Raw genomic sequence first — 71,266 nt, 5'->3', positions numbered from 1 at the left:
CAAAGTCGGGGCGTGCGTCATGTGGAGACATCATCATCATCATCATCATCATTATTATTATTGACTTATACCCCACTCTTCAGCCAAGGCTATCAGAGCGGCTTACAATTTGTAATCCTTAATGGCCGGTGTGCAGAGCGCCTGAATTAATGCACATCCAGGATGCCTTCTGACAGGGCTAAGGGCAAAACCACCCTCGCCTCTGAATCCATCTACACCAAGGCAATCTTAGCTATGTAGAGTTGGGTACCTTGGAGGTAGGGCTAGAGCTGGTCTGCTTAAGGACCCCCAAACCCTTTGTTTAGTGTGCTAGTCAAGATCTGAGCGTCCTCCGCGTCACTTTAGACTTTGATTTAGCTCCGACCCTCAGCCGCTTTCCCAGTCTCTTTCATAGGGCTTGGCTCCTGAAACCTCCATTCATCATAAGGAGCAGCCTCAGGCCTCTTGTCTATAGCCACAGCTAATCCCTGGATTCCTGAGCTTCTTGGGTGTTTATCTCAGGAACATCTTTGGGAGCTGGCGAGGTTTAGACTGCAGAAGAGAAGGTTAAGAGGTGATATGATAGCCCTGTTTAAATACTTTTTAATTTATTTATTTATTTATTTATATAGCGCTATAGATTTGCACACTGCTGTACATAAAAACAATAAATATAAAAGAGTAAACCTGCCTATGGCGTACAATCTTAACAAGGGATGCCATATTGAGGAGGGAGCAAGCTTGTTTTCTCTTGCTCCAGAGAACAGGGCATGGAATAATGGATGTAAACTGCAGGAAAAGAGATTCCTCCTCAACATTAGGAGGAACTTCCTGACAGTCCTTAAGACTGGGGTCTAAGTGAGTGGAGAAGAGTCTTTCTGGGCCCATGAGGGAGTTAGGTTTTGGAACCAATATGTATATATGAAATCCTACCCTCAAGGGGTGTGCTATCTTGTAAGGTAACAAAGACCCAGGAATGAACATTGGGATTCTGGGCAAAAGCAGTCATTGGATGAGGACAGCCCCAGGCTGGATGGAGAGGGCTGTTGGCGGGCAGGTGGACCAAGTTGGCTTCTCCTTCGTCTCCTGGTGCAAGAGGAAAGGGCAAAGGGCCTGGGCTGAGGAAGGAGTCAGAGCCCCCATTGAGCTTGGATTGCAGCATTACCTGGGTCATAATCTCAGTCTCCACTCCTTTCTCATGGGAAATACACCTGGGATTCCAAAGGTCTTCTTGTGACCTCTTAAGAACATGTTGGCTCCAGATAAGAAAACATGGAGACCCTAAATACAACGTGGCGTGTTCATGGGATTCCACCTTGTCCTTTACGTCAAGCAGAAAAATGTCTCGTAAGCACTGTAGAAAGATTAAAAAACAACACTATTGCTGCTGACAGAGATGGGCTTACAAAAGGAAAGGTACCAAAAAGGGATGCTAATAGGGACAGAGCAAGTGGAAGATGCTACATTGTAAATGTGTGTAATAGTCTTGGTTTCTGGTTATCCTCATTGTCGCATTTTTGAGAGGGAGATAACATTTTGAACGTACAGACACAAGAACTACTTTCTAGCTTGGATTTAGCTGTAAAATATCTCCTTTTCTCAAGAGGGTCTTCAGAACAGATCATTCACAGGATATTTGTTTTCTTTGCAGACCTTGGTGTTTCTGGCAATTTCACCTGAGACAGAATCTAGTAAAAGAGGAACATGGCTTTTTGGCATGTTGGAAAATTCCTGGCTGCATCGATGCTAAACTAAGACTCAGTCTGCTATAATTTAGGGGAAGATTTCACGTTGGTCATCTAAGGACAAAAGAAAAGAGCCATGCTTCTGTTTGGAGGAACCATACAAAAGAGCTTGGGTGAGAAAATATTCTGTTCTGAGGTCCAGCGCCAGCACTTCAGGCAGTTTGTCTTCCAGGAGGAGGCTTTGGGGCCCCGGGAGGTTTGCAGCCAGCTCCACAATCTCTGCTGCCAGTGGCTGAAGCCAGAGAGACACACCAAGGCTGAGATGATGGACCTGGTGATCCTGGAGCAGTTCCTGGCCGTCCTTCCCCCAGAGATGGGGAGCTGGGTTCGAGAGTGTGGAGCGGAGACAACCTCTCAAGCAGTGGCCTTGGCAGAGGCCTTCCTCCTGAGCCAGGCAGAGGAGGAGAAGCAGGGAGAGGAGCAGGTGAGCTCATTTGGAGCAGCTATTATTATTATTATTATTATTATTATTATTATTATTTTAAAGATTTTGAAATAATTTCAGCAAACACAGTCTTCTTAATGCAGAAAAGAAAGAAGGACCTCTGATCAGTCAAACAGCAGATCAAATACAGCCTGTGTTGATGGTATTATCTTTTCTCAGAAGACACCATCTTGACTGTATTGCAAAATGCATTAACATCCAAAATCCACAAAACACTGATACCTTTGATTGGCCAACCAAAATGCACAATATACATGAGGAAAGCTTTCAGAGCTCCACTGGCTTCTTCATCAGGTAAAGGTGTTAAGAATCATACAGGATAATTTTTTTAAAAATGGCTATGTTAGTCTCAGGTTGTTTTTGATGTTCTTGGGGGTATATCTATGCAAGCCCTTCCCTCCTCCTGGCTGCCTGGCACTGGGAACAAAGCCTTTCAAAGTCCATGAGCTAACATTTAAATTCCATTAGCAAGGTCTTCTGACATCCCAGATATCTCCACCTTTTATGAGCTAAAAGCCCTTTTTGTTATTTACAGAACATTAAATCTCTCAAGACAAGCCTTCATAGTTTTGAATTTTCAATAAAAAGAAACCTCCATGGTTTTGCATCTTGAAGGTATCATGGTTTTGTAGATTTTGGATGTTATTGTACCCAGAAGAAGCCGTTTGTAACCAGATTACTGACTCGATTTGGTTAGAGGAAACCTGTGCCTGCCTTTATAAACAGGTTTGGCAGTTACTGATTCAGTTTCAGGCCCAGTTCAATGGGCTGATTATGTCCTGTAAAGTTCCATTTGGAGGACGAAGAGGAGCAGATGAAGTCATTTCATCCTGGTCCTCTTTTGAAAATTCCTGAACAAACTGACGCTTAATGTGAACAATAAAATAGAGTATATAAAGCAATCTCGTAGCACCTTTGGACTAACTGAGAAAGAAATTGTAATCAATTTTGGTAGACTTGATATAGACGTAGTCTATGAAAGCTCATGATACAACTTATTTCGCACAGTTAGGCTCAAAGATGCTAGAAGATCCATTTGCACACTCATATTTCAGACTTGCATGCCTAGGTCTCTGAAGAAAAAGGGGCTGCTAGTCAGACAAAAGGCCGATCAGAGAATAGGGATGCAACCTGTGTTGGGTGGGATGATCTTTCCCCAGAAGACACAGGGTTACAGGGAACCGGTGACTCCCCTTTTAAGCAGGTTTGGTGGTTATTGATTCAGGATAATGTAAATCTAGCTACCACTTCCCAGGTTGTTTTCTAGAAAGCATCTACAATGGGGATAATGCCGCACAAGGTCTTTCCTCTTCGTTTCCTAATTCTTGTCTCTTCACCCTCCCTTCCCATTTCTGCTTCTGCTGCAGGACTTGTTTGTGAAAGAGATGGCTGAGAAGGAGAAGTGTCCTTTTGAATCCAGTCAAAGGCAGCAGCCGGAGTGGATCACACAGGTCAGAGAAGGAATGTCCTCCTCAATGAGTAAGGGCTAAGAGGGTAATTGCTTGTTTGACTCCCTCTTCTCAAATATGTCTGAAATATCTGGACTCCATCAATTGCTGCACTTGAAACATTTTGTATAGGCTAACTAGCACTTTGGAATTACAGGCATACCTCAAGTTAACAAAGCCTCTGACAGTAAAGTATATTTTACAAGGACTTTGTTATGTTGTATTAGCCTTCTTTTTTCCCTCATCCTCTTTGTAGCTAGGTTTTTTAGCAACATTGGCACTAGAAGGATGGTGAAGGAGGATGGAAGAAGATCAGACTTCCATTATCCAGTTACAGTAGCATGTCTGCAGAAAACAATGCAATAAAGCCGGATGTGAGAAATGGTGTATGTTACATTTGCACATGTAGGAGGGACTGGAAGAAGAGAAAGGCGTTAGAAATACTCTCTATCCTTTTTTCTTCCTCCCAGGAGGCGGAATAAAGGCTGGATCTATGAGTACAAACACATCTCTTGATCCTCCTGGATTCAAAACAGCTTCTCAAGTGAGCCATGGAAGGCGTGGGCTGGGTCCCCATCTCCCTTTGACTGCAACCTGGTCCCCACAGAATTTTGTCCTTTCCTTTTGCTTCTATCACAAGTTGCCACTGTAAGGGGCTTGTGGATAGCATCTTGTAAGCATTTCAGTTTTCTTGAGCAATATGAAAGAATTAATTTTCTCTTTCTGCAGGTGACCTTTGAGGAGGTGGCTGTGGATTTCACAGAGGAGGAGTGGGCCCTGCTGGATCCAGGCCAAAGGGCCTTTCATTGGGACGTGATGGAGGAGATTCTGGGGACCCTGTCCTCTCTGAGTAAGGCTCCCTCTTTCTTGTGATTGTGCTACTTACGAGTGCTGAAAAATGACTGGCAGTTCTTCTTCAGTCTTAATAGATTAAAGCAGACTGAGTGGTTTTCTTTCAGCTTTGCTGATATTTTTATCCTTTCTTCCCAGAAAGGCCTTCAGTAGCAGATTTGGTAAAAATCACAGAACTCCTGAGCATGGACCACTGGGAGGAGTGTTGGGGGTCTCACTAGCGGTATCCCCCTGCAAGGGCCTGCTTTGCCTCCTCCAATTGCCACTGTGGCCCCATCCAACCACCATTAAAAATGAAATGAAAGATTAGATTGTTAAAGTCAAGTGAGAAGATGGAAAGAGAAAGCTGCCACATTTTGGTTCCTTGCTCCCACTAAGTCCTGTTCCTCCCACTGAATCCTCCAATGGATATAGAGAGAGAACCTTCCAGGGAGGGGAGGGGAGGACTTGGAGGAAGTGGCTGCCATTACTTGCCCTGATCTTCTTGCCAAAAGACGGAGAAAGCCAAGCCCTGGTGTGGAGGCAAGGGCTAGTTATGGTAACCTTTAGGTGAACCTGCCATGGGATTTTTATCAAGATTTGTTCAAAGGCAGTTTGTCATTGCCTTCCTCTGAGGCTGAGAGGGTGTGACCTGCCCAAGGCCACCCAGTTCGTTTGTATCCTGGTCTCCAGGAATCCTAGTCCCGTTAGATAGCAAGGGATTTTCACATGCTCTCAGTATAAGAACAAATTTAGGAACCAACTATACAAAACTGAATTAGATAATGAAGGTACAGTTGGAGGTACAGTTTGCCAATTATTTAAGAGACACCATTTTACTCTTCTATTGTATTTAATGGGACGTGAGTAACCCCAGCTGATAGCAGTGGCGTTCTGTACCTACTCTGTACTTTGCTGTCTGGATATTTTAGGATTAGAAATTCCAAACATTTTTTAAAAATTTATTAGGACACTAGTATAGTCAGCCCTTGGTATCTGTGGTGCTTCTGTTCTGGACATCCCCTACAAACACATGAATGGGTAAAAAAAATCTGGACCTCAACTCCAGTTTTTCCCAATTTCAGATAGATCTCATGTGTGCCGCCATTGGGGAGAATGGGGTGGGGCCATCTGTTGATGCTTCAATCTGCAGATGACAAGAGAGGTATATCTTCTGAGTACTTTCTCTCCCTTCCAGACAGTGATGGACAACTGAAAGAGTACAATGGGAAATCATGCCAAACATTGATGCAGAGAGTCCAATGCAAACAGGTAAAAGAGAAGGAAAGAAAAAGTGACATTGAAAACAAGTGGAGGACCCCACACTCTTCTCCAAAAGATGATGTTTCTGGAACCCCAATCAAAGGAAAAATACAGAAACAAAAGGAAAGAAATAACTATGTTCATCTTGCACATGACAGAAATTTCAGCTCTAAAACAAGCCTTACTCTTCACAGGAAAATTCAGACAAAAGAGAAATGGTTCAAAGGTGGTGAGTGTGAAAACAGCTCCAGTGTTCTTCCACTTACAAATATTTACAGAAGAATGAGACCATTCAAATGCTTGGAGTGTGGAAAACATTTCACTCAGAAGACAACCCTCAACTATCATCAAGTAGCTCACAGAAGAGAGAAACCATTTAAATGCCTGATGTGTGGAAAAGGTTTCATTGCGAAAAGTGACCTCATTCATCATCAATCAATTCATACAGGGGAAAAAACCTTTAAATGCCAGGAGTGTGGGAAAGGTTTTGCTCGGAAGATACACCTCTCTTGTCATCAAGCAATTCACACAGGAGTGAGGCCATTTAAATGCCTGGAGTGTGGAAAAAGTTATATTCAGAAGATACAGCTCACTTATCATCAAAAAACCCACACAGGAGAGAAACCATTTAAATGCCTGGAGTGTGGGAAAGACTTCACTCAGAACACAGGCCTTACTCGTCACCAAGTAACTCACACAGGAGAGAAACCATTTAAATGCCTGGAGTGTGGGAAAGACTTCACTCAGAAGACAGGCCTTACTCGTCACCAAGTAACTCACACAGGAGAGAAACCATTTAAATGCCTGGAGTGTGGGAAAGACTTCACTCAGAAGACAGGCCTCACTCGTCACCAAGTAACTCACACAGGAGAGAAACCATTTAAATGCCTGAAGTGTGGAAAAAGTTATATTCAGAAGATACAGCTCACTTATCATCAAAAAACCCACACAGGAGAGAAACCATTTAAATGCTTGGAGTGTGGGAAATGTTTCATTTTGAAAAGAGACTTCACACGTCACCAAACAACTCACACAGGAGAGAAACCATTTAAATGCCTGGAGTGTGGGAAAGACTTCACTCAGAAGACAGGCCTCACTCGTCACCAAATAACTCATACAGGAGAGAAACCATTTAAATGCCTGGAGTGTGAAAAAAGTTATACTAGGAAGACACAGCTCACCTATCATAAAAAAAACTCACACGGAAGAAAAACCATTTAAATGCCTGGAGTGTGGAAAATGTTTCACTCAGAAGATATACCTCTCTTGTCATCAAGCAAATCACACAGGAGAGAGGCCATTTAAATGCCTGGAGTGTGGAAAAAGTTATATTCAGAAGATACAGCTCACCTATCACCAAAAAACTCACACAGGAGAGAAACCATTTCAATGCCTGGAGTGTGGGAAACGTTTCATTGTGAAAAGAGACTTCACTCGTCACCAAGCAATTCACACAGGAGAGAAACCATTTCAATGCCTGGAGTGTGAGAAACGTTTCATTGTGAAAAGAGACTTCACTCGTCACCAAGCAATTCACACAGGAGAGAAACCATTTCAATGCCTTGAGTGTGGAAAATGCTTCACTCAGAAGACAATCCTCACTCATCACCAATTAACTCACAAAGGAGAGAAACCCTTTAAATGCCTGGAGTGTGGAAAAGGTTATATTCAAAAGATAAACCTCACTAATCATCAAAAAACTCACACAGGAGAGAAACCCTTTCAATGCCTGGAGTGTGGAAAAGGTTATATTCAAAAAATACACCTCACTAATCATCAAAAAACTCACACAGGAGAGAAACTGTTTAAATGTCTGGAGTGTGGAAAAGGCTTCACTCAGAAGACAACCCTCACTAATCATCAAAAAACTCACACAGGAGAGAAACCCTTTAAATGCCTGGAGTGTGGAAAAGGCTTCACTCAGAAGGCAACCCTCACTTGTCACCAAGTAATTCACACAGGAGAGAAACCCTTTAAATGCCTGGAATGTGGAAACAGTTTTGCTCGAAAGACAGACCTCAGTCGTCACCAAGCAACTCATACAGGAGAGAAACCCTTTAAATGCCTGGAGTGTGGGAAAAATTATACTAGGAAGACACAGCTCACCTATCATCAAAAAACTCACACAGAAGAGAAACCATTTAAACCCCCATGACTAGGGCTCAGCCCCGGCTCACTCCCACTATCAGGTTCTTCCGGTCCTGCTCTCAAGCGGCCGAATGTCTTTGGAAAAAGTCCAGGGAGCCAGTCGATTTCATTCATTATAAATTCATCCTTTTATCTTTTTCATGCACTCTGTTTATGGCAAAACAAAACTATTATAAATCTTTGATCTGCGCTAATGAGAGGCACCTGCAGCGTTTGTTTTCCTGCTTCAATACACTACTAAAACCTTCCTCTCCCCCTGTCTTCTCGTTTTCCCCCACTGACTTCGCCAACTACTTCATCACAAAAGTCACTACTATCCGATCTGAAATAGTTCCTCCTGATTTGCCACCTACCACTAATCTGGTACCTTCTACTAATAAATTCTCTGTGTTTCCCCCTGTTTCTCTGGATGAACTCTCTATGCTGCTAAACTCTTCCAAACCTACAACCTGTTCTCTTGATCCTATTCCCTCCCGTCTCCTAATCTCTATAGCCCCTTCTCTCGCTCTCTCTGTGGGTTCATTCCCTTCGGACTTCAAACATGCATTCGTTTCCCCAATTCTGAAGAAACCCTCTCTCAACCCCTCTTCTTTGTTTAGCTATCGTCCAATTTCTCTTCTTCCTTTTCTTTGTAAGGTCCTGTAACGGGTAGTTTATTCTCGCTTATTGAGTGTCTTGAAGCCAACTCCATCCTGGACCCTTTCCAGTCTTGTTTCCGCCCATGGCACTCGGTAAACTCATCCGTTCTTTTGGTTTCTCCTGTCATCTGTACGCCGATGACACTCAGCTGTATCTCTCCACCCCTGACCTTTCGACAGGGCTTGAACAGCAAGTTTCCTCTTGTTCGACTGCCATCTCTCAGTGGATGCGGCTTCGGTGCTTGAAGCTCAACATACCTAAGACTGAGCTTCTTGTCTTTCCACCTAAACCCACCCTTCAATATTCCTTTTCTGTTTCTGTCGACGACACTTCTATTCATCCGGTTCATCAAACCCGCAGTCTTGGCTTCATTTTTTACTCTTCTCTGTCATTTATTCCCCAGATCCAGGCTACCGCCAAGGCCTGTAGATTCTTTCTGTGCAACATTGCCAAGATCCATCCATTCCTCTCAGCCTCTACTGCCAAGTCTCTAGTCCATGCCCTAGTGGTGTCACGATTAGATTATTGTAACCGTCTTCTGACAGGGCTTCCTCTCTCTCTCACCTCCATCCTTTAATCTCTGTCCAGCATTCAGCTGCCTGTAAGTGGGCGGGGCAGACGCTGCTGGTTGCATGCTGGGGGAAAATGAGAAAGTTCCCTCCAAGGCCCCACACGTGGGAAACAAACTTGCACGGTGACTGCCGTTGCAACAGTAAACTTTAATGAAACCAGGAAAACACCCTCTTCCGCAGTGAACAGTCAAATCTCAACTCAAACGTCTCCACCACTTTTCCCCTTAGTCCAACTCTGGTCTTTAAGGCCATGGGATGGCGTCTTCAGGTTCCACGCGGCCTGCGTCTCGGGCCCGGCGGCTCCCCAAATGCTTCTCTAAGGGCTCACATTCGGCCTTCTCCCAGTCTCGAGGCACAGGCCCTTGCTCCCACTGTTCGCCCTTTGGGTCCCACCATTCGTCCTCCAAGTCTCTCTCCTCCAGCTGACCCCACTCCCCTTCGTCAGAGTACGTGAAGTCTCCCTCCTCCCGGGGGTTCCTCAGCTTTACCTCCTTATGAGGGCCTCGCCTCCTGCAACCCATCCTCAACTGAAGGGACACAGGGATGCCCTCCCGTCTAGGGCTCCGAGTAACCTGCTCTGTCCCTCTCACATCCGCCACTCCCCGACCTCCTCTTCCGCAACTTCTCCCTCTCCCCGCGCATCTCTGTTCCTGCCCTTTTATCCCTCCAGTGTCTGGCCGTTCCTCCCTCTCTGGCTCTGCCCCTGGGGCCATCCCTCCTTCTTCCTCCACCTGGCCACATTCAGCCCTCCCAACTCTCCCATCAGCTGGGCCCCCCTCACTACACCGTATTATCACATCCGCTTGCTGCTTTGACCATGTTTCTCCTCTTTTCTCCTCCCTTCGTTGGCTCCCCTTCTTCCACATCAAAGCCCTCCAGGGACTGGCCTCTCCTTACTTATCTGACCTTCTTTCTCTTTACATTCCTACTCGTACCCTCCGCTCTGGTAGTCAAGGTCTCCTGTCCCACCATAAGATTGACACTGCCCTGTCCCGGATTCGTCCCTTCTCACTTGCTGTCCCTTACTCCTGGAACCTTCTTCCCCCACATGCGCACCTCAGCACTTCTCTAACCTGTTTCAAAATTGAGTTATATTGTTTAGAGAAGCGTTCCCAGGGGTGAGCCCCTCTCTGCCCCAGGATGCCTCGTTTTAACTATCCATTAAGAAGAAGAGCCTTCCCTCCAGTCCATCTCCCTTGGTCCAGGCCTCAGAGGTAGAGAAGAGCTGCTGGACCTGATACCCTTCCCCACCACCGTTCCCTTCTCCTTTTGTGCTGTGTCTTTTTAGAATGTAAGCCTGAGGGCAGGGAAACTTCTAATTAAAAAGATTGTATGTACAGCGCTGTGTAAATTTACAGCGCTTTCTAAATAAAGGTTAATAGTAATAATAATAATAATAATAATAATAATAATAATAATAAATGCTTGGAGTGTGGAAAGAGTTTCATTGTGAAAAGGGACTTCACTCATCACCAAGCAACTCACACAGGAGAGAAACCCTTTAAATGGCAGTAAACTGCGTTCTGTGCAATCATGAAGGCCACATGATCATAGAGTAGTCTCTGACAACGTTGGCTCTTTGACTTAGTAATCAACATGAGGACTGCCACCTATGGTCTGACACGACTTGACAACCTTGTCAACGGGGAATACCTTTACCTTTACTTGGAAAACATTTCACTCGAAAGACAAAATTCAGTCATCATCAAAAATCTCACATAGGAGAGAAACCATTTCAGTCCCAGAAATGTGGAAAATGGTATATTCAGAAAACATTCCTCACTCGTCATAAATCACACAAGAGAAAAGGAGTTTAAATGCAAAAACAATTAAAGATATTTGACTATTTAAAATTGCTGTGCTCTCCAGATGATTGGAAATGTTTTGTTTTTATTTCAAGTGTGCACATTGTTAGTTTGAATAAATTTGAATAGAACGTTTGATAAAAACATGTTGAACTCCTCTAAAGGAGACTCCACTAAACTCCGAAGGAGTGTGTTCCACAGCCCTAATGTTGAGGTGGAATCTCTTTTCTTGTAGCTTGCATCCATTGCTCCGGGTCCTAGTCTCTGGAGCAAGTGAAAACAAGTCACCTCCCTCCTCAGTATGGCATCCCTTCAAGTATTTAAACGGGCTATCATATCACCTCTTAACCTTCTCTTCTCCAGGCTAAACATCCCCAGCTCCTTAAGTCGTTCCTCATAGGACATGGTTTCTAGACCTTTCACCATTTTACTTGCCCTCCTTTGGACACGTTCCAGTTTTTCAACATCCTTTTTGAACTGTGGCGCCCAGAACTGGACACAATATTCCAGGTGGGGCCTGACCAAAGCAGAATAGAGTGGCACTATTACTTCCCTTGATCTAGATAAGATACTTTTACTGATGCAGCCTTAAATTGCATTGGCCTTTTTAGCTGCCACATCACACTGTTCACTCATGTTCAGCTTGTGGTCTACTTGGACTCCCAGATCCCTTTCACACGTAGTCTTGTTCAGCCATGTGTCTCCCATCCTATATCTGTGCATTTTATTTTTCCGCCCTAAGTGCAGTACCTTGCATTTCTCCCTGTTGAAGTTCATTTTGTTAGCTGTGGCCCAACTTTCTAGTTTATTCAGGTCATCTTGAATGTTGATCCTGTCTTCTGGAGTGTTAGCTACTCCTCCTAATTTGGTGTCATCTGCAAATTTGATAAGAATGCTCCCAATTCTGTCATCCAAGTTGTTGATAAAGATGTTGAATAGCACTGGGCCCAGGACAGAGCCCTGTGGGACCCCACTGGTCACTTACCTCCAGGATGAAAAGGAGCCATTGTTGAGCACCCTTTGCGTTCGGTCAGTCAACCAATTAAAAATCCATGTAACAGTTGCCTTGTCTACCCCACTTTTTATAAGCTTGTTTACAAGAATGTCATGGGGAACCGTTTATTGGAGGAGGAAGATGCCGACCTGGCCTGTTTTACGGAAACCTTGCTGGGTGTAGATAGTAGTGTAACCTGGGCTAAAGCCCTCCCAGCCGGATATGGCATCAAGAAGCAGGTTAGGGAAAGTGGGCGAGGGGGGGTTGCCTTGTTCCATAAAAGTAACATCACTCTGTGTCAGAATGAAGAACCTGTACCATAGACAATCAACCAGTCTGTCTTGTGATGAATAAGCAGAACTTTATTGATAGCTCCAAGATCAGTAATTCAACTCCATTCAGCTTTTAAGCTGAGACTGACACCCTCCCACACACACACACACAAAAGCAGTACACCCTCCCCCGTTGCTTCTATCCCTTTATGCTCTAAGTTTGCATTCCAAGCCACTGAGAGAGGCCTGCAAGGACACCAGATAACAGCCATCTGGCACCACTCAGCTCCTATGTAGCTACACTATACTAGCCATAGCAAAAGCATCCCAACCTCCAGCATCCCCACGCACATAAAACATATAACTGATAGAATACTAGCAAGCATTCTAATACTCTGACCAGGAAACCTGTCTGGAAAACAGTTCACATTGAGTGCATCTACCTGACCTCGAAGGCTAGAGACAGACTGGGGATTCTGTTGGTCTACCATCCACCCCGTTGCCTTATAGACTCCCTGGCTGAGCTGACACAGCTGGTCTCGGAGGTGGTGCTGGAGTCTCCCAGGCTTCTTGTCCTGGGGGTCCTCAACATCCCCTTCAAGGCTGGCTCATTAGATCTGGCAGGTGCAGCTCGGGAGTTCATGAATGCCATGACTACCATGGGCCTGTCCCAATTAGTCTTGGGTCCCACACATTCTGCTGGTAATACACTCAGTGTGGTCTTTAGTACGGAACAGGAATATCCATGGGCAGAGGTAATTCATACCTCTTCTCTGTCATGGACGGACCATTTTCTGGTCAAAGTAGGACTAAAGACTACTGCCCATATCCCCCTCGGGGGTGGAGGACCTATTAAAATGGTCCGCCCTCCAAAGCTCATGAAACCCAAAAGGTTTCAGAAAGCTCTAGAGCAGCGGTTCCCAACCTGTGGGTCGTGACCCCTTTGGGGGTCGAAGGACCCTTTCCCAGGGGTCGCCTAAGAGTCTTAGCCCCCCCCCCCCCGGGGTCCTGGCAGCTGGCAGGAAAGGGCCAGGAGGAGGAGGAGGAAAAGCAATTGTTCCCCTCCCAAGGCCAGGGAAACCAAACATCCTCCTTTTCCTAGGACAAGTCCTACATTTTAACCTTCTCTCTGAGGGGTCTCGGAGGAATTGCAAAACGTCCTCCATTTCCACGGAGACCCTTCCTCTGCAGCTACACCCGAAAGTGAAGCAAAGGGAGGGAAGCAGGAGAAGCCGCTGAGGCAGGCAAGCAGAAGAAGCAGCAGGGGAGAAAGAAGGGCACCGGGTTGGATTGGGCTGCTGGGGCTCATTGGGGAGACAGGGGACAGGAAGGTAAAGACCACTGCCTGCTTCCCCTCCATCTCAGAGAAGTGGGCCAGGCAGCCCAGTTGGGGCCAGAGAGTGCCTGGCTCAGGGGCACCGTCTGAAGGAGGGCTTCCCTCAGCCCTTTCCTCCTTGTCTTGCTCTGGGGGCTCTGGAGCTGGTGACAGTGTACCTTGGGGAGGTCTGGTGCTGCTGCAGCTGCCTCCTCATGTGTGGATTGAAGCATGCAGTGGGAGCCAGCATTTTACACACACACACATCCATGTTTTTTGTTGTTGCGTGCCTTCAAGTCCTTCTGGACTTTTGGCAACCCTAAGGTGACCCTATCCGTGGGAGGTTTCTTGGTCAGATTTCTTTGGAAGAAGTTTGCCATTGCCTTCACCTGAGGCTGAGAGAGTGTGACTTGCCCAAAGTCACCCAGTGGGTTTCATGGCAGAGCAGGGAATCAAACCCAGGTCTCCGCCAAGCCCATGGAAGGCGGCACCCTCACTGTGGGCACCAGCCTTTGCTCTGTGGCGATGGAGGAAACTTTCCTCCGGCCCCACTGTCTTCTGGGACTATAAGTTTGCTCCCTCCCCTCCCTCTTTGCTCCCTCTTCCCTCAGCGGAGCAGGTAACGTTTGTCAGGCTGCGTTCTGGGCCCTGCTGGCTCTGTCACCTCCCTCTGCTGCCACCGCTGCCCCCAGGCTCCCTCCCCATGTGATGGTGGCTGCATCCTGATCTGTAGAGTGGTGAGGTGCTCTTGGTGTTGTTCTGTGCCTTCAAGTTGTTTCGGGCTTATGACAACCCTAAGGGAAGCCTGTTGCCACAATTTATTTAGACGTAATTTTGCCAGTATCTCCTTCTGTGGCTGAGAGAATGTGACTTGCCTATGACCACTCAATGGGTTTCCATGGCCAAGCGGCAATTCAAACCCTGGTCTTCAATTCACAAATCACACTGGGCAAAATTTGCTGAGAGAGTTTGCCATTGCCCTCCCCGTGGCTGAGAGAGTGTGACTTGCCCAAAGTCACCCAATGGGTTTTATGGCAGAGCAGGGAATCAAACCCAGGTCTCCAGAGTCCTAGTCCAACTTTCAAACCACTACAGTGCAATGGTTCCTATTCCTATGTACTAATTATGAAATAATTGCAAACTTTTTTGCTGCTATTGTGTGTCTTCAAGTTCTTTACAACTTATGGCAAACCTTAGACAACCTTATGGGGTCTTCTTGGCAAGTTTCTTGAAAGAGGGGTTGCCATTACCATCCTCTGGGGCTGAGAGAGTGTGACCTTCCCAGGGCCACTTATTTGGCCACAAATTGTACATACCCCAGAATGCATCACTCAATATATTGGCAGTCCTTCCCCCGTAACACTTTCTCTCCAACCATCTCACTGCTGGAAGATGGAATTAATTTTTAAAGCAACATTTAAATCTTGACTATTTTTTAAAAAGTAAGGTCCAAAATACACTGCAGAAAAAATGCATTTTGAGACCGCTTTAACTGCCCTGGCTCAGTGCTAGGGAACATGGGAGCTATAGTTTCTTATGGCCCCAGAACTCTTTGACAGGGAGACAAATTACACTTCCCAGGAATCCTTAGCATTGAATCAGGACAGTTAAACTGGCCTCAAACTGGATTATTTCTGCAATGTGGGAGATTACCGCACTGCATTCTGAGAACGTTCCGTGTCATAACGTGATGAGAACGTTCCTGGAACGGATATTACCGCATTAGCAAACTAGAACGTGATCAGAACGTGATGAGAACGCATTTTACTGCACAGCGATTCCTTTTTCTTGAAACCGTTCCCAGAACATATTCCACCGAGGTCCATTCAAGCCGAGAGAAATCCATTCTCTCATTCCTCCGTCTCCTGATTGGCTGAAAGAATGACAGGCAGGGAGGCAGGCAGGCAGGCAGGCGAGCGACTGCAGTGAGGGAAGGTGTATGTGTGTGAGAGAGAGGGGGGAAAGAAGGAGGGAGGGAAGGGAGGGAAGAAGGAGGAGCTCCATGCAGGTCTCTTCAAGCCTAAGGAAAGCAAGTTGCCAGGGAGGGACTGGGCCAAGGGCAGAGCCCTGGCAGCCATAGCAGCTCTTTAAACTGGTTAGAAAAGAAGAGTCCTCTGCTGTCATCCCAATTCCCCTTTTGGGCAGCTTGTCACCCTTATGCCTCCTGTGTGTGTGCGCATGTAATGTGTGCCTTCATAGAATCATAGAATCATAGAGTTGGAAGAGACCCCAAGGGCCATCCAGTCCAACCCCCTTCTGCCATGCAGGAAATGTAATCAAAGCATCCCCGACAGATGGCCATCCAGCTTCTGTTTAAAGACTTCCAAGAAAGGAGACGCCACTACACTCCGAGGAAGAAGTATATTCCACTGTCGGACAGCCCTTACTGTCAGGAAGTTCCTCCTAATGTTGAGGTGGAATCTCTTTTCCTGTAGCTCGCACCCATTGCTCTGGGTCCTAGTCTCTGGAGCAGCAGAAAACAAGCTTGCTCCCTCCTCAATATGACATCCCTTCAAATATTTAAACAGGGCTATCATATCACCTCTTAATCTTCTCTTCTCCAGGCTAAACATCCCCAGCTCCCTAAGTCGTTCCTCGTAGGGCAAGGTTTCCAGACCCTTCACCATTTTAGTCGCCTTCCTTTGGACACGCTCCAGTTTCTCAATGTCCTTTTTGAATTGTGGTGCCCAGAACTGGCCACAATATTCCAGGTGGGGCCTGTGAGCTTCCCTCCCCGCTTTAATTCTTGTCTGGCACTTTGCAATGGAATTCTGGGAGTTGTTTGCTTGCTTTTGTGTGGTGCTCCAAACAGAGGAGCTTTTGTGGGTTCCTTCCTGGAGGCAAGGAGGAGAAGGTCCTGGGCATCCCTGCCATCCCTGCCTCCTGCAGGCTGCCGGCACAGGAGCCCCGCTGGACATGACACCAGAGCCCCCCCCCCCCCCCCCCCCGCAGAAGCAGCCAGACCCTCTCCCTCTTGCTCTCTGCCCTGGCCCCCTGTTTCCCTCTCTCTTTCTCTTTCGCTCCTTTCCTCTTCTCTCCCTTGTCCCAACTTTCCTCCCTTCCCTCCCTCCTTCTTTCCCCCCTCACCCACACACACACACACACACACACACACCTTCCCTCACTGCAGTCGCTCGCCTGCCTGCCTCCCTGCCTGTCATTCTTTCAGCCAATCAGGAGATGGAGGAATGAGAGAACGGATTTGAGAACGGATAAGAATACCGCACACACCTCTGTTGGAACGTTCTCGTCACGTTACAGCTTGCTGGGAACACATTCAATCCGTACCCTCCTGGAACACATGTAGAACACATTGAGAACGTTCTCAGAACCCGATTGGAACACAGACGTGTGCTATTCTTAAATGTGTTCCGTTCTCATCACGTTCTGAGAACGTTCTCAGAACGCAGTGCGGTAATCTCCGTGTTTTCGACCTACATGGCCCATATGCTATTACCATTATTTAGTTTTGTAGCTGTTGTTATAAATTGGAAAGACATAGAGTGCAAACTGCTCAATATATTTATCTTCTGGAGTGAGATGTGCTTTTCCAGCTGACTCTCACCTCTAAGGAGGGGGCTGCCAGGAGGATGAGGGGGGTGGGAGCACAGTGCCATACAGGGGCATTAGGACGTCTCTGGTGCATTTATATTTATATATTTTGTGAATTTATATTGTTGTTTTTAGCTTTTATTTTGTAATGTCACCTACAATTTTCTTGAATGTCCTCCATTTGGTGGTTTCTTTCCCTCCATTCTGGTTATGACATTGGTCTCCCTGCTCAAGGCTCCTCCACTGCTTGGCCTTCTCCCAAGAAAGAGCAGGGTGGCAGCAGCGGAGGATGGAATTAATAGTATTCATATTAACAATTAATAATAATTAATAGTCATTAAAAGTAATTAATTATCAATTATTAATAATTGGTTATTGATAATAATTAAATATTTATTAATTAAGCAGAATTTACATTATGATTCATAACAGTAGCAAAATTACAGTTATGAGGTAGCAACGAAAATAATTTTATGGTTGGGGGTCACCACAAGATGAGGAACTGTATTAAAGGGTGACGGCATTAGGAAGTTTGGGAACCACTGGTCTTGGAATAATGCCAAAGTGTCCTCCATTTTGATCATGCCTAAGAAACATTATATTAACATTTTTTTAAAATCACCAATTTTTTTCACATGTCCTCCATTAAAAAAAAAGCCCTACATTTTAAAATGTTGTCCTACATTTGTCCTACATTTGTCCCGGTTTGGAGGTCCTGACTTATGACAACCCTAAGTATGGGTCAACTCTAGTTTGCTAGTGATCATTGACTTTGGTGGCATTCAAATGAGAAAAGGTCTTAATTATAGGGAATTTCACCTTGAGAGATATGATAGCCCTGTTTAAATACTTGAAGGGATGTCATAGTGAGGAGGGAGCAAGCTTGTTTTCTGCTGCTCCAGAGAAGAGGACCCAGAGCAATGGATGCAAGCTCCAGGAAAAGAGATTCCACCTCGACATTAGGAGGACCCTCCTGACAGAAAGGGCTGTCCGACAGTGGAAGACACTTCCTCAGAGAATGGTGGAGTCTCCTTCCTTGGAGGTCTTTAAGCAGAGGCTGGGCGGCCGTCTCCCAGGGATGCTTTGACTGGGAGTTCCTGCATGGCAGAAGGGGCTGGACTGGATTCTGTGGTTCTACCAGAAGAACACAAACTGTGTCTGGACAGCCCCTGACGCACTCTGTGTGTGTATGTGTGCACAGTAATATCTTTATTGTGTGAGCGTTTTGTGTTTGCTGCCTCATGTGGCTCCAATGGGAATAGCCCCAAGTGTGCCTCCTCCTCCCCAGAGGCCTGCCTTCCCTCTTTTAGTTTCCCTCAACTGACTCCAACCGCCCACCCGCTCAAACGCGGGGCCCTGATAGGACGGGGCCCTGAGCGGGCCGTGGATCTGATTGGTGGCCGGGGCTCTGAGTGGCGGGAGGGATGGCCCAATCGGGGCTCGGAGGCTGCCTTGGGGGCGGGGCCTGAGTCAGGGCCTTCGTTCTCTCTGGGAGGCGGAGGAGGAGGAGGAGGAGGAGGAGGGCTGCGGTCGGTGAGAGAAGAAAGAGGAGCAGCGTCAGGTGGGCCTGCGCTGGCCTGGCTCCCTCGCCCAGCCCCAGCCAGGAGGAAAGCCCCTTCCTTCCTTCCTTCCTTCCTAATAATATTACATAGACAGATAGACTGAGATCTATACATGCTGACAAATAGGGTGTGTGTGTGTGTGTGTGTGTGTATATATACACACAGGTATAACTCCTGAGATAGATAGATAGATAGATAGATAGATAGATAGATAGATAGATAGATAGATAGATATATGCTGAGAGAGAGAGATTCTGAGATGTATATGAATATATATTCCGAAGAGAGAGAGAGATTCTAAATGTGTGTATGTGTATACAAATATCCTGACATAAATCCTGATATGTAGATACACACACACACACACACACACACATATATATATTCAGAGAGAGAGATTCTGAGATACATAGATATGCTGAGATGTATATGAATATATATTCTGAAGAGAGAAATATTCTGATATATATATGTGTGTGTGTGTCTACAAATATTCTGGCATATAAATCCTATATATAGACAGATTCTGAGAGAGAGAGAGAGAGAGTCTCAGGTGTATATAAATGTATGTTCTGAAGATGTGTGTGTGTGTGTATACAATTAATCTGACCTCTATAAATCACGATATATATATTCAGAGAGAGAGAGATTCTGAGATAGATAGATATTCTGAGATGTATATGAATATATATTCTGAAGAGAGAGAGATTCTAAATGTGTGTGTGTGTATACAAATATTCTGACGTCAATCCTGATATATATATATATACACACACACACATATATTCAGAGAGAGAGAGAGAGTTTATGAGATAGATATTCTGAGATGTATATGAATATATATTCCGAAGAGAGAGAGAGATTCTAAATGTGTGTATGTGTATACAAATATCCTGACATAAATCCTGATATGTAGATACACATACACACACACACACACACACACATATATATATTCAAAGAGAGAGATTCTGAGATACATAGATATTCTGAGATGTATATGAATATATATTCTGAAGAGAGATATTTTATATATATGTGTGTGTGTATACAAATATTCTGGCATATAAATCCTATATATAGACAGATTCTGAGAGAGAGAGAGAGTCTCAGGTGTATATAAATGTATGTTCTGAAGATGTGTGTGTGTGTGTATACAATTAATCTGACCTATAAATCTCGATATATATATTCAGAGAGAGAGAGATTCTGAGATAGATAGATAGATAGATAGATAGATAGATAGATATTCTGAGATGTATATGAATATATATTCTGAATAGATGTGTGTGTGTGTATACAAATATTCTGACGTCAATCCTGATATATATATATACACACACACACACATATATTCAGAGAGAGAGAGAGAGTTTATGAGATAGATATTCTGAGATGTATATGAATATATATTCTGAAGAGAGAAATATTCTGATATATATATGTGTGTGTGTGTCTACAAATATTCTGGCATATAAATCCTATATATAGACAGATTCTGAGAGAGAGAGAGAGAGAGTCTCAGGTGTATATAAATGTATGTTCTGAAGATGTGTGTGTGTGTGTATACAATTAATCTGACCTCTATAAATCACGATACTGTATATATATTCAGAGAGAGAGAGATTCTGAGATAGATAGATAGATAGATAGATAGATAGATAGATAGATATTCTGAGATGTATATGAATATATATTCTGAAGAGAGAGAGATTCTAAATGTGTGTGTGTGTATACAAATATTCTGAAATATATAAATCCATATTCTGAGATGTATATGAATAGATTGTGATATGTGTGTGTGTGTAATTTGATATGTACATATGTATGTGTCTAAGAGATGCACTGCACTGAAATATTTATTCTGAGAGAGAGAGAGCATGCTCTTAAAATTCAAAGGCATAATAGCTGTGTTAGTTTGTAAAATCAGTACGCAGAGAAGCTTTGTAGCCCCTTTGGGACTCACTGAAAGAGAGAAGTTGGCAGTATGAGCTTTCCTAGACTAAAGTCTACTTCCTCAGATGCATTTGGACCCAAACAGACTTAATAACTTAAAGTCTATGAAGCTCATGCTGTCAACTTCTTTCAGTTAGTCTCAAAGGGGCTACAAGATCTCTTTATATATACTTTCTTATTTATATATAAATCCTGATATATATATATGTGTGTGTGTGTGTGTGTGTGCGTGTTTATACACATACTCATCCCTCCCCATCTGCTGGGGTTGGGGGCACAGGACCCCCATGAATGTGGAAAACCCACAGGTAACTAAAACACTATGTTTTTACCTGAGAGAGCACCTCTCTAGGAATCTGCAGGTCCTCCAGTGCAACTCTGTGGGCAACATCTGCCAGACATTGACTGTAGAGTTGCACCAGAGGAGCTACAAATGCCTCGTGGGGTGTTGGCTCTAGGAATCTCTAGGTCCTTCGGTGTGACGTTCGGTTAAAGGTGACCATAGAGTTGCACTGCAGGACCTAGATATTCTATGTGCTAAGAATAAGAAGAAGGAAAAGCAGTGTGGACAAAGCAAGTGGAAGTAGGATGCCACACTGTAAATGTGTGTAATGGTCTTGGTTAGCGGCTTTTCCCCTTATTTTTGAGTGGGAGGTAACATTCTGTACAGGGAGAAGAGCCACTTTTCAGCTTGGATTTAGTTGTAAAACATCATCTTCTCTCAAGAGAGTCTTCAGAACAGATCATTCACAGAATGCCTTGTGTTCTTTGTAGGCCTTGATGTCCCTGGTAATTTCCCCTGAGACAAAGTCTAGTAAAAGAGGAACGTGAGTCTTTGGCGTGTTGGATGATGCCTGAGTGCACTGATGGTAAACTAAAACTCAGTCAGCCATCCGTTAGGGGAGGATTTCACGCTGCTCAGTCAAAGTACAGAACAAAAGAGCCATGCTTCTTTTTGGAGGAACCACTCAGAGGAGCTTGGAGGAGAAGATGCTCAGTTCTGAGGTCCAGCGCCAGCACTTCAGGCAGTTTGTCTTCCAGGAGGAGGGTTTGGGGCCCCGGGAGGTTTGCAGCCAGCTCCACAATCTCTGCTGTCAGTGGCTGAAGCCAGAGAGACACACCAAGGCTGAGATGATGGACCTGGTGATCCTGGAGCAGTTCCTGGCCGTCCTTCCCCCAGAGATGGGGAGCTGGGTTCGAGAGTGTGGAGCGGAGACAACCTCCCAAGCAGTGGCCTTGGCAGAGGGCTTCCTCCTGAGCCAGGCAGAGGAGGAGAAGCAGGGAGAGGAGCAGGTGAGCTCATTTCATCCTGGTCATTTTGAGGGGACATACTAATGTTTTGGCAAGGATTTTGAATTTTTTCCCCAGAAGACAGTTTCCAGCCAGATTGCTAACTGGGGTTGTTCACAGGGAAGCCATTAGTTCCTTTTTAAACAGGTTTGCTGGTTATTGTTTCTGTTCCAGCCACAATTCATAGTCCTAATTATGTCCTATAAAGCACTGTTTGGCTTGGTTTCCTGCTTTTTGAAGGAGTGTACCCTCCCACGTGAGTGTCATGTATGTTCTGGTCCCACTACCCTCATGGTTGTATTTCGTGGGATTTTAGGATAGAGCCTTCTCAGTGGCTACCATCAGGATGGAATCTAGAACTCCCTCCCTAGGCAGGTTAGACTCACTCCCTCCTTAGATAAAAACATCCTTCTGAAAACAGTGTAGTTGAATCTCCTTCCTTGGAGGTCTTTAAGCAGAGGTTAGATGGCCATCTGTCGGGGATGCTTTGATTTGGATTTCCTGCATAGCAGAATGGGGTTGGACTGGATGGCCCTTGTGGTCTCTTCCAGCTCTATGATTCTATCTGCCTTTTAGTCTCTGTATTTTAATAGTTTCAATTCTGTATATATCTTACTTTTTAACGATTATTTGTGCATATGTTTATTTTTTTTCCTTTGTACTTGTTCTAATTGCTGTAAACCACTTTGAATCCCAGACTCAAAAAAAAAAAAAACCAAACCATGGTATACAAATGAATAAAATCATCATCCTTATCCTTATGTAAATCTAGGCAACCCTTCTCACCTTTTATCTGGAAGACATCTAGAGTGCAGATAATGCATCACATGGCCTTGTCCTCTTTTCCTATCCTGATTTTTCTCTCTTTCTTTTCTTTCCTTGTTTCTGCTTCTGTTGCAGGACTTGTTTGTGGAAGAAATGGCTGAAGTGGAGAAGTATCCTTCTGAATTCAGTCAAAGACAGCAACCCAAGTGGATCACACAGGACAGAGAAGGAAAGTCCTCCTCAATGAGTAAGGGCTAAGAGGGTAGTTTTCTATTTGACTCCCTTCTCTCAAATATGTCTGAAATATCTGGGCAGTATGGATTAGAGGACTTGAACAATTTTACATCAGCACTTTGAAATTACAGGCCTACCTTAGTTAACAAAGTCTATGACAGTTAAGCATATTTTTACAATGACCTTTTATGCTTGTCCAACCTTCCTTTTCCTCCTCTTCTGTGCAGCTGAAATTTGTTGGTAGGATTGACACTGGTGAAGGAAGACTGAAGAACCACAATTTCAGTATCCAGTTCCGGTAGCATGTCTGCAGAAAACAATACAATATAGTCTTGTGTAGGAAAGAGTGGAATTCTGTTCTAGCCCATCATCATCATCATCATCATCATCATCATCATCATCATCGTCATCATTATATTAAGCTTTATTTATATAGTGCTATAAATGTACACAGCACTGTACATACAATCAATTAAAATAAATAAAATAAACCTGCCTATGGCATATGTTCTACAAAAATAATTAAATATAATACATATTTGTACATGTTAACATTCAATAAAATAAGGCAGACAACAAATTAAAATAACATTAGATAGCCCATTCTAGTGTAGCAGTGTGTGCTACTATGCAGGGAACAACCAGGAACCTGAACTTCTTCATTCCATTCCCTTCTCAACCAAATTGAGTGCTTTTTTCTTCAAGTTGGTGAACATTTTATGCCTGTTTAATTCTATGTACTTGCCTACTTGCTTTTCATATATTTATTAATTAGTGGGGGGGGGGTGTACCCCTGCCAACATTGGAGTTATTTTGATTCTACTAAGACCTCCCAGTTTCTTTTGTGCATGCAATAGGGTGTTGGCTGAATTTACATGACTAGGAGGTACCTGAAGGAGAAAGAATACAGAAGAATACATTTTCTTTCCTTTTCTGTTCTTCACAGGAGGTGGAATAAGGACTAGGCCTGTATGTAAAAGCACATCTCTCTATCCTGATGGGCTCAGAACAGCTTCTGCAAGACGATATCAGGTAGGGGGACAGGATTTCAAGTGAGCTTAGAAAGGTCTGAGTGCCCATCTCCCTTTGACTGCTCCCGGGTTCCCATAGAATCTTGTTCTTTTTCTTTGCTTCCCTCAAAGGTGCCACTGTAAGGGGCCTTGAGTCAGCCATGGTCGCCTTGGTCGATGATCTCCGTCTGGGCATCGACAGGGGAAGCGTGTCCCTGTTGGTGCTCTTGGACATCTCAGCGGCTTTCAATACCATAGACCATGGTATCCTTCTGGGGCGCCTGGCAGAGGTGGGAATCGGGGGCACTGCGCCCCAGTGGTTCCGGTCCTACCTCTCCGGGAGGTCCCAGATGGTGCAGCTGGGAGACGTGTGCTCCGATGAGAAGGCCCTTAAAACTGGGGTCCCTCAAGGAGCCATTCTGTCTCCCATGCTATTTAACATTTACATGAAACCGCTGGGAGAGATCATCCGGAGACATGGGGCGCGGGGTTATCAGTACGCTGATGACACCCAAATAATCTTCTCTATGTCTCCGACTGATGCAGTGACTGAGGATGGCGTCTCTCCTCTCGTGGCCTGTCTGGAGTCAGTAATGGGCTGGATGAGGGAAAACCGACTCAAGCTGAATCCAGAGAAAACGGAGGTACTCGTGATAGGTTCCCCTGGTCCAGGAATGACGGTGGTTCCACCTGTCCTGAACGGGGTCACGCTCTCTGTGAAGGACTCCGTGCGCAGTCTGGGGGTGCTTCTTGACTCGTCCCTTCGCCTGACTGCTCAGGTGAATGCGACGGTCAAGAGCACCTGCTATCAGCTTCGGCTTATTCGCCAGCTGCGCCCATACCTGGCCCAGAAACTGTGGTACATGCCCTGGTAACCTCGAGACTGAATTTCTGCAATGGACTCTACATGGGACAGCCCTTATACCAAACCCGGAAGCTTCAAATGGTGCAGAACATGGCAGCTAGGCTGGTCACTGGCACGTCCAGGGCCAGCCATATAACACCGGTTTTAAAAAACCTCCATTGGCTGCCCATTCGCTTCCGGGCGCAATACAAGGTGCTGGTGATGACCTATAAAGTCCTAAATGGCTTGGGCCCAGGATACCTGAAGGACCGCCTCTCACCGTACATTCCGCCTCGCACCCTCAGAACATCTGGACAGCAACTCCTTAGGGTCCCCGGGGCGAGGTTATCCTCCACCTCTAGGAGGTCTTTTTCCATCGCCGCCCCAGCCCTTTGGAATACGCTGCCCATAGAGCTCCGCTCAGTTACCTCCCTGGCCCAATTCAAACGGGAGTTGAAGACCTACCTGTTTCAAATTGCATTCCCCGATTAAGTCCCTACAGGCCCCCCCCCGCCGCACAGGCCGCACAGGCAATGGTTTGGCTAACCCAGGGGCATTTGTTGTTGTTTTTGTTTTGTTTTTTGCTTATGTGTAGTGTATTTATGTAATTTTTGATATGGTTTTTAATGGAATTTTGTGTATTTTTAAATGCTGTAAACCGCCCTGATCTTATGGAAGGGCGGTATACAAATAAAACGTTTATTATTATTATTATTATCATGTAAAGGTTTCAATTTTCCTAAACCATCTGAAAGAATCGTGTTCTCTTTCTTCAGGTGACATTTAAAGAGGTGACTGTGTATTTCACAGAGCAGGAGTGGGCCCTACTGGACCAAGGCCAAAGAGTCCTTCATGGGGAAGTGATGGAGGAAATTCTGGGGATCCTGTCCTCTCTGGGTAAGGCTCCCCTGAGAGTGCTTCCTCACTCTTGATATATTAAAACAGTTTAAATGGTTTTCTTTCAGCTTTGCTGATATCTGACCTTTCCTCCCAGGAAGCCTTTCATTAACAGTTTTTGGTCAAAGTCACAATGATTAATGTGAGGTCCAGGTGGAACACTAGGTGGAGTGTTGGTAGCCCCACTAGAGATATTTCCCCTGATCTGCCTTCTCTAACTGCCACTGTGACTCTGTCCAAACACCATTAAAAATGAAAGATTGGATTTTTAAGGGCAAGTGAGGAGGCAGAAGGAGAAAGCAGCTACGTCTTGCTCCCATTAGGTAGTTAAGTCCTCTTCCTACCACTGAATCCTGTAAAGATGGAAAGAGAGGCAGAGCATTCCAGTGGAGTGAGGGAAGTAAAGGGGAGGATTTGAAGGCATTGGCAGCCATTATTTCCCCAGGTCTTCCTTGAAAAGGAAGGAGAAAACCAAGACCTGGTGTGGAGGCAGGGCTAGTTCACGTGAATGGAAAGCCAGCATTGCATTGCATCACATCCTGTACAGAGATATAAATCCCACCTCAACTGAATGTTTTCTTCTGGGCCACATTATTCTTGTGCCTTCAGGTCAGGTATTTCATGCAGATGTTCTGTATGAATTTCAGAGACATGGACAAATAAGTGGACCTTATCTTGTTCCCTGAACTAATTTTCACATGACTTCAGAACTTGTTGTTGAGGTACCTCATTGAATTAAAAAATAGCTGAAAAGGAAGAGCATCAGATATTTAGTTGGTATTCTTTACATCCTAAATTAAGTCCATAGATAGATGCTCTAAATTCTTAATATTAGTACTTCTACCTTCATCTAGCATTACCTGATGGGTGCAACAGCTGGGAGTTGACCTCGAGTATCCAGGGCCATATCACCACTTGCTGCACAATACTGATTCTGTGTTAATGCCGTCCAGCACAATATCTTCCATTTGTGAGAAAAACAAAAAAACAAACAAGCTTCATTTATATACCGCTTCATACCGCCTAAGCAGTGTCTAAGCGGTTTACAACCGTAAGCTAATTTGCCCCCAACAATCTGGGTACTCATTTTAGCGACCTCGGAAGGATGCAAGCCTGAGTCGAGCTTGGGCCCTTTTGCTGATCTTGAACTTGCAACCTTGTAGTTTTGAGTGAATAGCTGCAGTACAGGCATTTAACCACTGCGCCACCAGGGCTCCCATCTTCTCCTGGCCCAACTTACTCAGGATCAGAATCAATCCTGATATTGCCTGTCCAGAGGCTTACAATGAGAAAGGAAGATCAGAACACGAAAACCAAGATAATTGTGTTTAAGGGGTCGGATGATGGGAGGTAACCAATTCATATACCAAACTCCTTAAAGCAGCTTCCTTTCAAGGAAAGCATTGAGGAGTGCTCAGTGGAGCTCATCTCTTAGGCAAACCAATGGAGAGGCTCTGAAGTCCCATCTCCCACTCTGAGATCTTCTCCTATTGATGTTAGCTTACAAAAAGTGTTGACATTTTGCCTTCTGTTTCTTTTTCTTTTTCTTTCTTTTTTTTTTTTTGTTCTAAGCAGTACTTTCTCTCTTTTCCAGGCAGTGATGGGCAACTGATTAAGTATAAAGGGGAATTATGCCAAGCATTGATGCAAAGAAACAAATGCAAACAGATAAAAGAGAAGGAAAGAAAAAGTGACACTGAGGAGGAGTGGAGGACCACACAACCTTCTCAGAAAGATGATGTTTATGGAACCAAAATCCCAGGAAGAATGCAAAAAGGAAAGGAAAGAAATAAATATCTTTGTCTTGTACGTGGGAGAAGCTTCATGTCTAAAGCAAGCCTTAATCTTCAAAGAGGAATCCAAACAAAGGAGAAATCTTTCAGTGCTGGTGAGTGTACAAATGGCTCCAGTCTGATTTCACTTAAAAATGTTCATACAAGAAAGAGACCATTTAAATGCTTGGAGTGTGGAAAAAGTTTCACTCGGAAGACAAACCTCACTCGTCATCAAGTAACTCACACAGGGGAGAAACTGTTTAAATGCCTCGAGTGTGGGAAAAGTTTCACTTGGAAGACAAGCCTCACTCGTCATCAAGCAATTCACACTGGAGAGAAACCATTTAAATGCCTGGAGTGTGGAAAAGCTTTTATTAGTAAAACTCATCTTGCTCAGCATCAAGCAGTTCACACAGGGGATAAACCATTTAAATGCATGGAGTGTGGGAAAAGTTTCACTCAGAAGTTAAACCTCACCTATCATCAAGCAATTCACACAGGAGAGAAATCATTTAAGTGCATAGAGTGTGGGAAAAGTTTCACTCAGAAGATAAGCCTCACCTATCATCAAGCAATTCACACAGGAGAAAAACCATTTAAATGCCTGGAGTGTGGAAAAAGTTTCACTCAGAAGATAAACCTCAATTATCATCGAGCATTTCACACAGGAGAAAAACCATTTAAATGCCTGGAATGTGGAAAAGCTTTTATTAGGAAAACACATCTCACTCATCATCAAGTAACGCACACAGGGGTGAAACCATTTAAATGCCCAGAATGTGGAAAGGGTTTCACTAGGAAGACATACCTCATCTATCATCAAATAATGCACTCAGGGGAGAAGCCATTTAAATGCCTAGAATGTGGGAAAGGTTTTATTCGGAAAACACACCTCACACATCATCAAGCTATTCACATAGGAATGAAACCATTTAAATGCCTAGAGTGTGGGAAAAGTTTCATTCTGAATAGAGACCTCACTCGTCATCAAGCAACTCACACAGGGGAGAAGCCATTTAAATGCCTGGAATGTGGAAAAGGTTTCATTCTGAATAGAGATCTCACTTGTCATCAAGCAACTCACACAGGAGAGAAACCATTTAAATGCCTTGAGTGTGGGAAAAGTTTCACTCGGAAGACAAGCCTCACTTATCATCAAGCAATTCACACAGGAGTGAAACCTTTTAAATGCCTGGAATGTGGGAAAAGTTTCACTCAGAAGACAAAACTCACTCGTCATCAAGCAATTCACTCAGGAGACAAACCATTTAAATGTATGGAGTGTGGAAAAAGTTTCATCCAGAAGACAAAACTCACTCGTCATCAAGCAATTCACACAGGAGTGAAACCATTTAAATGCCTGGAGTGTGGAAAAAGTTTTACTCTGAAGGCACACCTCACTCGTCATCAAAAAACTCACAGGAGAGAAACTATTTAAATATCTGGAATGTGGAAGTGTTCCATTGAGAAAAGAGACCTCACTCAGGATCAAGCAACACACAGGAAAGAAACCATTTAACTGCCTGAAGTGTGGAAAATGTTTCATCCAGAAAGCACATCTTGGTTATCATCAAGCAACACACAGGGCAGAAGCAATTTAAATTATTTGAATGCTGAAAATGTTCATTCAGTAATAAATCTTGTTAAATGCCTTCTATTCCCAATCTGTTCAGTTGTATATCTTTGCACTTTAGGATTTTGTCTAGTACTTTCATAGCCACCCTTTTCATTCCTACTCTTCTGATCTCTTTACTGCAACCTCTGTTCTGATCAATGTTTGATCCAAGGTATGGAAATCTTAGATTATTTTGAATTCCTTGTCATCTAGGATGAATTTATGTAGGTCTTCCATGGTCATGTTTGTTTTCTTTAACATTAAGTCTACCTTAGCACTTTCTTTTTTTAAGTTTTGACCACCACAGCCAGGCCACTGAGGGAAGGAGGCAGCAATCACCACAGAAGCCATTAAAAGTATTTCAGTGTTGAGAATTCTCATTCAGAGAAGACAACTTACATGACATTTTAAAAATTCATACCCAGGAGAAACCATGTATATACTTTTGACTCAGAAAAGTGTCTAAGGGCCTGAAAAGACAGGCCAAAATAAAACCCCTTCAGGTCACTTTGGAAGTATGCTGTTTAAATGCTGCATGCATCCTAAGAGGCTGGAAGCTGCGCTAAAGCCATGCTCCAGTCCTAAAGACTGGAGCGCAGCTTTGGCACAGCTTCTGGCTTCTTAAGATAGTGTGTGTCATTTAAACATCATACCTCTAAAGTGACCCAAAGCAGCTTTATTTTGGCATGTCTGTTCATACTTCACACGTTATAATACTCACAGAAAATTTCTGATAGAAAAAACCAAGGAAACTTTCACATTCTTGAAGCATGGGGAGGCATGTAATGGGAAACATGATATTAAAGAATCCAGACAGGGAGAAGAATATATGAATTCTTGTAATAGGAAGTGAGATTCCCTCTATCTCCACAAAAAATGGAGATAGAGAAAAAATCACACAGAAATGAGCAACTTAAATATTTCCACATAAAAATAAAAATGCAAGCATATCTCAGTTAAAGCCACAGACCAAGAAGTTCCTTTTCATAAAGTCTTTTTACACTTGTTCGATATCCCTTTTCTTCCTCATTCTCTTTTTAGCTACATGCTTTTATCAGCATCACCATTGAGGATAGTGAAGGAGGACTGGAGGAACAGACTTTTGATGCTGGGTTGCTAGGGTGCATTTGCAGGAACGTATTCTCAATCATGCTTGAGCTGAAAAAGAATACTGTAACTGATCCTAGGCTAGTTCTGTGTGTCTGCCTATAACAGACAATATAAACATTGTCTGTCTCCAAAATCCATTATTAAGCATCTGGGAGGGGGGTGGGGGAGATGGAGAAAGTGAGACCAAAGCCTGCCTCACCAGCTACCCACAGTATGTTTTTAAAAATTAAAATAGCCATAGATGTGTAAGTATGTATAGAGATCTATAAATTAGGTCTCTAAAATGGAAATCATAAGAGAAATGAAGGCTAGTGAAAGAAAAGATAATCTCTGGATGCATTTTAGACAAATCAAGTGCTCTCTAAAAGATTGAAAATGTGTGTGGGTGGGTGCTTTTTTGTTTTTTAATTACGCAAGGATGACCTGATGTGGTTGTTTCATGTGTGCATATTATTAGTCTTGTATGAAAGGTTGGCCGCAGTGTGTTGAACTACTCTTTTTGTGGTGAAGGAACTTATTCCTGTTATTTCCATTTTATTTCTACTTCTGATACCAAATCTCCGTTAATAGAGCAATGCCCAGAAACACATTTACTTGGGTAATACATATATCTGCCCACGGGAAGAGAGTGTGCTATTGTTAGGTCCAGCAGGATCCCAAGCACCTGTGTTTAAGATCGCTACAGCTTAGGGATACCACTTCTGTTGTATGACCCATAACACCTAATTCCCAGCATTTTATGGCAAGCAACTCCTGACATTTGGACCCCCCAAATTCAATTCCTATCCTTTAAAACCATGCTGTTAAAAATAACAATAGAGAAATATGCATCAAATATATCAAACACAGAGAGAATAATAGCAATAGCAAGTACATTTCTATACTGCTTATCAGTGCATTTAAGCACTCCCTAAGCAGGTTACATTATGTAAGCCAATTGCCCCCAACAAGCTGGGTACTCATTTTATCAACCTCAAAAAGATGCCAAGCTGAGTCAACCCAGATCCCCTGGCTGGTATTGAACTCACAACCTTCTTGTTTGTGAATGAGTGGCTGCAGTACAGGCATTTAGCCACTGTGCCACTAGGGTTCCTACAGTAATAGCCCTCAACAGTAACCACCTTCGTCCCCACTTACCTAGGTTCAGGCTTCTTGGAATATTTTGCAGAAGACAGGAGACAAGCTCCAGTGCCCCAAGATGGTCAACTGTTTATTCAGTGTTTTAAAAGCTCAGTGTGTTTCGGTCACAAGGAGAAAAGGCCTTTTTCAGGAGCTAGAAACAAATACACATACATTATAAGCATTACAAAGGACAGGACTATTTACACAACCAATGATCAACCAACTATCCACTAACAGCAACCCACACTATCCATAAGCCATGCCCATATTTATACTCATTGTCCATGGCATGGTCTAGGAGTCCTAGTAGACCACAGGTTGAACATGAGTCAATAGTGTGATGCTGCAGCTAAAAAGGCCAATATGATTCTAGGCTGCATCAATATGATATGAGGGCTTGATGATATGGTGATTTAATGCTCTATAATATGTTGGCTATTGAGAAGGGATATCAGTTATGTTAAATCCAAGTCTGGGAAAGAGGAGGGGCAGATGGCCAGCGGTGGAAATAATAATAATAATAATAATAATAATAATAATAATAATATTTATTTGTATACCGCCCTCTGGCAAACCAATCCGGGCGGTTAACAACAGTAAAATATAAAATATGACAATTAAAAACCCTTTATCCCTCCCCCACTTAAGACAGTATTAAATAGTATAACATATTAAAAACACAATATCAAGCATAAAAACAGCAATTAAAACTAAAAACCCTGATATCCCTCTGTTGATCCTCAACCATCACTAAGATGGGGCCACGGGAGGAATGAGGTAATCAGGGTACCTGGGCCGGGATGGTTAATCTGGAAAGGCCTGCCGGAAGAGATCCGTCTTGACCTCTTTTTTAAAGCTGTCTAATGATGTTATCTGACGGATCTCATCCGGCAGGTCGTTCCAGAGTTTGGGGGCGACAGCAGAGAACGCCCTCTGGGAGGTCGCCGCAAGCCTAGATTTTAAAGGCTGTAGTAAGTTCCTCCCAGAGGACCGGAGAACGCGGGGAGGATTGTACGGGAGGAGGCGGTCCCTAAGATAGCTTGGACCCAAGCCATTTAGGGCTTTAAAGGTGATAACCAACACCTTGTACTGGGCCCGGAAGCTGATAGGCAGCCAGTGGAGGGACCTCAAAACCGGAGTAATGTGGTCCCTCCTAGATGTACCTGACACAAGCCTGGCTGCCATGTTTTGAACCAGCTGTAATTTCCGAGTCAAGCACAGGGGTAGCCCCATGTAGAGTGCATTACAGAAGTCAAGGCGTGAGGTTACCAGCGCATGCACAACCGTCTCGAGATCCCTTACTTCCAGAAAAGGGCGCAGCTGGCGTATCAGCCGAAGCTGATAACAGGCACTCCTGACCGTCGCATTTACCTGATTTGTCATCAGGAGCGACGAGTCAAGGAGCACCCCCAGACTGCGAACACAGTCGCTGGAGGAGAGTGTGACCCCATCCAGGACTGGAGGTTGCAACCCAATTCCCACTCCCAAGGAGTTGTAGTTTTATGACGTCAATCATCTTGCCGTGGATCTGAGCACAGGGAAGATCTTCTTTCCGAAGGGAGATGAAATGGTAACACAGGAGGAGAAGGAGGGAAACATGAAGGGTACTTTGATCTGGATCAAAGGGGAGCAATTTTCCCTGGGAGATGAGAGGGAGTTGGAAAGCAGGGCTGGAGGATGGGAATGTATTTGTGATGGTCCAAGGAAGAACTTTGTTTTGTTATCCACAATTAATCTCTAGTTTCTACTACACTAAGATGCTGTTTTGGTTATTGGGAACAGGGTCCTCTGATCCTGACAGTGATGTGTATGAAGGAAACAGGGACTGGGCAATTCTAAACTGCATGATACTCAAGGCTGCTGCTTCTGCATGCCAAATGCTCAGGGAATAACTGAGAGACCAGGGCTTGTCCAGAGACACATGGGACACCCTAGAGCCCTGCTGAAGGCATCCCTATGGGGCCTTGGGGACCTTGCTAGACAGTAAGTCTCCTCATGTGAATCTGCATAACACAGGATTCCCAGACACACTTAATGGAACTGGCCAGCTGGAGAGATCTTGAAAGGGAGAAAAGAATGTTAAGAGGTGATATGATAGCCCTGTTTAAATATTTGAAGGGATGTCATATTCTGAAGGGAGCAAGATTGTTTTCTGCTGCTCCAGAGACTAGAACAAGGAGCAATGGATGCAAGCTCCAGAAAAAGAGATTCCACCTGAACATTAGGAGGAACTTCCTGACAGTAAGGGCTGTTCGACAGTGGAACACACTCCCTTGGAGTGTAGTGGATTCTCCTTGTCTGGAGGTCTTTAAGCAGAGGCTGGATGGCCATCTGTCAGGTATGCTTTGATTGAGAGTTCCTGCATGGCAGGGGGTTGGACTGGATAGTCCTTGCGGTCTCTTCCAACTCTACGATTCTATGATTCTATATGATTCTAAGTTCTCAGCCAAGAAGTAGCCCTAAGAGTCGGCTTCCTCCAAAGATCTTTGCCAAAGTTGCTCAGTACTGTTTTCCCCAAGTATATCTTTGTGGGGCCTCCTGTTTATTGTTGAGCTGAATTCTGCTCTTTTACATTTTTTTATTTTTGTCAAGCTCAGGCACTCGGATGACCCAGTGGAACCCTGTCGCCTGATGCCCAGTTTCTCTCTTCATTTAAAACATTAACACAGGTGTTGGTTGGTGGTAGTAGTAGTAGATTTATTTGTATTCTACTTTTCTCCAAAAATTGAGACTCAAAGCAACTTTATTGTGGTAGTTATTAACTGCCCTCAAGTCAAGTCAACTCATTGTGACCCTGTGGATGAGACATCTAACACTGCCTATTTTCCATTGCTCTGCTTAGTTCCTGCAAATTCATGCCTATGAGCTCCTTAATAGAGTCCATCCATCTAGTATGCGGCCTTTCTCTCTTTCGACATCCCTCCCCTTTCCTAGTTTATTGTCTTTTCCAATTAATCATTCTTTCTCATGACATGACCAAAGTATGATAGCCTCAACTTTGTCATCTTGGCTTCCAGGGAGATATCCAGCTTGATCTGCTGTAGGACCTAATTGGTTGTCTTTTTGCTGTCCATGGCATCCTGAGCACTCTTCTCCAGCACCACATCTCAAATAAATTGATTTTCCTGCTATCTGCTTTCCTCACTGTCCAGCTCTTGCAATCTTACATGATAATACAGTGAAGTTAAAATATACATTTGTGATATATTAAAATTGATTGTTCATTTTCATATTATAGTAATTTGGTGTTTGGGGAACTACAGTTAGTAGAAGTCACAAGCCTGTTGGCTTGCACCTAGTTCTGGTTTCTGCGGAAAGGAGCTCTTTCCAAGGACATCCTTTCCAGCTGGAAAAAAGTTTGATGAGGGCTGTGGAGGAAGATTCATACTAGATGAAGGACAGGTGAAGAGCCAAACTCAGAGATGTGACTGGGAGGGGGAAGGAGAAGACCAATGTTCCCCTTAATGTTGTTGTTAACTGCCCTTGAGTTGGCCTCATCTCATAACCTTTTATTGTTTATTATTATTATTGTTTTTTCCAGTGTGTCAACTCTTCTCATGATGTGGCTGAAATTGGTTAAAATACACTCATATATGCACATAAAGAAATCTTGTAGCACCATTGAGAATGACTGAAAGACAGACGTTGGCAACATGAGCTTTCATTTAGGCATTTAGGAAAGAACATATAATCGTAGAAAAGATTGTACAGTGGGCCGTTCCGGATCCCTCCGCGTAAGGCGAATTCCACCTATGCTCAAGCCCCATTGTAAACAATGGGGCTCGTGTACGGCGGCGCAGCGGTGTGCGGTGCGCAACGGGCACACGCGCCCCTTCAATTGAATGGGACATGCCGCCCCTTTTGCCCCGTGCGCGCCCCGTGGCTTGAGCGCGTATGCTCAAGCCGTGTAAACCGCGCCCGCGTATGATGCGGGCGCACTGTATACTGTATTCCTTTAGTCTGTAGGAGTTTTTGTTTGTTGTTTCTTTTGTGTGGTTCTTTGTATCTGTGTGGCTTTTGGTTTGTCCCATTCAGTATTTAGTGTATGTAGAATTTTTAAAGCATTTTAAAAACAGAGAGTATACTGTAAAGTCGAAGGCTTTCATGGCCGGCATCCATAGTTTTTTTTTGGTGGGTTTTTCGGGCTATGTGGCCATGTTCCAGAAAAGTTTCTTCCTGATGTTTTGCTAGCATCTGTGGCTGGCATCTTCAGAGAATGTTTGCCTGGAAAGGACTTGGGTATATATAATGTGTGACCTGGAAAGGCAGGAGTGAATTTGCATGTATGTTGTTTTTGTTGCTAATGGCAGGCCTCAGGGTGGAGGGTCTGCAAAAGAGGATTGATGTCTGCATGATAGTGCTCATTGTCTGCTGGGAGATTTCGCATTTGCATTTGTTGAGTCTTTGTCTTGCTATCTTTCAGGACTGGTAGCCAAACCTTGTTTACTTTAAGGGTTTCTTCTTTCCTGTTGAAACTGTCCAGGTGTTTGTGGATTTCAATGGCTTCCCTGTGCATCCTGACATGGTAGTAGTTGGCATGGTCCAGAACTTCAGTGTTTTCAAACAGTATTTTATGCCCAGGATGTTTTGTGGCATTTTCTGCTACTGTTGATTTTTCTGGCTGACCCAGTCTGCAGTGTCTCTCACATTCCTTGATTCGTGTTTGGACACTGCGTTTGGTGGTCCCTATGTAGATTTGTCCGCAGCTACATGGTATGCGGTAAACTCTGTGGCTGTGAGAGGGTCTCTCTAGTCCTTTGCTGAGCGAAGCATTTGCTGGATTTTCTTTGTCAGTTTGTAAACCATTTGAAGGTTGTGCTTCCTCACCACTTTGCCTATTCTGTCTGTGACTCCTTTGATGTATGGTAAAAATACCTTCCCTTTGGGTGACTGCTTGTCTTCACTTCTCTGGGTTTTCCTGGGCCTGGCAGCCCTTCTAATGTCTGAGCTGGAATAACCATTGGCCTGTAGAGCCCGATCCAAGTGCTTCAGTTCATCTTCCAAGACCTAGCTGTATTCCTGAACCATCTGAACAACATCCACCCCAACATCCAATTCACTATGGAAAAAGAAAAGGAAGGAACGCTGCCATTTTTGGATGTCCTAGTCATCCGCAAACCGAACATACGTTTGGGTCACACAGTATACCGAAAACCCACACATACAGACCGATACCTGCACAAGAACTCCAACCATCACCCAGGACAAAAAAGAAGCACAATCAAAACACTGGTAGACCGAGCAAAACGCATCTGTGAACACCACTTCTTGGAAGATGAACTGAAGCACTTGAACCGGGCTCTACAGGCCAATGGTTATTCCAGCTCAGACATCAGAAGGGCTGCCAGGCCCAGGAAAACCCAGACAAGTGAAGACAAGCAGCCAATATTACTTGCTGTGCAAGGAAACAGCAGTGGGCAAAGCGCGCAGCTTCCTTATGCAGCAAAAAGAACCCGTAAAAAAGCGGGTTCTTTTTGCAATGCCATAATGATGCCAATAGCGCACTCACAACGTCATTATGGACGTGGCATCAAAATGGCGGTGCCCATTTATACAGGGCGTCAAGGTAAGTAATATGCTGAAAAAATCTTGCCAAGAAAACCCCAAGATCAAGGTAAGCAATATTGGCGCTGACCAGACGGGCGCTATAGGACACCCTCGTCACTTGCGAGGGGCAAGGGGTGTCTGGAAGCGTCACTCCTTGTACGTGACGAGGGCGTCCTATAGCGCCCGTCTGGTCAGCGACAATATTACTTACCTTGATCTTTAGACACTATATTTCCACTGATGCAGCCTAGAATTGCATTGGCAAGTGGTGGGTCACTAGACTGAAAAAATTGACATAAGTTTTGGTGTTGTTATCTGCCCTTGAGTTGGCCCCAACTCATGGCAACCCTGTGGATGAGACATCTCCAAGACCCTGTTACCAAGTTTGGTTTTATATAAAATTTTGAGTACATGCGGTCTGTGCTAATGACCCCTGACTGACCCCACAAAGGACCGGCAATTAACCTAAGAGCAAGGAGATCATGTAGGCAGCCTGCCCTGCAAAGGCAGAGCCCTAGAAAATGATAGAATTAAGATCTTCCATAGGAAGTTTGGGAGTTACCAAACCAGATTCGCATCAGCTAGCCCAAGGAAGACAATAGCTTTGGCTTCCTCCTTAACGGCTCAGCAATCAAGGTAGCTGCCCTTCTGAATGGTGTCCAGACCTCATGTATTGTGTAACTATTGCTTGCTCTTGGCTTAACAATGCCCTGGCAATCAACGCCTTTGTCTAGCAAGTCCCCATAGCCTTGGGATATGTTCAGCACTATATAAACCCTGAGTCTTCAGCCCTTCTTTGGGTTGCGCTCCTGAGCTGCTATTCTGAGCCTGAGTTCTCTGAGCCCTGCGCTCCACTGAAATCACTGAGCTAAGCCAAGCTCTCACTGTTACCGGGCCTCAAGTTAGCCTTCGCCCGCTTGAACTCAGCTCTTAAGCCTCCGTGGCCTCTCTCTCTTTTTCCTACTTCCACGGCCGTGAATCCATCCAAGCTGCATCCGACTTCCTGGAGAAGACGTCTAAGGTAATATTTCCCAGCGGTGCTTCTCTTTCTCATCCTTTAGTCCCCAAACTCACCCCTCCCCAGCTATAGCATTGAATGTGTGTGTGTGTGTGTTCCCTTTTGCTGTGTGACTTTAATAAATGTTTATAGTTCAATTGCACCTAATTGGTATTTGAATCTCTCTCTCTTGGGTGGTGTGGTGGTGACTTCCAGTATACACTTTGGGACACGATCCTGGCGCGTGGCGTTGTTAGGGCCACCTCAGCAATATTTGAGCTAATTACAATTCCCCTAGTTCGATCCTTCCTAACAATCCCCTGTCCTCCACTGCTCTGCTTGCTCTTGTTGTTGTGCCTTCAGTCCATATAGTGGGGTTTTCTTGGCAAGATTTGTTCAGAGGAGGTTAGTCATTGCTTTTCCCTGAGGCTGTGAGAGTGTGACATGCTCAAGGTCACCCAGTGGGTTTCATGGCTGACTTGGGAATCGAACCCTAGTTTCCAGAGTTGTAGCCTAACACTCAAACTACTATGCTGCGCTGTGTCAATATTCTGCTTAGGTCTTGCAAATTCATGCCTCAATTGAATCCATCCATCTAGCTTGCAATCTTCTTTTCCTTCTACTACCTTCATCCTTTCCTAGCATTATTGTCTTTTCTAAGGAGTCATGCTTTCTCAAAGTATGACAGCCACAATGTAATCAATTGGCTTCTAGGAAGAGTTCAGGCTGATCTGTTCAAGGACCCATTTGCTGGTCTTCTTGGCCATCCACGGGACCCTCAGCACTCTTCTCCAGCACCATATCTCAAACAAGTTCATAGACTCATGGAATCATAGAGTTGGAAGATACCCCCCAAGGGCCATCCAGTCCAATCCCCCTGCCATGCATGAACTCACAATCAAAACACCCCCAACAGATGGTCATTTAGCCGCTGTTTAAAAACCTCCAAAGTAGGACTCCACCACATTCTAAGGGACTGTGTTCCAGTGTTGAACAGTTCTTACTTTCAGGAACTTCCTCCTATTGTTGAGGTGGAATCTCTTTTCCTGTACTTTTTATCCATTGCTCTGTGTCCTGATCCCTGAAGCAGCAGAACACAAGCTTGCTCCATCCTCGACATGACACCCCTTCAAACACTTAAACAGGGCACCTGGGATTCTTTGGCTGTTTTTTCCTCCAAGGGGTCCTTTCAGCCGAAGGGAAGGGCTTGGGCACCTGTCCCAGGCCCTTCCCTTCAGCTCTTCCCTTCGTCCGAAAGGGCTCCAAGGGCCGTGGAGGAGCCCAGGAGGCGGCAGGCCGCTTCTGCGGGCCCCTTCTCAGCCCGTGCGGCCCCAGGGGGGAGCCTGCGGAGGCGGCAGGCCACTTCCGCGGGCCCCTTCTTGCGGCCCAGGAGGAGGTGGAGGAGGAGGTGATGGCCTTGGTGGCGGCAGCGGCGGCAGCGGCAACAGCGGTGGCAGGACCGTGCTGGGGCCGGTCCTGCCGCCTCCGCGGACCGCATCCGGCCCGCAGGCCGGGGGTTGCCGACCCCTGCCTTAAGGTATTTAGGCCTTTTTAAAAAGCAATTACTGATGAAATATCTTCCCAGGCCAATCTTGCCTTTTTCCCTCCTGGGAATAAATATTTTTTGTTTCTTAATCTACAGAGACATCTAGTGGCTAGAATCTGTGATTTAATTGTAGTCTTAAAAATAACATTCAATTCAATACCATTGAGAATATCCTATCTGATAAACTACTAAACATATCCAGGAGTAGCTATGTTGGCTATACACTGTCTCAGATCATGAAATTTCATTCGCTATCCCATTCTATGTAAGAGTATGAGTGCCTGTTGACTTTTGGTGATCCCATGAATTTCTTATGGTTTTCTTATGCAAAGAATGAATACTCAGATGTGGTTTTGCCATTTTCATCCTCTGAACATATACAACAGTATTGATTGGTGGTCTCCCATGCAAGTGCTAACCAGCTTCCAAGATCAGATGGGGTTTTGTGCTTAGGATATTTAGGCCCTATCCTCTCTTGTTGTTTTGTTCTTGTCTGCCTTCAGCCCTAAGGTGACCCTACAGTGAGAGGGGTTGCCTTTGACATCCTCTGAGGCTGTGTGACTGGCCCAAGGTCACCCAGTGGCTGAGCCTGGTCTTCAGAGTCATAGTGCAATGATCAAACCACTACACCACGCTGGCACTTCTACCTAATCATTAAAGGTATAGGACCTTCCCCAGCTTGTAATCTGGCAACCATACCCCACTACATCTGTAGTTCCCCTGCACCCCACTGTCCATGGCACTCACCTCGAGTCACCAGATTGAAAACTAGAGGGCTCCTCTACTCTTAATGGCTGTACAGAAGAGGGGATTTCAGCAGGCAGCCGGGTGACATGCAACACCTGATAAAATACCTTCTTCTATGCAGTCATTTAAGATACAGGAATCTTCTCTTTAGGAGCCCTGGTGGCACAGTGGTTAAATGTCTGTACTGCAGCCACTCACTCACAAACTGCAAGGCTGTGACTTCAATACCAGTCAAAGGTTCAAGCTCGACTCAGGTTTTACATCCTTCTGAGGTTGTTAAAATGATTACCCAGCTTGCTGGAGGCAATTAGCTTACACATTGTAAAACCACCTAGGCAGTGCTTAGATGAATAGATAAGTGGTATAGAAATATACTTGCTGTTGCTATTCTCCAGTTCTTACTCTGGGAACCCAGGTGCTGGTGCTGGTGAGATGCAATGCCAAGGAATGGACAGCCCAGACTGGGAGCAGAGAGGAAAGTGAGAGGGGACACAATTTAAATACTGTACTCTTCATTCCAGTCTAATAGAATGCAATCTGACCACAAACAATTTGCAGGAATTCAAGCTTTTTAGAGTGGCCCTCAGAAAAACTCTGCTTACCAAAGTATCCACAAAAGTCCACAGAAATCCTCATTATTACAAACATGGCTGCCCATTGCTTTGCATGGATTTGGACGGCTGTGCATTTTCAGCAGAAGAGGGTGAATAGATGAGCCAGCATGGTGCAGTGGTCTGAGTATTGGCCTATGAGTGGAGATTAGGGGTTCGAATCTTCACTGAGCCGTGAAACCCACTGGGTGACCTCAGGCAAGTCACACTCTCTCAGCTTCAGGAGAAGACAATGGCAAACCATCCTCTGAATAAATCTTGCTAAGAAAACTCCACAATAGGGTAACCTTTGAGTCACTATAAGTTGGGAACAACTTGGAGGCACACAACAACAACAACAATCCACAGAAATCCATAGGAATACACATTATCACATGTGACTGTTCGCCTGCTTTGCATGGATTTGGAGGGCTGCACATTTTCAGTGGGGGGGGGGTGAAGAGATGTGATTCTGTACAGGAAAATGAAGACAATTCATTGTCAATCCAAATTTGAGAAAATCCACAGTAATTCACATAATATAGTTACGTACCCTGAGAAAGAAGAGAGATTTCAACCCTGTTTCCCATTCCCCCACAAAAGCCATACCAGATAAGTCCTTTTATTTATTTCTCTCTCCTGAGGGAAGCTTCCCAAAACATTGTTAGTTGACTTGAATCCATTTGTATTTGCAGAAGATGAGAGATGGGAGCCACAGGAGCAAATGTTATCTTCTCTGCCCTCCTTCTCCAGTTTCTCACAGTGACTGGTGGCCCATGTGCTGGACTCCTTCATAAAAGGTCTCCTTTAGGTGGCTTGAGAGCTAGCATACTGTTAGATCCATGCATTTCAGTTTTGCTACCTGGGTGCAGGACCTTATTCATCATGGAGAATCATCATTCTCCAGAGAGATCCAGGCGGGATTACAATCCAATGAAACAAACCTTATCAATACGATACAAGACAATCCTCAGGCTCAAACTGACACTATCCTCAGTTAAGCCTTCTATTCCTAGTCCCTGGGGCTTTCGGGGAGCAGCTGCTTCCACCTGTCCTCCTGGACTGTCAATGGGGAGGAAGGGAAGCTGTGGGGGGGGTCCCTAGTTCCCCCCAAAAGGGAAGGCTGCTGCTGCTGCTGCTGCTGCTGCTGGGGGCCAAGGAGGGCCCCCCTCTGACCCCCAACTCTGGCCCTGGGCCCTGGGGCTGGGGGCTTCCCAAATGGACAATGGCCACAGCAGCAGGGGCTTTCCTGAGCCTGGGCCAATGGCAGGCTCTGCGGAGGCAGCGTCATCAGTTGCCGGGTAAAGCGGGCGAAAACCCAGAGGAGGCTTCTTGTTTCCATCCCTGGAAAGCCTCTCAGGCTCCTCCCTCAGGAAGGGAGGGAGGGAGGGAGGGCCCCCCAGAGAGCTGGCCAAAGGAGGGCCCAGGCCACCCACTTCTCTGGGAGCAAGGCCCCTCTGGAGCAGCCAAAGAGCCTGTGAGGGGCAGCATCCTATGGGGCCCATGGCCTTGGTCCCCTTGGCCCACAGAGCTCTAGGAGGCAGATCAAGGCAGGCTCCTCTGCTCTGGCCAAGCAGCTGCCCCCACGGCCCCCTCCCAGCCCCAGGGAGAGAAGGGGAGAGGCAGAGGGAGAGGATGGATTGCCATGGCTCCCAGGGAGGAGGGCTGAGAGGTGGTCTTCCTGCAGGGCAGAAGTAGGGGCTGGACAGGATGGCCCTTGGGGTCCCTGCCCTCTCTAGGATCCTATGTATTCCTTCAGGGCAGAAGAAGGGGCTGGACTGGATGGCCCTTAGGGGGTCCCTTCCCTCTCTAGGACTCTAGGTATTCCTTCAGGGCAGAAGAAGGGGCTGGACTGGATGCCCCTTGAGGGTCCCTTCCCTCTCTAGGACTCTATGTATTCCTTCAGGGCAGAAGAAGGGGCTGGACTGGATGGCTCTCATGAGTCCCTTCCCTCTCTTGCACCCTATGTATTCTTTCAGGGCAGAGGAAGGGGCTAGACTGGATGGCCCTTGGGGCTCCCTTCCCTCTCTAGGCCCCTATTTATTCCTTCAGGGCAGAAGAAGGGGTTGGACTGGATGGCCCTTGGGGATCCCTTCCCTCTCTAGGCCCCTATGTATTCCTTCAGGGCAGAAGAAGGGGTTGGACTGGATGGCACTTGGTTGTCTCTTCCATCACTAGGACTATGTATTCCTGCATGGCAGAAGAAGGGGCTGGACTGGATGGCCCTTGGGGGTCCCTTCCCTCTTTAGGACTCTATGTGTTCCTTCAGGGCAGAAGTAGGGGCTGGACAGGATGGCCCTTGGGGTCCCTTCCCTCTCTAGGATCCTATGTATTCCTTCAGGGCAGAAGAAGGGGTTGGACTGGATGGCCCTTAGGGGGTCCCTTCCCTCTCTAGGACTCTAGGTATTCCTTCAGGGCAGAAGAAGGGGCTGGACTGGATGGCCCTTGGGGCTCCCTTCCCTCTTTAGGCCCCTATGTATTCCTGCAGGGCAGAAGAAGGGGCTGGACTAGATGGCCCTTGGCGGTCCCTTCCGTCTCTAGGACTCTATCAATTCCTGAATGGCAGAAGAAGTGGCTGGACTGGATGGCCCTCAAGAGTCCCTTCCCGCTCTTGGACCCTATGTATTCTTTCAGGGCAGAAGAAGGGGCTGGACTGGATGTCTCTTGGGGGTTATTCTTTCAGGGCAGAACAAGGGGCTGGACTGGCTTGCCCTTGGGGGTGCCTTTCCTCTCTAGGACCCTATGTGTACCTTCAGGACAATAGAAGGGGCAGGACCGGATGGCCCTTGGTAGTCCCTTCCCCCTCTAGGCCCCTTTGACTCTTTCAGGACAATAGAAGGGGCAGGACTGGATGGCCCTTGGGGTCCCTACCCTCTCTAGGCCCCTTTGACTCTTTCAGGCCAAAAGAAGGGGCTGGACTGGATGGCCCTTGGGGGTCCCTTCCCTCTCTAGGACTCTATGTGTTCCTTCAGGGCAGAAGAAGGGGCTGGACTGGATGGCCCTTGGGGGTCCCTTCCCTCTCTAGGACTCTATGTGTTCCTTCAGGGCAGAAGAAGGGGCTGGACTGGATGGCCCTTGGGGTCCCTTCCCTCTCTAGGACTCTATGTGTTCCTTCAGGGCAGAAGAAGGGGCTGGATTGGATGGCCCTTGGGGTCCCTTCCCTCTATAGGACTCTATGTATTCCTTCAGGGCAGAAGAAGGGGCTGGATTGGATGGCCCTTGGGGTCCCTTCCCTCTCTAGGACTCTAGGTATTCCTTCAGGGCAGAAGAAGGGGCTGGACTGGATGGCCCTTGGGGTCCCTTCCCTCTCTAGGACTCTATGTGTTCTTTCAGGGCAGAAGAAGGGGCTGGACTGGATGGCCCTTGGGGGTCCCTTCCCTCTCTAGGACTCTATGTGTTCCTTCAGGGCAGAAGAAGGGGCTGGACTGGATGGCCCTTGGGGGTCCCTTCCCTCTCTAGGACTCTATGTGTTCCTTCAGGGCAGAAGAAGGGGTTGGACTGGATGGCCCTTAGGGGGTCCCTTCCCTCTCTAGGACTCTATGTATTCCTTCAGGGCAGAAGAAGGGGTTGGACTGGATGGCCCTTGGGGTCCCTTCCCTCTCTAGGACTCTATGTATTCCTTCAGGGCAGAAGAAGGGGTTGGACTGGATGGCCCTTGGGGTCCCTTCCCTCTCTAGGACTCTATGTATTCCTTCAGGGCAGAAGAAGGGGCTGGACTGGATGGCCCTTGGGGGTCCCTTCCCTCTCTAGGACTCTATGTATTCCTTCAGGGCAGAAGAAGGGGCTGGACTGGATGGCCCTTGGGGTCCCTTCCCTCTCTAGGACTCTATGTGTTCCTTCAGGGCAGAAGAAGGGGTTGGACTGGATGGCCCTTGGGGTCCCTTCCCTCTCTAGGACTCTATGTATTCCTTCAGGGCAGAAGAAGGGGCTGGACTGGATGGCCCTTGGGGTCCCTTCCCTCTCTAGGACTCTATGTATTCCTTCAGGGCAGAAGAAGGGGCTGGACTGGATGGCCCTTGGGGTCCCTTCCCTCTCTAGGACTCTATGTGTTCCTTCAGGGCAGAAGAAGGGGCTGGACTGGATGGCCCTTGGGGGTCCCTTCCCTCTCTAGGACTCTATGTGTTCCTTCAGGGCAGAAGAAGGGGCTGGACTGGATGGCCCTTAGGGGGTCCCTTACCTCTCTAGGACTCTATGTATTCCTTCAGGGCAGAAGAAGGGGCTGGACTGGATGGCCCTTGGGGTCCCTTCCCTCTCTAGGACTCTATGTATTCCTTCAGGGCAGAAGAAGGGGTTGGACTGGATGGCCCTTGGGGTCCCTTCCCTCTCTAGGACTCTATGTATTCCTTCAGGGCAGAAGAAGGGGCTGGACTGGATGGCCCTTGGGGTCCCTTCCCTCTCTAGGACTCTATGTGTTCCTTCAGGGCAGAAGAAGGGGTTGGACTGGATGGCCCTTGGGGGTCCCTTCCCTCTCTAGGACTCTATGTATTCCTTCAGGGCAGAAGAAGGGGCTGGACTGGATGGCCCTTGGGGTCCCTTCCCTCTCTAGGACTCTATGTATTCCTTCAGGGCAGAAGAAGGGGCTGGACTGGATGGCCCTTGGGGTCCCTTCCCTCTCTAGGACTCTATGTATTCCTTCAGGGCAGAAGAAGGGGCTGGACTGGATGGCCCTTGGGGGTCCCTTCCCTCTCTAGGCCCCCATGTATTCCTTCAGGGCAGAAGAAGGGGCTGGACTGGATGGCCCTTGGGGTCCCTTCCCTCTCTAGGACTCTATGTATTCCTTCAGGGCAGAAGAAGGGGCTGGACTGGATGGCCCTTGGGGGTCCCTTCCCTCTCTAGGCCCCCATGTATTCCTTCAGGGCAGAAGAAGGGGCTGGACTGGATGGCCCTTGGGGTCCCTTCCCTCTCTAGGACTCTATGTATTCCTTCAGGGCAGAAGAAGGGGTTGGACTGGATGGCCCTTGGGGTCCCTTCCCTCTCTAGGACTCTATGTATTCCTTCAGGGCAGAAGAAGGGGTTGGACTGGATGGCCCTTGGGGTCCCTTCCCTCTCTAGGACTCTATGTATTCCTTCAGGGCAGAAGAAGGGGTTGGACTGGATGGCCCTTGGGGTCCCTTCCCTCTCTAGGACTCTATGTATTCCTTCAGGGCAGAAGAAGGGGTTGGACTGGATGGCCCTTGGGGTCCCTTCCCTCTCTAGGACTCTATGTATTCCTTCAGGGCAGAAGAAGGGGCTGGACTGGATGGCCCTTGGGGGTCCCTTCCCTCTCTAGGACTCTATGTGTTCCTTCAGGGCAGAAGAAGGGGCTGGACTGGATGGCCCTTGGGGTCCCTTCCCTCTCTAGGACTCTATGTGTTCCTTCAGGGCAGAAGAAGGGGCTGGACTGGATGGCCCTTGGGGTCCCTTCCCTCTCTAGGACTCTATGTATTCCTTCAGGGCAGAAGAAGGGGTTGGACTGGATGGCCCTTGGGGTCCCTTCCCTCTCTAGGACTCTATGTGTTCCTTCAGGGCAGAAGTAGGGGCTGGACAGGATGGCCCTTGAGGTCCCTTCCCTCTCTAGGACTCTATGTATTCCTTCAGGGCAGAAGAAGGGGCTGGACTGGATGGCCCTTGGGGTCCCTTCCCTCTCTAGGACTCTATGTGTTCCTTCAGGGCAGAAGTAGGGGCTGGACAGGATGGCCCTTGGGGTCCCTTCCCTCTCTAGGATCCTATGTATTCCTTCAGGGCAGAAGAAGGGGTTGGACTGGATGGCCCTTAGGGGGTCCCTTCCCTCTCTAGGACTCTATGTGTTCCTTCAGGGCAGAAGAAGGGGTTGGACTGGATGGCCCTTGGGGTCCCTTCCCTCTCTAGGACTCTATGTATTCCTTCAGGGCAGAAGAAGGGGCTGTACTGGATATTGAGAAATGAAAACGAAGTGCAGAGCTTGACTTCTGGAGAGAGAACTACCGTTAACCCTCCTTGTAAGCCTCTAGAGTGCCGTGTGCCCTCCTGGGCTTTCTTCTCATGGAGTCCTAGAGATGCCAAAAAGGGCCCTGGTCCAATGCAATCCCCATTCTGCCCTGCAGGAGCTCTCCTTCCAAGCCTAACCGACAGTTGGCCATCCAGACTCTGCTTAAGGCCCTCCAAGGAAGGAGACCCCTTCGCCCCGAAACTCCAAGGCAGTGCTGTAGGGCCCCCTCCAGTGGCTCCCTTGGCTCACTACAGCCTCCGGAGGCAGGAAATGGACCATAAACATGAAAGCAGCAAAATCTTCCAAAGAATCCTTTAATTTAATTATTCCTTTTTTTCCACCTTTTTACGGGAACCAAATATTTTAAACATGGAAACCAGAAATGTTTTGTCTTTCTCCAGCAGCCTTTTTTGCAAAAGGGAACCATCGGGGCCCGGCGCCGCGCGCGCGACTCTCTCGGGCGCCTAGCCTGGCCAGAGCGCCACAGCCAGGTCCCCGCTGGGAAGCCTTCTCCGGGTCTTCTTATCCTCTCTCTCTGCCGGCTCTGACGTCACTGACGACAGACGCTTCATGGCTTGCTCTCGCACGCCCTCCTCTGGCTGCCTTTCAGTACTACAGCCTCTTCAGCAAGAAAAAAGGAAAGGAAATCAGGAAAGAAAAATTGACTTTCATTTAAGAAAATAGAACAGTGAAAATTAAGAAATAAAATGAAGAAGAAAAGAAAACATACATTAAAAAATCTAAAATGGAAATAATATGATATAAATTAAAAAATAAATTAAAATACATTCAAAAAGAAAATTAGAAATTTAAAAATTATTCAATCAATCAATCAATCAAATAACCAAGAAATCAACAAGAGAACTTTTTTCTTTTTCCTTATTTCCTCGTGTCTCGTGACATCCTCTTCTATTTTAATTATCTTACTCCTTCTTTACTTCTTTCTCTTTTACTTTTATTCCCCCTTTTTTTCCGCTGTGTTACTTTTAATCTTCTGTTTCTCTTCATTCCCGCTTTGCCTATTTCATTCTATATTTCTTACTTCCTCCCTCCCTCATTTCATTTCCTCTTTTCATCTGTTGTTTTATGTGAGCTTCTCTTTCATTTATTTCTTCCTTCTTATCCACTTTTTCTTTCCTTTTCCTCCTTCTGTTTTTCATTTTCTTTTCCTATCAGGCTTTGCCCCTTCTGATTTCTTTTGTTAATTTTACTTTCTTTCTTCTTTTACTTAGAAGGTGGGTATAACATTTCAGCATTTACCTTATTTATTATTTACTTTGTTATAGCTATGGTTCTTAAGTTTAATATTTTTATTTTATATTTAATTTTAATTTAATTATAATTGCAATTTTATTATTATTTTATTTTCATATTTCAATGTTCATTTTATAGTTTATTTTAATTTTCTTTTTATTTAATTTTCTTTTTAATTTAAATCGATTTGTATTTTATTTTAAATTATTTACTTTATTTTTCACATTTTAATTTCTATTTCGTTTTTGACTTACTTTCCATTATTTTTTTATTTTAAAACATTTTGATTTTTATATTTTATTTTTAACTTACTATATTTTAATTTTAATTCATTTTCATAAAATAAGTTGCAGATATAGAGGGGTGGGTTTCCTAGTTCCCCCAATGGCCCTTGGCTTGGGGTCTCTTCCAACTCTATGATTCTGTTATTAAAATAGAAGTGGACTGTTTACAGTATTAAAACAATTCGCCCTCAACTTAAAAGGATAAAATGTAATTGAAAAGACTAAATCTCTTTAAAAGTTTGAGTTTAAACAGTACAGCACCTCCTTAACTTGTTCTTTAAGCCTGAATAAAAAGGTTTTTAGCCTGCTGCTGGAAGGAAAACGGGGAGGGGGCCATCTGGCTTCTCTGGGCAGGGAATTGGTGAGTCTGGGGGCACCCACCGAGAAGCCTCTCTCTTGCCTCCCTACAAACCTCACTTGTGAGGCTGGTGGGACTCTTGACATTCTCGACTGTTTACTTGAGCAACCTTGGAGTAAAAGACCTGAATACACCTCTGCCTCTTCCCTTCCTGAATTTTTAGCGGCACTTCTGTTCCCTCTGCAGAAGTATGCTTCTGTAAAGTTTGACGGAGACTACTGAACTTGTATTTTAACAGCCTGGCAACTCTTTTCCTATGAATCCTGAATGTGTGTTGTGATTTGTGTTGTATTGCCCCCAAGGCCACTTTGGATTACACAGAGGAGCTCATTTTATTTTATTTTATTTTATTTTATTTTATAATAATAAATAATAAAAGTTTTATTTGTATCCCGCTTTTCTGTGACGAGACAATCAAATCAATGTCCCAAATTCCCCCCTTAAAACAGGATTAAACATGTTACAATTAAAATATCTATTAAAAACACAATAAGAAAATACGAGGACAGAGCACTGGGCTAATACATGATGTGGGGGAAGTCATTCTGTGGCCGGGCACTTTTATTCAGGAAAGGCCTGCCGGAAGAGATCCGTCTTGACAGCTTTTTAAAAGCTGTCTAAGCTGGCAATTTGACGGATCTCGTCCGGCAGGCCATTCCATAGTTTGGGAACAACTGCAGAGAAGGCCCTCTGGGAGGGAGCAGTTAGTCTGGTTTTTAAAGGCTGCAATAGATTCCTCCCAGAGGACCTGAGGGTGTGGGGCAGATTATGTGGGAGCAGGCAATCCCTCAAATAGGTTGGGCCCAACCTTGTTTGTGTGCTGCCTTTCTCCCAGAGGGGACCCTAGGCTCCCAGAAATGACCCAACTAACCATTGCTGTGCCGCCTCTGAGGAAAAGCTGAGTTCCTTATGCTATTTTCAGGATCAGGTGGCCTCTGAAGAGGTGGCTGTCTGTTTCACGGAGGAAGAGTGGGCTCTGCTGGACCCAGGCCAAAGGACTCTATACAGGGAAGTGATGGAAGAGAACCATGGGATTGTGTCGGGTAAGCCTCTGTGGCTTGGCTAAGAGATCCTGGTTGCAGGGATTCTGAGTTCACAGTCCTAAAAAGTAACCTTTCGAGGATTTGGGTATATAGCATTTAAAACTAAATTACAGTGGGTCCTTGGTATGCGCAGGGTTTGGTTCCAGGACCCCATGGCTAACAAAATCTGTGGAAGCTCAAGTCCTGATAGCTACAATGGTGTCGTAAAATAGTGTCCCGTATTTTAAAAATGGCAAAAACAAGGTTTGCTTTTTGGTATTTACCTATATTTGTCTGAGTATTTTAAAGCCATAGATGGTTGAATCCATGGATAAGGAATCTGTGCATATAGAGGGCTGACTGTACTTGTCTCTAAATTGTGGGGGGAAATGTCTATGGATAAAGAGGCCTCGTAAAACCGACTGAACCGGGAATCTGCCATTGTCTGAAACACTTTTCACACACTTCTCTTGCCCAGGGTTGTCTAGTTTGGCTGGTGGTCACCATGCAAAGGGCCCAGTTTGGGGGACTTCGGGCTCCTTTGAGAAATCAGGAATCACTTTTTCTTTTTTTAAATCATATCTCTGGGAGGGAGAGGGATGTCAGTGAACCAGGGCCACTCAAAGTGCTGGTCCACAAGGCGTTGGCTGCTAGTCTGTAGTGAGTTTCCAGGAAAGAATGAAATAGGTATGTAGCCAATGGGTACAAATATGGTACCAGTCCCTGGTGCCCTGTGGGAAGGGGATTTGTAGATCCCTCAATGGCAGTTCACCTCAGCGTCTTATTTGTCTTCTGTCTAATGGTGCAGACTCTCAGGATATCCAAATGCTAGATCCATGTCACGCAGAAAATGAAAATAAAAAGTTCTCTCTCTGCACAAATAATAATAATAATAATAATAATAATAATAATAATAACTAAAATGTCAAGCACTGACCTGTCTCCAAGAGTGAATTAAACAGGTAAACCTTTTAAATTCTCAGAAGGGGGAAAGAATTTAAGGTGGCAAGAACACCTTATTGCACATCAAAAAACCCAGGCTGGAAGGAAATGTTTCCCAATCTTAGAGCATAGTGAGACTTTCAATGAGTGCCAAATATGAAGTAACCTAAGTAGCAGAGCAACCATATATATGTTCAAGCTGTGGAAAGGTGTTCAACTCCAACCAAAGCCTAACTTCACACCATAAAACATAGACAAGAGAGAAGCCCTACTGATGCTCCAAGTGTGGGGAAAGCTTCAGAAACTGTAGTACCATTCCTGACTATCAACAAATCTACACAGAAGAGAAACCATATAAGTGTTCAGGGTGTGCAAGGGGCTTTAATTCCAACCAAAGTCAAACTTCACACCACAGAACCCACATGGGACAGAAAACATATAAATGCTTAGAGTGCGAAAAGAGTTTCAGACACAGCAGTGACCTGGCTGCTCATCAAAGGACCCATACGGGAGAGAAACCATTCAATTGCTCAGAGTGCGGAAAGAGTTTCGGACAGAGCGGTAACCTGGCTGCCCACCAAAGAACCCACACAGGAGAGAAACCATACCAATGCTCAGAGTGTAGAGAGAGTTTCAGACACAGTGGTAACCTCGCTGCCCATCAAAGAATACACAGGGATGAAAAACCGCATGAGTGCTCAGAGTGTGGACAGAGCTTCCAACAGAAGAAGGGAGAGAAACCGTACACATGCTTGGCCTGTGGGAAGAAGTTCAGCCAGAGCAGTAGCCTTTTTAAACATCTAAGTATTCACATAGGAGAAAAACCATATAAATGCTCCCAGTGCGGAAGGGGCTTCTGTTCGAACTGGTCTAACTTCACATCACAGAAGCCACACAGGAGAGAAACCATACCAAGGCTCTGAGTGTGGAAAGAGCTTCAGAGAAACACTTACCACCAAAAGACCCACACGGGAGAGACGCCATATAAATGTGTGGTTTGTGGGGAAAGCTTCATACAGAGCAGTACTCAGGATCTCCCCACTCCTCAGTAATGTCTCCAAAGCCCCCTTTTCTTTTCTTTAGAACTGAAGTTGCAGTGGTTTATCGGTTGGTATTATTTTGTTTAATTTATTGTTGTTCTAACTATTTATTGTGGTTTTAATTTAGATATGCAGTTTAATAACTTTTTAAGGGGGGAGGGAAATATATTGTTTTTATGCTGTATGTTCTTTTAATGTTGTAAACCGCCCGGATTGGTTCGCCACAGGGCGGTATATAAATAACATTTATTATTATTATTATTATTATTATTATTATTATTATTATTATTACTCTTGCTGACCACCAAAGAAGTCACATGGGAGAGAAGCCGTATAAATGTTTGGCGTGCGGAAAGAATGTCTGACAGAGCCGTTGCTTCACTGAGCATCAAAGAACCCACACAGGAGAGAAACCCTATAAGTGCTCAGTGTGCAGGAAGGACTTCAGACACAACAGTACTCTTTCAAAAACATCAGAGGACTCATACGGATGAGAAACCGTATCAGTGCTCAGACTGTGGAAAGGGTTTCAGGCAGAAGTGTAACTTGATCTGTGCTGGCCAAATGGCCGTAATAAAGTTATTATTATTATTATTATTGTAACTTGATCAGCCATCAAGGAACCCACACAAGAAGGAAACGAAAGTATCAGTGTGCAGAAACCACAGACTGTCACTCCTACTCTGCATCACTGAAGCCACTCAGCAGGGATATCATATGAGTATTCATCATGTGAAAAGAGTTTCACTTATAACATTAACCTCTTCCCTGAAGCTACCAAAAGCCTGAGCAGTGGCAGTCGCAGTCCAAGGCTCGCTGCTGTTGGCCCGCCTTCATTCTCCTTCTTCTCCTCTCTCTGCTGCCTGGCCTCCTTCCTCTTCTCCACCCCGGTAGCAGCATGCAGGTATTTTCAGGTCTACAACTAACATCTTCAATTTCTTTATTCAGTTTGCTTGATGAAGAAGTCAGTGTGACTTCGAAAGCTTGCAACATGTAATTGTGCATTTTGGTTGGTCCAATAAAAGTATCATTGGATGTGTAGATTACTTCCTGTTTTTTTAAAGGCTTCTCCAGGAACATTAAATTACCAGAGAGGGAGGATGAATACATAACCAAATTGCCCCATTCCACCCCCAGGAAAATTAATTAAATTCTAAATCAGGTCTGGGGTGCAGTCCTCCCAGGTCCAATGAAGCCAGTTACCTTGCCTTCCTCTCTATACATTCTTACCAAGATCCTGGGAACACAGAGACTGACAAGCAGCAGCACCCAATTACCCAGCTATCTTTATGACGGTGGTGTCTGTGTAATTTTGAAGGAATACATCCTTTTAAAATGCCGTTTTCAAATGATGCATGAGGAAAGAAATAGTGAATGCTGTCAAATGATACAATGCAAAATTAGACCCATCATGTCAAGTAGGCTCCAGGGAAATACCATGGACAGCCAAAAAGACAAACAAATGGGTCCTTGAGCAGATAAAGCCAGAAACATCCTTGGAAGCCAAGATGATCACACTGAGTATGTCATATTTTGGCCACCATTAGGAGAAGGTATGATTCACTAGGAAAGACGTGATACTAGGAAAGACAGAAGGCAGCAGAAATAGAAGAAGACCCCACACTAGATGGATAGATTCAATGGGGGAGATCGTGGGAATGGATCTGCATGAACTGAGCAGTCTTGGAATGAATGAATGAATGAATGAATGAATGAATAAATAAATAAATAAATAAATAATATATAGTGGAGGACAAGGGGTACTGGAAATATCCACAGGGTCGCCATGAGTTGGGACTTAGTCGAGGGCAGTTACCAAAAACATGTGATTACAACAAGAACAGGAGCCCTGGTTACCCAGGACGGTAAATTTGGAAGCATTCAGAAATAATAGTATTGTAAATGCAAAGTAAAGGATTGAGCTCAGTTTATTGGCTAAAATAAACACCGGCCATGAAAGCCTTCGACTCTGCATTGAAAAGTTGCTGCTGCTTTCCTCAGCAAGCAATCATACACTTAATACATAAACATCAAATAAGAACAACATTAGCAACAACAATGGAACTTATTGTCTAATATGTTATTTTACCTCTTCTGATTTTCAAGGTATATATAACTTACAAAGTATAAATAATTTCTTTTTATTTCCAGCAGATTAAATAAACAAGAGATTCTGAGTAAAGTCAGTTTTCTTTTCTCTCCTTTGCCCCCATGCTGCCTTCTTAGGAGAAGCTTGAGTCAGTTCTTGCTGTCTTCAGCAAAACCTGAAAGGATAAGGATAAATGAACCAGGAAAATCCAAAGTGACCCCAGTTGTCCTTGGTGGCTTCTTTGACATATGTGCTAATAGTTACCAATGCAAGCTCCACCACCATTTGTTCTTGATAACTAATACAAGCAGGCCAGAATAGTAAAAGAACCATCACAATGAGCAACTGGAATAGTAATTCCAAATGGGAATTTTGAAGCCCATGGGTGTGGTTCTGGGAATGGTATTGATGGGAACCCCAGTGCACATGATGTGCGGTTGCCGCAGCCCTGATCCGGTGAGCAAAGGGACAGGGTTAAGCCCCACCTTTACCGCTGTCCATTTTGCCCCTAAGACTATGAAAGCTTCTGCTACAACGTCTTGTGCTCAGTATGGTCCAAAACACACTGCAGAAATAATCCAGTTTGAGTTTAACTGCCCTGACTCAATGCTAGGGAATTCTGTGAACTGTAATTTTGTGAGACATTTAGCCTTCTCTGCCAGAGAGCTCTGGTGGTACAATAAATTACAATTCCCAGAATTCCCCCGCATTGAGCCGAGGAAGTTAAAGCACTCTTCGACTGGATTATTTCTACAGTGTGTTTTGGACCTTAGTCTCAGGTGCTACAAGATTCCTTTGCAAGAAGAAGGTTCTTTAACAGAATGCACTTTGCAACATGTCCTGGATCATACATAATTGACTAATCTCAAGTAATCTGGGAAAATAGCTGTGAAAGGAAACATTCTGTGCTTGCAGTCAGCTCTCTCCCTCGCTTACCAGCCTCACAGTCTGCTACTCCTTGGGGCTGATGGTTCAAGTATGTTCACCTTACAAAGCACTCAGACAACAGAAAGAGTTGATGAATAAAAATGTATAATTGGTTAAATGCCAACAGGGAGAAAAATGGATCAGGACCATGATTGTGAAAGAAACATATTTTAAAATAACCCCCTTACACTGCATTTGGCCCTAACTGCAATTTGTACAATAGGACAAATGGGCCCCACCTCTTGCAGTGCTGCTGCCCCAGTCCAAATAGGTCCAGTAGTTACGTTTGCAGGTTCTATTTAAAAACAGATCACAAATCTCTCCCAGTCCTACATTTGATCAGACAATATACATTTCCCATTTTTCCTTCATTCTGCCTCATATCTGGATGGACAAAAGACTCATCACTCACCAGCAGCATTTACTTGATCTCTGGAAATATCATTTGTGTTGGGGACCTCCTCGTATGGTGGCTTGCACTTTGCCTGAGACTGGTGGGCTGGGCTCAGATCTTGATCTTCTGGTGTCATTTGATTGGCAGTAAACAACACAGTTGATCCAGAGACTGTTGCTTTGGGAAGCTGAAGTGGGCAAAAAATGGGTGGCATGCTTTGGTGCTGAGTAAATGGCTCCTGTTCTGCAGAGTAATTTCCCCCTTCTGAGCTGGAAAAAGGCACCTGGGAGCCAGGCTGATTGGTAACTGAAGCTCTTGGCAGACAAAAGTCATTCCAGGGCACAGTCTGAAATTCAGGGATGCAGCCTAGATATAAAGCAGGAGCAAAGAAAGAAGAAAAGAGACAAAGGTGGTTTATAAGCAGAAAAAGTATAAAATAATCAAAATGCAAAAACAGCAAAAATACAGCATGCCACAAAATGATTGCATCAACAGAATTCAATCTGTATCAGAAAAGCTAAGGGAAATGTGTGAGGCTGAAAAGGCAAGAATGTGGATGCCATGAAAATCCTTCTGGGAGAGGAACCCAACACTGAGGTGGCACTACCAAGATGGTCCTCCCGTTGGGAATGACACACATCACTTCAAATCACAGTGGCAACCACAGGAGGCCTTCCACTGAGTAATGGATGGATGGATAAGTGCATATGAAGACAGTCCATGCCCTCAGTCATGCTATTATAGGACATGGAAAAGGCATAAATTATGCTTTTTAGTGAACTCAAATTAATTTTAATATATTTTAATGTTTTCTTTACCATGCAGGGAAGTTCAGTTACCAGGCAGTCTAAAAGGGCTGTAAACAAATAAACAGAGTTAACAGATCTTTTCAGGGAGGAATCAGTTGTTAGCCTATGTGTGATAATTCCTTTCTGTTTCTCTGTTTTCATGACCATTGGTGGCATCTTCTCAATAAGGAATCACCAATACTGGATATAATTTACTTACGTGACACTTACCTGAGTTCCCAGCGGGTGGCTGTATTAGGAGATGCCCTCCCATATGATTCTGTAGATACCCTGGAGCAGCTTCTGTGGTTCCAAATCTGACAAGCCCACCGTTGCCAGGTAGGGAGAAAAAAGGGGTGCTGGATTTACTGGGAGTGGCTATAAACTGGACTGTTGGTGAACGCTGATGGACTGGGAAGCGGTGTAATGGAGACATCTGGTGCTGAGGGTGGCTCAACTGGAACATCCCCGATTGACTACTTGAGTGATAATACTGGCTTTCTAGGTTGGCTGTAGGTTCCAGCTGCTCAAGGTAATTGCATTGCACATGAGAGATGACTCTGGGGTAAGGAAGAAATAGTTCACTGGTTATTCTTTAGAAATATAGGCCATTCTCTCCACACAGGATCATAAGATTGGTACCTACCATGAAGGTTTGTTCTGATCTGCTGTGAAGGGGGCATCCAAATGGCTTGAGATCTCTCCTACCATCTAAGACAGGGATCATATGGCCACAATTTTTTTTATCAAGTAGTGATGATCCCCATCTCTTCCTCTGGTTCCATTTATGGTTAAGCTAATAGCGGGGGACAGGGATCTCAGGGAGCCTTACATCCTTGATATAAAAACACAGATACAGCTGAAAGGACAAGGATATTACAATCCTACAAAGCAGATAGCTGGACTTAATGCATAAGGATCTGGTGACTCCCTCTCCCAGTTCCCTCTCAGAATTAACCCTGTCCTTTTAAGTTACAATTCAGATTGAGACTATGCAACCATAAAAAATAAAAACATTTGCTACAGTTTGGGGCCCTTTTAGCTCATAACCAAAGGAGCACAGTTTGTGGGTGGTTCATCATGACATCAACAATTCTTTTGAGCCTTGTCTTTTTAAGTCCATTAGGTTATGACCGTCTTTTGTGTAATAATTTTGTATACACATGTATATAAAATCAGTGTTTGTATTACCTGACTGTGGTGCTGTTTATCATCTTAAAATTCAGAAGAATTAAACATTTTTTTAAAAATTATGGATGTTATGGTAATTGGCTTAGATACACAGAGTAGTTGGGATAGCTGGATAGCAAGCAATTCAGGCCAGGATAGCTGCGTCACATGCTGTTCAGCTCTGATATATTTTGTCCTGGTCCTGCTTCTCTGGGAAAGAAGGAACTGTTGAGCAATGAGAGAGGGAGGGAGCTCAGGCAATGGTTCTGTCCTAATTGACTTCGGGGATGAACTGCAAGAGCAGCCAAGGAATTTGCTGATGGCCTAGTTAGGAAAGGATTGACTTCCTTGCCGAGGCAATAAGCCCTGTGCAAATATCACACACATGCTGAGAAGATTATGCTGTGAGATTCATTTGAACCAAGCCGTGAGTGAGACATCCACTGAGGGGATAGACTGTGAGTGGCAATTAAAGAGAACAGAGTTTGTGAAAAGATAATAAAACTGGCTGTAGAGAGAATATAGTCTTTTCATAGAATCATAGGCCTGTTACAGACTGCCAAAATAAAGCTGCTTCGGGTCTCTTTGGAGGTATGCTATTTAAGTGATGCATGGGTCCTAAGAGTCCGGAGGTCGCGCCAAAGCCACACTCCATTCCTAAGCACTGGAGGGCAGCTTTGGTGCAGCTTCCAGATTCTTAGGGTGCATGCATCATTTAAACAGCACACCTCCAAAGAGACCTGAAGCAGCTTTATTTTGGCAGTCTGTAACAGGCCATAGAGTTGGAAGAGACCACAAGGGCCATCCAGTCCAACCCCCTGCCATGCAAGAAATCCAAATCAAAGCATTTTGTCTGAAGTAGTAAGGTATCTTCCTTAACAGAGATCAGTTCTTAATTCAGAGATGGGGCCCCTCACTTTCCTCTCTAATTTCACCAATTACTCATTATTGGACTTTCTTTTTAACCAAAAACTGTGAAACAATGTTAGGTTTGGATTTCAGTGTAATGTCTGTTGAAATCATTAATTCTTGTTTCTGGCACTCTAACCCAACCACCAGACTCACTGTTCTCTGAGGATATGAATTTTGGAAACAGAAGTACAATTATGAATTTAGCTAGGAATATTTTTTCTACATATAAACCTTCTTACTATTCTTTTTTTTCTTTTTCTTTCTTTTTTTTTTTTTTGGTTGTAAGAGTTACATAATACATAATACATCACTATTTATAGTTTTTGTGGGTTTTTCAGACTGTGTGGCCATGTTCTAAAAGAGTTTGTTTCTGACATTTCGCCAACCATGCTATAAAAAACTATGGATGTTAGCCATGAAAGCCTTCGACTTCACATTCGTACTAATCATTTACATTTGGAAGTTTGGTGGTTGTTCACTTTAAATCTAATCAGGATAAGAATCTAATTCTATTCCAAAAGAAACCTCTCCGGATTCATCATTTAAATATTCAAACCCCTGCAGGATATAATGAAAGGATGCATTTGGAGAGAGTTTTGGGCTAAATCATTCAATTGTTAATTAGTTCAATTATCCTGCCACTCTGCTAAACTACCTCATTAAGAGCAGCAGTTCAATATAAGTGAATTAGGCCAGGACTTTACAGGGATTCTGGAATGCTGAATGTAGCCAAACAGAGGATATGAGTGGAAGCTATTTGGTAAGTCCTAAGAATTATACAGTCTATTTGCTTTTACATGTTAGTGTTTTGTAGTATACCTTGTGCATATATATTTAGGGAGGAAAAGAAGGAATGAAATGGCTGGATATTATCTGGATTTGGCTGACTTTTTTTTTTTTACATTGGAACCCTTAAAATAAGAGTGTGTACTTGACAGATGAGGTGGGAGATTGAATTTACAGCCCTTTATGTATGTGAGCTCTGAAAGAAGAAGATATATTACCACTACTGTGAAGAACTGTGAGAATTGCATGAAACACCAAATTGGCATATAGGACTGAACACCAGCTGAGGCTCTTACGTTTTAATTTTTCCTCCCTAATAAATTAGAACTAGTGGAATGTATGAGACAGTTTTATGGTGATATGTGTGTGTAATGTATACATTCAAACTGTAACAGTAATAGCGCTAATGACATTATATTAAACACAGTGTTACCATAATAGTTTTATTTGGTGGTTATGAAATTATTAATTCACCACCTTAATGTGAATCATTTGTAATTTGTTACGCCTCTTTCTGAATGGCAGAAGGGAAGGGAACAGGACAAGAGGAGCGCTATTAGGTGTTTTAAACCTTGGCTCTGCCTGGTTTCTCTCTGCCTGTGGCTCTCTGTGTTGTTGCAGAGGCAGACAGCGAGGGAGACAAAAAAGACCAAAACAGTCCAAACGGAATGGAAGTCATAAGAAAAGGGATAAGTGGAAAAAAGAGCAACTGTTGACTAGAGGGACACAAGAAGTGCATGGTCCTGGCAGGGAAGTGGGCAGAGGAGGACAACAGATAGATGGACTAAAAGTCTCAAAAGCCAAAAGTCAGACAGGATGGAAAGCAATCCTTATGGAACATGGATATTTGGCCGGATTGCTATCATCAAGCTTTCAAGCCACACAGCAACATGAAGCAACTATTATGGATAAACATAATAAATTCTGTTGAGAGTTGTTTTATGCTACACCCAAGTAGAATGAGACCCAATGGATTCAAATAAAAAGAAAAGGGATTCCACCTAAACATTAGTAAGAACTTCTTGATTGTAAAAAATGTTCAACAATGGGCTAGACGGTCTCTGAGGGTGGTGGGCTCTCCATCCTTGAAGGCCTTTAAACAGATGTTGGATGAAAATCTTCAAGGAGTGCTTTGGTTGTGTCTTCCTGCATAGCAGGGGGTTGGTCTGGTTGGCCCTTGTGGCACTTGCTATTTCATAGATTTTTTATATCAAACTGGGAAATACTGGTCTCTCTCCACATCCCTCTCAAATGCAACTGGGATTGCTACTTACTTATCAATCTAGTGGTAATCCAATAATCTAATAATCACTTTAAAAAAAGAATAACAAATAGCAGAACAATTTGTGCAAAACAAAATCTTTGTTTAAATTAAATTGTGGAGCTTCATCAAGAATAATATAACTGATAATATAGCCATTTATTTTTAAATGTAACATCCTATGCTCTATTTCCACTAGGCTTTCTATGCCCACTATGTACTTACCTTTGGCTCTGGGTGCTACCAGGAAAGGCCTCACTGGAGCCACTTTCCTGGCTGGCTGGACTGTATGCACTGCTAGAAGTATCCAGCATCCATTGGATAATTGGATTGTTTGAGTTAACCACCACACTGCATGGAAGTACGGCTCTCCGAATGGGTGGAGGACTTGGAATGGCCTGCAAGATTTCCTCCTTGAGAGACCCAAATATGCCCTGGGAGATGTCTTTCATCTGGGCAGATTCATTTGGAGCTGATCTGCTCGTAACTGAGGCAATTGAAGAAAAATAAAGGATGTGTCACTTATGAAAGGTAAGCAGCGCATGGGAGGCCCAGAACTTGGCAGAAATCATGTAAAAGAGTTAGAAGGCAGAGACTGAAAGAACAACTGGTATTGTATAAAAGTCAGGAGAGGACAGAGAAATGAAATATCCTCAGCTATTATACAGTGCTATTGTCTGCTGTCTAAGACAATGTCTTTTCCTTTTAGGTTCAGTTATAAAAATACGTTTGCAGGCATGGACATCACACAAATTTGGCATACTCATCACATCTAATTTCCTTAAGTTTGTTCTGCATAAAGTTGAAGTGGCTCTAAAAACCTTGCACATTTAGAACAACGCTTCTGGATTAGTTCTTCAGTACTTCTCTGAGGTTGTATCTACACCACCAAAACAATTCATTCTCACCTCATTTCTACAGCTTTAGGAAAACATGGCACACAACCTTTATCACAGTGAAAACATTAGGGTTTAATGCAATCTTTACAAACTCACATTTTACTCCACAGTTTTAAGAAATACTGTTTTTCCTTGTTTTTTTGAAAAATGGAGTGTGATTGTTTGCTTGGCAGGAGACTAAGGCCACGAAAGAGCCAGGAATTCTGCCCTTTCCTGCACACCCACACATGGGCTGATACAGAAGGGAAATGTCTGGAGTGTTTCTAGGGAAGGAACTGCATTGTGACATACTTCAATAAGGTTTTAATAGGTCTCACCTGATGTAGAGACAAGTGGTACTGTTTGTTCACTGTGGATACTAGAACAGTTAATAGTTGGAGGACCCATCAAGATTGCAGGAGGCTGGTCAAGCACATTCTCAGGCAGCTGAGACACAGGCAGTAATGTTGCACTAAAAGTAAAGTGAAACATCATGATAAACATGAGCAGTGAAAAGAAGGAAAAATAAGAATTTTCTGTGGTGCTTCACTTTCAATTTCCTTACCTACAGTGGGAACGTTCCTGCTACCGTCCTTACAGAGGGTATATCTGATCTATTCCAATACAATAATATTCCCTTTCATTCCTTTACATGTCCTTAAATTTGTATGGTTTGATGTTGTTAGAGCTAGTAATTTTTGCATTCTGGTACATTTCAATTTCTGATCTGCACACTTTTTCTTTGACTATGTACTTTTGTTTATCCTCCTAACTAGCAGCATTTCCCTTTTTTCCTTCTCTGTCTCTCCTTCATAAGACCTATTGTTTGACTAGGCACAATAATGTCTAAACAAAGATATTTTAAATGTTTTATATAAAAAAAGACTTGGCTTATTTCTTTCTCTGCTAGACTCTGTGTTAGTTAAGGGGGTGGGTGTGGGGAAGGTTGTTGTTCAGCTTCTACCTTAATAATTTGCTTACTCTGGTTGAGAGATCTACTGCTCTCACATTTCTCAATAGACATAGGAAAGATCTAATATAGTGTTTAAGAAGGATGCTGACGCTAATCTACCTGATTGCTAGAAAATACTGTTTGCAACCTTGGAAGCTCAGATGACTAAAATGGTAAATTCAAAGGCACTTATAGATAGATAGACAAGTGCAATCTACAGTCCCCTATACAGAGAAAGGAGGAACCACTGGAGGCAGATTTCTCCCCATAAACTGTTGAAATCCATTTGAGAGAGACACCACTTGATAGCGGTATGTCCACCTGTTTCCCTAAGGCTTCAAAAATAAATTTTGTAGGCTCTCAACTCTGCAGCATTCTAAAATTATGGGGCAGGGGAACTTGCATGACAAAAGAATATACTGACAAGGAGCAATGCCTCTCCTGTGCCACTTGCCACTCTCTTAATAGCTACCATCCATCTCTGAATCCAAGAGGCAGAGAATTCTCACCCCTGGGAATTTTGTTGAGGACCTACTGACAAAGCTGCTTCCGTAGCTGAAGATTTCTTGTCCTTTGCTGTCAGTTTTTCTGTTTTTCTCCACTTTGCTCTGCGATTCTGGAACCAGACCTAATAAAGGGAGAGATTCTTAGTGAAAGGAATGGTCACTGTAGAACAGGATCTCATGGTGTAAAAGGAGATCACTTAAATCACATACAATTACTACCTATTCTTGCTGCTATATCATGAGACTCACTTCAACATACAGGCAAAAACCATTCTGCCGTGATTCTTGTTAGCTTAAACTGCAGAACCTCTTACATTTAAAATGTTAAAGATACAGTTTGATCTCAGTTAGTATTTAATATTTGTTGTTTTTGTTGTTGTCAACTGCCCTTGAGTCCACCTTGATTCATGGTACCCCTGTGGATGAGGTATCCCCAAGACACCTTATCCTCCACTGCTCTGCTTAGGTCTGCAAACTAAAGCCCATGGCCTCCATGACTGAGTCTATCCATCTAGCATGCAGTCTTCCTCTCTTTCTACTACCCTCTACATTTCCTACCATTATTGTTTTTCCTAATTAATCGTGCCTTCTCACGATGCGGCCAAAGTATGACAGCCATGGTTTCATCATCTTAGCTTCCAGGGAGATTTCAAGCTTGGTCTGTTCAAGAACCCATTTCTTTGTCTTTTTTCACCATCCACAGTATCCTCAGCACTCTTCTCCAGCACCTTATCCCAGATTAATTTATTTTCTTATTACAGTGGGCCCTTGGTATACGCGGGGGATCCGTTCCAGACCCCCCCCCGCGTATACCAAAATCCGCATATGCTCAAGTCCCAATTGTTCCCAATGGCGGCGCGTGTGCATGTGCGCCGCCATTGGGAATAAAACCTCCCTGGCCTCCCCTCGTCCCTTCCCACCCTTGCTTCCCTCCCCCTGCCTCCCTCCCTCCCCTCCCTCTTACTTACCTTCAAGGCCTCCGTTTGCCGCCGCCGCCACAGGAAAAGCCAGGTGGTGACAGAGGTGGCGGCAGTAGAGGCCAAGCCCCGGGCTCCTCTCCGCCGCCGGAGAAGAGCCCAATGGTAGTGCTGGAGGCCTCTTGTCCCCGAACAGCACCGCCACTGGACCTTTCCTGTGGCGGCGGTGAGGAGGCACAGCCGCCGCGCCAGAGGCCTTCAAGGCCTCCAGCGCCAGCATCCGGAAGGGCCGAATACCGGTGTTGGAGGCCAAGAGGCCCCAGCACCGATAGTCCTTGAGGAGGCCAGATGCCGGCGCTGGAGGCCTTGAAAGCCTCTGGCGCTGCTGCCCTCCACGCCTCCTCTTCGCCGCCTCCACGCATTTCCTTGCGAAAAGGAGGTGTGGAGGGCAGCAGCACCAGAGGCCTTCAAGGCCTCCAACACCGGTATCCGGCCCTTCCACGGCGGCGGAGGCCTCGAGGAGGCCGGATGCCGGCGCTGGAGGCCTTGAAGGCCTCCAGCGCAGCAGCTGTGCCTCCTCACCGCCGCTGCAGGAAAGGTCCAGTGGCGGTGCAGTTTGGGGCCAAGAGGCCTCCAGCACCGCGATCAGGCTCTTCTCCGGCAGCGGAGAGGAGCCCGGGGCTTGGCCTCTGCTGCCACCGCCGCCACCCGGCTTTTCCTGTGACAGTGGTGGTGGCAGTGGCGGCAGCAAACGGAGGCCTTCAAGGTAAGTAAGAGGGAGGGGAGGGAAGGAGGAGGGAAGCGAGGGAGGGAAGGGAAGAGGGGAGGGGAGGAGAAGGAAGTTATCCCTAATGGCGGCGCGTGTGCACGTGCGCCACCATTGGGGACAACTTCCCGTTTTGCCATCCGCGGATGGTCAAATCCTCGGATGGCAAATCCGCGCATAAGAAGGGCCGACTATATCTGCTTTCTTCACTGTCCAGCATCCCATACATGGTGATGGGGAATAAAATGGCTTGGGTGATTCTAACTTTAGTGCTCAGTTGTATATGTTTATACTTTAAAATATTCTCTAGTTCTTTCATAGCTGCCGTTCCCATTCCTAGTCTTCTTCTGATGTTTGAATATACTGATCTAAAACAACAACAGGAATAATTGTTGGAAATGTGAACATCCAAATGGAACACGCTACCATAGGTGGTGGAATTGTAAAAAAGCAAGGAAATGCTGGGAAATGATTCATAAAGAGATATCTGACATTCTTCACACTGAATTTAGAATGAGCTGAGAACTACTTCTGTTAAACGTAACAGATGAACTAAAAGATAAACTTAATCAAGAAGAAACAAATGTATTATTACGTATGATCATGACAGCACGTCTAGTGTATGTAAAGTACTGGAAAGAAAAGAATAATCCACTAATCGGGGAATGGATAATAAAATTAAATGAGCTTGCAGTAATGGGCAAACTGACTATGCTTATTAATGGAAAAACAGGTCAGCAATATAAAAACAAATGGGAAAAATCAGTGTGTTCTGGGACTAAGATAAGTAGTAACACAAAAGGGCAAATCAGTAACACTGAATTATATATAAAATATATATAAAAGGGAAAGTAAGATTACAGTTTAAGGAAAACTCTGGATGGAATAAAATGTAATTAAGATGCATATTTTTCAAGCAAAAATCCCATTAAAAACCCCCGAAAACCCTGGTTAACTGTTTTGGATGTGACAGTGAGCCACAGTTTAAGCTAATCAGGCCTGGTGGACCAAAAACAACACGCAAAAGGAGCTGGTAGCTTGAAGGGATTTTGGACTAAATGCTCATTTCCAGCTTCTAAACTAAGGATGGCTTAACAAACCGGAGATTTTTCATGCAAATCAGATAAATTTCTACGTCATCAGCAATGTCTCACCATAACCCGCTGTGGGGTGACACCGACAGCGGCAGCAATTTCTCGGCGCTTTTCGTTGTCAGGATAGTGATCTTCCTGGAACATTCTCTCCAGCTCATCCAGCTGTTCTGGATTACCAACATGGAAGAAAAGAAAGAAGCAGTATAAGAAAGAATTGGCAAGGAGTCGGAAAGAAAACGTTGGAAAGAACTTGGAGTAAAGAAGAGGGATCTGAACTTGAAAATATTTGACTTGGAAAATATTGTGTTCTTCACATTTAAAAACAACAACACAGTACTTCATTGTGTCTCTCCAAACCTCTTGTTGTTGTATACATTCAAGTCATTTCTGATTTATGGTGATCCCAAGACAAACTTATCATAGGGGTTTATTGGCATGATTTGTCCAGAGGGGATTTTCCTTTGATTTTCTCTCTAGACTGAAAATGTGTGACTTGCCTAAGGTGACCCAGTGGGTTTCCATGGCCAAGTGGAGCTTGAAACCCTGGTCTCCAGAGTCTTTGTCCAATTCTCAGACAATTACATTACATTGGCGCTCTAGCTCTCAATCTTAACAGGAGCTGTTATGCTCAGAACTTGACTAACGTCCAAAGCACACTGCAGAAATTATCCAGTTTGAGACCACTTTATCTGCCCTGGCTCAATGCTAGGAAATTCTGGGAACTGGAGTTTTGTCAGACATTTAGGCTTCTCTGTCAGAGAGCTCTGGTGCCACAACAAACTACAATTTCCAGGCTTCCCTAGCACTGAGCCAGAGCAGTTAAAGCAGCGTCAAACTGGATTATTTCTGCAATGTGTTTTGGACCTACGGCAACCTATAAAATAACGTTGTATGAGTAGAGCTGTTGGGGGATTGCAGGAGACACCTTCTCTCTTGCCCACTGTAGTTCACAATGTTCCAGGGCTATGAAACTGATACTTTATACAGGAATAGAAAATAATTTCTAGATTCTTAGTGAAAGTGTTCTGCATTCTTAATGAAAGTATCTCAGAGCACCTTTAAAGGATCTGTGTATATGGTAGATTGCCACAGAAATCTGCTTGTGGCATGTTTCAGGAGTATAAAGCATACGCCAATGTACATTTTTAAAAATGTAAATACTAACAACGTGTATAACTGAAAAATATAAATAAATAAATATAAATATGCATGAAATCAAAGTTCAGACTAATATTCACTTTTTACATGTAAAAAAAAAGGATGCTTTACAAAAGGAAAAGAATCTCACAACTTCATACAAACCAAGTTGAAGTTTAGGGAATTACTGAAAGATTCCCTTGTCAGAAATGCTCAAAAGGGACAGAGTTCATGCTGCATTGGCCTTTTGATCATTAGTGCTGAGCATGTTTAAGAATAATTGAGAACAGGGGAGGTCTGCAAAATCTGAGTTTTGCAGAAGATGTAAGAAAAAGCCATGAAGTCAGGGGCAGGAGAGAACCGGTGGTACTTATTTCTATCACATCATATACTTCCACCTCTCCATGTTCAGAATGCATATTTGTAAATGAAAAGATTTCACATAACTACCTTCCCTCTCCTACTATTCACAAGAAACAGATGATACAATAGCTGCCCTAGGATGTTGCTGCCACTCAGGGCACTGGATTCCCAAATGTGTGAAACAGTGCAAAGTGATTCTTAATATCCTACCAGGGCTATAGAAAGTACGTGTCTTTTTCCGGGCAGGTGGAACAGGCTCTTCTGGAGTTTCTGGTGAACTTTCCTTTTTTTTTGTTGCATCAGGATTTCCTTCGAATGTGGGAAATGACAAGCGCTTGTCAGACTGCAGATCTGTGTAGTTAAGCACAGTGTATCTGACTAGTTTGCCTGCTTTTTGATCCAAGCTTAGGTTCTGATTCTGATCCTGGATCTGCTCTGCTCTGTGTACATCCTCAAGAGCACCGACAGCAAGAATGCTGTTGCTCTGTTTTTTCATTGTTTCTTTTTCTGTAATATTAAGATTTGCTTGGCCCTGGGATTTGGGCTGGTTAGTGTGGTTTGGCTCGGCTTCTCCAACAGGGGAATGTATGTCCAGATGACTGAAACAGGTTGGTAGGTGTTTGCCTAGGGAAGGAAAACAGAGCTGATGAGGATCCAACATGGGCAGCGGAGCAGCCAGTGATTCAGTCTCCTTGCCTGTATAACAAGATCCACCCCCTTCTTCTTTTTTAATAATATCAGTCTCCCTTTCTTTCTCCAGGTTCTTCTGAGACTTGTCTTCTATGATTGCTGTGTGAAACATGGATGCTGCATTAATTCTGGTTCCAACTACCTTCACAAGCTTCCTGTTTTGAACAAACTGCCCTGTGCACAACAGTGGCCTTCTCAATCTCCCTTCCTGCTGTTCCTATTCTTTGTTCAATGCTGCAAAGCAAAAACACCCACATTATTTCAAAGCAAGCAAACAGAAACCAAATGTTTTTTAAAAAAGATCTTGCGTGAAAATTTTACAACTTCAACAGTGAGGAGAAAAGCAAGCGAAGGATGACAGAGAGGACAATGACAATATAGGCTTCATGTGTTACATCTTCTCAGGTGAAGGTGCTTCACTTGGGAAGGAGGGCTTTGGGAAAACAGTTGTTCTGTTAGACAAGTGGCTTGTACAGTACATCTGGTTAAATTGTCTGGTTTTAAAGATAATTTAATATATTTTAAGTGTTTTAAAATTATTATTATTATTATTATTATTATTATTATTACTATTGTACATTGATTTTATTGTAAGTTGCCCTGAGATACTGATATGGAAAGAGAGATAAATATTTTAATACCTACATACCTATGTGCATCAGATATCTAATACTTTGGCTTGTAAAGACTTGAGTTCTAACGAGGTTAATCATAGCAAGATGTTGGAAAACAAAAATAACTATACAATTGGAAGAGAGGTATAAGGAGATATGGAAATTAGCAATTAATGATAAATTCACATGCAGATTGAAAGTAAAAATTGGATTATGGGGGGAAAAGTGACTTTGATGGAATTTGGAAAGAATTCATTCAGAAAGTATGGAGAAAAGAAGATGGAACATTACCTCCACAGGAGGAATAGAGATTTGGGATGGAATATAAGGGTGAAAATGGCTCCGGAGAAGGGGAGCACTGAGGTGGGATATAAAATATACATACTGTATATACTCATATATAAGTCTAGAAATTTTAGTCAAAAAATTGACCCCAAAAATTTGAGTCGACTTATCCATGGGTCAATGTACCATAAGTACTGTGGTTTAACTCTCACCAGGAGGTGGTTTCTATTTTTATGAAAGACAAGAGTGTAATTCTCATGGAAGCACTAACCTTCCTCTATTCTCTCATCCATCTATCCTTCAATATGAACACTGCCTCTTGCAGTTTTGTAAGTTCTTTGGCATTGTTTTTCCTTGCTTCATCCTTTAGATCCTTTGTTACATGACCCTAAGTCTTACTCTCGACTTACTCACGGGTGATATCAAAATCCATCATTTTGGCCTCTAAACTTGCCCTCAATTTATACATGAGATTGACTTATAGTTGAGTGTATACGGTAGCCAAATTGTAATAGAATGTAGAAAATATGTATATGGAATTATGTATTGTATAAAATTTATATGTATGAACTTTAGTTTCAATTAAAAATTTGTAAAAATTTTAAAAAGACCCAAGTTCTTAAATTTTGAGTCCCTGCAGACTCCACTGGGCTTGTCCAAGACACACCACAGACCCATGTCAGAAGTAAAACTAGTATCGAAACTCCATCTATTCCAGCCATCACTCCAATCACCCTTCTTCCTTCCCTTCACCAATTCCCCGCCACCTCTTAAGGAGATTATCTCACTGCTCAAACCTCTATGGGACGATTAAACTTAGGTGGCAAAGAAAGGGACAAATTCAAGGAGGAAATCAAGCCTATAAGTGCCAGACTTTTATAGCCCTCAGGAGCAACAGAGACTCAGGGTGAAGTCCAGATTGCCCAGATAGCATCGCTTTCATGGCCTGGGCACCTTCCTACAGAATCCTGGGATCTGTACTTCTGTGAGACACACCAGCACTCTTTAGCAGAGAAGGCTAAAAACCATCTGACTGCAAATCCCAGCACTCAGTAGGCTGGACCTACAACACTTAAAGCGGGTGGGTTATTTCTACAGCGCAGTGCAGCCTTCATTTCAAGCCCAGCAGCCATTGCAAGAGTATTAAAGAGACTTATAAGTATACTTGGCCCTCCTTATCCATGGATTTTTTTATCCACTGATTCAAGCATCCACAGCTTGAAAATATTTACCAAAAAAAAGTATAAATTCCAAACAGCAAACCTTGATTTTGCCATTTTATATAAGGGATATCATTTCGCTCTGCCATTGTATTTAATGGGACTTGAGCATTTTGTTATCCATGAGGGGTCAGGGATAACAAGGACCCACATAAGGACAAGGGGCTGCAATGGGGAACCTTCTGTTACCAACTAGAAAAAGGCAAATATTCCCTCTTGTTCCCTTCTATTTTTTTAAAGCGGGTTAAAGGCATTTAACGCGGTTTAAAAAAAGGACGAAAAAAAAATCGATTTCAAATGGGAACGCATGCGGGGTGATCTAGAACAGTTCTAGGTTTAAATCGGGTTCAAATGGGCACGCCTCTATCTGAATTCGATTCGTAACCCGCGTTAAACCCCAGTGGAAACACCCCCAATGTCCAAACAAGAGTTTAGAGGTTAAAACAAGAGCAAGTTTTTATTCTTGGTTTGCAAAGCAACATGACTAGGCCAGAGCGTGTTTAGCCTAGCAAAGAAACAACAGCCTCCCAACTTCTTTTATATCCACTGTACTTCATTCCTATATTTAGAGTCCATATATTTATATATATATATATATACCAAACAAAGTATGGCAAAAAAGCAGAAAGTAATACCTCATACATAGGCAGAAGTATCCCAACCAGCTGTCTCTCAGACATAGAATATATGGAATATTCTGTATCTAACACTTGCTACCTCTTTGCTAGACAAAGAGAATCTTCTGGTCTCAGTTAAAGTTCCCTTGAGTATTAACAATGTAATATCAAGAAATAAATCTCAATTCTTGCGTCTTCACTTCCTCCCCGCTCTCACTGAACCCGGTCATTAAAAAGTGTCCATGGGCAAGGTGACCAGAAGTCCTGACTGCAAAGGAGGACAAAGCACCGCAAAAATGTAGGACATTCAAGAAAAATGTTGGGTATTGCATAAAAACACTAAAATTCCTTTCATTTTGATATTATTATTACTATTATTATATTTGTTTTATAGAGTGCCGTAGGCTTTACACAGTGCTTTACAAAGCAAAATATTTTTAAAAAGATAAAAGCCTGCCTACTGTGTACAATCTAACCAATTTTACAGGTATATTACATATGCTGCATGTTTCTTGAAGAAGAACAGCAAACATGGTGTTACTCAGTGGGCTTCTTGGGTCCAAAACACACTGCAGAAATGACACAGTCTGAAAGCGCTTTAACTGCCCTGGCTCAATGCTGTGGAACACTGGGAATTGTAGTTTATTGGAGCACTAGAGCTCTCTGACAGAGAAGGCTAAATGTCTCAGAAAACTACAGTTTCCAGGATTCCTTAGTATTGAGCCAGGGCAGTTAAAGCACTCTCAAACTGGATTATTTCTGCAGTGTGCTTTGGAAATTAGTCATGCTAAAAATGGAGGCTATTTTGGATATCTTCCTGAACAGTAGGTTGAAATGTAGGACATGTCCTGGAAAAGGAGGATGTGTAGCTGTCTAGAGTTTTCTTTTTCTCCATCCATCCCATAACAGTAATGGTTTCCAATTTACCCATATTTTCTCTCCTCACCCCCATTATTACATGGTCTTACCAATGCTGCTTCCAAGCCTGTAAAAGAAAAGCACTGCAGAGAGCAAGAAGCTGAACGTTCACTTCACCCTGGAGCCTTTTTAAGGCCCTAGTCCTCAAGTTCTTTCTCAAACTCCACCTTCCTTGCTACAAAGGCAGAAACCTTAAAAGGACAGCCCTTGGATGGCAAACCAAGCTGCCCTCTGGCTCTCCAGGTGCATGCTCTCCTACTATTGGCTAGAGCTTGGGAAAGTTCCTTTTTAAAGATTACAACTCCCAGAATCCCCCACCAGTATGGCTAATATACTGGTCACTGCTGGACTCTGGAGCCTGATCTTTTCCCTCCAGCAACTGGAGAGGAAGGAACAAAAAGAAACTTTCCCAACAGTGTTGCCAACAAGCCTCGAAGATAATTCCCCAAACGTTTGGCCAAAACTCACCAAATCCCCCCCATATCTCACCAAATACTTATTTCAACTCTCAAAATTACCA

General features: G+C 44.4%; 2 protein-coding genes and 2 pseudogenes across 3 annotated transcripts in view; 3 read left to right on the top strand and 1 right to left on the bottom strand.

The window, feature by feature from the left end:
- Window positions 1-11,005, top strand: part of LOC149320670 (uncharacterized) — an 11,030-nt pseudogene extending 25 nt beyond the window's left edge. Inside the window, exons 1-5 of the transcript XR_016279315.1 lie at window positions 1-553; window positions 1,631-2,148; window positions 3,537-3,620; window positions 4,347-4,467; window positions 5,647-11,005. The exon at window positions 1-553 is cut by the window's left edge and continues 25 nt beyond it. The product of XR_016279315.1 is annotated as an uncharacterized LOC149320670 (transcript). The remainder of the gene's footprint in view (window positions 554-1,630; window positions 2,149-3,536; window positions 3,621-4,346; window positions 4,468-5,646) is intronic.
- Window positions 11,006-18,508: 7,503 nt separating this feature from the next.
- LOC149320669 (uncharacterized) lies at window positions 18,509-28,879 on the top strand. Its single transcript, XM_089503685.1, has 6 exons — window positions 18,509-18,569; window positions 21,301-21,819; window positions 22,717-22,828; window positions 23,762-23,847; window positions 25,446-25,566; window positions 27,161-28,879. Exons 2-6 carry the CDS (start codon window positions 21,472-21,474, stop codon window positions 28,777-28,779), a joined length of 2,286 nt encoding a protein of 761 aa, XP_089359811.1. The 5' UTR covers window positions 18,509-18,569; window positions 21,301-21,471; the 3' UTR covers window positions 28,780-28,879.
- A 20,607-nt stretch (window positions 28,880-49,486) lies between these two features.
- Window positions 49,487-51,474, top strand: LOC149320668 (uncharacterized; annotated as a pseudogene).
- Window positions 51,475-53,621: 2,147 nt separating this feature from the next.
- Window positions 53,622-68,427, bottom strand: LOC149320667 (uncharacterized). Its single transcript, XM_089500116.1, has 10 exons — window positions 68,402-68,427; window positions 68,204-68,216; window positions 66,613-67,309; window positions 64,963-65,069; window positions 62,129-62,247; window positions 61,006-61,139; window positions 60,015-60,285; window positions 55,892-56,220; window positions 54,891-55,238; window positions 53,622-53,726 (listed from the first exon to the last, which is right to left on the bottom strand). The coding sequence occupies exons 1-10, from the start codon at window positions 68,425-68,427 to the stop codon at window positions 53,701-53,703; spliced, it is 2,070 nt and encodes a 689-aa protein (XP_089356242.1). The 3' UTR covers window positions 53,622-53,700.
- Window positions 68,428-71,266: the final 2,839 nt, after the last annotated feature.

Source organism: Sceloporus occidentalis, unplaced genomic scaffold, assembly GCF_023333645.1.
Source record: "Sceloporus occidentalis isolate IW3139 unplaced genomic scaffold, rSceOcc1.0.p SCAF_1, whole genome shotgun sequence".
NCBI lineage: Eukaryota > Metazoa > Chordata > Lepidosauria > Squamata > Phrynosomatidae > Sceloporus > Sceloporus occidentalis.
Note: the sequence above shows the minus strand (reverse complement) of the source record. Positions and strands in the feature narration are given on the sequence as shown.

Coding starts and splice junctions, on each gene's coding strand:
- LOC149320669 (XM_089503685.1), top strand. CDS start 21,472: ATGCTTCTTTTTGGAGGAACCACTCAGAGGAGCTTGGAGGAGAAGATG. Junction 21,820..22,716: donor AGAAGCAGGGAGAGGAGCAG/GTGAGCTCATTT, acceptor CTTCTGTTGCAG/GACTTGTTTGTGGAAGAAAT. Junction 23,848..25,445: donor CTTCTGCAAGACGATATCAG/GTAGGGGGACAG, acceptor CTCTTTCTTCAG/GTGACATTTAAAGAGGTGAC.
- LOC149320667 (XM_089500116.1), bottom strand. CDS start 68,427: ATGATGGATTTTGATATCACCCGTGA. Junction 65,070..66,612: donor ACGTACTTTCTATAGCCCTG/GTAGGATATTAA, acceptor TTGGTAATCCAG/AACAGCTGGATGAGCTGGAG. Junction 53,727..54,890: donor AGATCAAGTAAATGCTGCTG/GTGAGTGATGAG, acceptor TTATCCTTTCAG/GTTTTGCTGAAGACAGCAAG.